The 52611-nt window shown below is 42.7% G+C and overlaps 1 protein-coding gene across 7 annotated transcripts; it reads left to right on the plus strand.

The window, feature by feature from the left end:
- The first annotated feature begins 774 nt into the window (after nt 1-774).
- On the plus strand, nt 775-37606 carry LOC147609797 (uncharacterized). Of its 7 annotated transcripts, none has more exons than XM_086787272.1 (16): nt 775-1127; nt 1637-2244; nt 2325-2613; nt 2811-3115; nt 3212-3352; nt 3433-4266; nt 4405-4505; nt 4630-4692; nt 4789-4877; nt 5055-5120; nt 5244-5858; nt 5988-6065; nt 6159-6229; nt 25565-25622; nt 36086-36368; nt 36615-37606. In XM_086787272.1, exons 2-16 carry the CDS (start codon nt 1805-1807, stop codon nt 37268-37270), a joined length of 4089 nt encoding a protein of 1362 aa, XP_086643398.1. In that variant the 5' UTR covers nt 775-1127; nt 1637-1804; the 3' UTR covers nt 37271-37606. The 7 variants fall into 7 exon arrangements, with proteins under 7 accessions (XP_086643398.1, XP_086643400.1, XP_086643403.1 ...); XM_086787274.1 differs by having other exon boundaries at nt 36618-37606; XM_086787277.1 differs by having other exon boundaries at nt 36624-37606.
- The last annotated feature ends 15005 nt before the right edge of the window (nt 37607-52611 follow it).

Raw genomic sequence — 52611 nt, forward strand, 5'->3', positions numbered from 1 at the left:
TTATTGTATCACTTTGGTCTCATAGGTCCATTGAGTCTTTAGCAAATGCTTAATCTCTCTCTCTCTCTCTCTCTCTCTCTCTCTCTCTTCCTACACATTGAGTCTTTAGCAGATGCTTAATATATCTTTCTCTCTCTCTCTCTCTCTCTCTCTCTCTTCCTACACATAATCACATCAAAACTCTGAAAGAATAACCCACGAAAATTAGTTAGATTACCATGCACAAAAAAGATAAAGATAGCAATCTTTTCTAAAAAAATGTTCTTAAACCAAAATAGAGATGATATGGTTAAAAAAAACACACTAGAAAGTGGTGTCGGATTTGTTTCACGAATATTGGCCAAACGGTGAGAAATCTCTAAATGGTCCAAACACGAACTTTGTTACTCTTATTATAATCTATCTTTCTTTAATTCTTGTCTCTAAACATTATCTAACACATAAAAATCCCAAAATTGACATCTCTAAAATCACTCAATTTAAGACCAAAATTAATCTTTTATGCCCTTGAAATATTTATCACTTATAAATATTAAATACAGATGCTAAAAATCACCAAGTCAACTGGACCTAAAAATACGTACAAATGAGTACGTTACAAGCCTAAGAGAGAGAAAGATATATATAGATATATATATTTGCGAAGCGTACATCACACACTATGCTTTCACCCCTTTTTGGAGTGAGAAGGAAGGGTGGACCAAAATTGAATGCGATGTCCGCGACCAAGAGAAAGGGTGCCACCTTATATTGGTGCTAGAATGCCACATACTAGAGCTTGTTTCTTTACAACTTTTGCTTCCTACACATCGTCATAATTTTGTAGCTTTTGCTTTTCTTCTTTGTACATTCGCTTGCTCTCCGAACTTCGCCGTCTTTATCTCCATTTTTTCTAACTGTGCCGCGAAAATTCGCCATTTTTCTTTAATATCTTTTTCCCGCAGCTTTTTTCCCTCTTTTTCTAAATTTTTTTTCCCCTTCCGGATTTCAACACTACCCTGCTGAGCTCCGATCGCTGCTCTTCCCCCCCCCCCCCCCCCGGTCGATTTTCCCCCCCCCTTTTTTTTTTCTCAGGGGCTTTTCCCAGCAACACAGGGCTTTCCGCGATCCTTCAATTTTCCGAATCGGTAAGCCCACATTAATGTTACAAAATTTCTATCAAAATTTTGTCTTTTTCTAATCGCAATTTTTTGATTTACCTGAGGGTAACGAAATTATTAGGATTAGGGCACTTTCCTGATCGTGCAACGATTTTACTGACAGTGACGTACATTACGTCATCACTAAGCTGACTTCACTACACTGAACTTTAACCACTCGAAACTCTGTAGTGATTTATTTGTGCATTAATACAAAAAATACCCACACACATACATAAATGCAAACAAAGAAACATTGTGTGTATGTATGTATGTGTGTGTGCGTGCGTGTGTGCGCACCAAAAACCATGTGTGTGTGTGTGTGTGTGTGCGTGTGTATGTGTGTGATGTTTGCATTTATGATGTATGTGGCGTGGGGTGGGGTGGGGTGTATGTTTGAATGTGTTATGTATGTATGATGTATGCATGTGTGCGTATATGTGTTGCCAAGCTAACTTCGCCTTTGCTGTGATCATGTTTGGAAATTCTTTTAACAGCATGATGGCCCTCTTTTCCATTGGAGGGCGCTCACGAAGGGTAATAATCGAGATCAGCGTGTGAAACTCTTAAATCTCAGGATGATTATCCATCATAGTCCAAAGGATCATAACATGAGTTAGGTCCAATTTTGGGCAGCACCGAAAGGTGCATGAGAAGAGTAAGAAATGGCAGGGAATCCTCGCTTTGAAATCAGTTCCAGCAGCCCAGACAGTGCTGCATTTGGGTACTCAAATTCTCATCGAAACCATTTTTCGAACGTGGGTGGTGGACCAAACCTTGAAAGGGCATCCAGCTTTCGAGAAAATCATGATGGTGGTGGACGGGCAGTAACTCAAGGAGGGTCAGGACCAAGCTTTCCTAATATGGCAAATGCCGCCGCGCATGGGGAGCTTCTGCCGATGTCACAGGTCTTGTCACTAGACATGATATCATCAGGAGAGCAAAAGTATGCCCGGCAGCTGGAGTTGAGGAGGGCGACTGTTGCGGCCATGGCCATGACAGGTGAAGTGCATGGAAATTTACAGCAGAAGCCACTCGAACAACAAGGGCTAGATGAGCTCAAACGTGTTAAAGTTAGTCTGTTTGACAATGCAGTAAGAGCAAGGTATTATGAAACATTCAAGTTGGATAGTTTTTTTATAAATCATCAAATCATTTGCTGATTTTTTACAAAAAAATTGTCAGAGAGAGATCACGTGGATTGTCAGAGGCTATTGTAAAGCTTGACAAGTACCGAGCTTCCCTCCAATTACGGAAACGAGCTCGTACTGAAGCTCTTGCTCATGAGCGGCCCATGACTTCGGTTTCAGGGGAACGCCCAGCAACTGCTGCTGCTGCTAACTCTAATAAGGCCAGCTTTTGTGCATCCCCCAGTCATGCAAGCATTGCAGAGGGCAGTATGCCCAAACCTGAGGACAAGAACAAAGGCATTGTTCCAAACAAGCGTGTGCGTACATCCATGCTAGATGTGCGGGTAGGTTGTATAACATTCTGAATGTCATTGATTGTCCTCACAGGATGATTGCACATGGTTTCTGTATTGATTAGTTGTGCAAGCATGTGTGTGGCTGATTTGTAGTGAATAGAGTGTGGCATTTGTTATTTACATTGCCTTGGCCACCGGAGCTTTGCCAATGAATGGATCAAAGCTTGCCTGCTGTATTGGTGCAGCTCGAGGGCCGAACAAGTACGCCAAGCTTTCAGAGATCATCCAGTTTAGCTGATCGAGATCGGGATTCTTTGAAGTCAAGCAGCTCTCTTGGTGGCTTAGCAGAGGAGAAAGACCGATTAGTAGCTAGTGGAGAAGGCTGGGAGAAGACCAAAACGAAAGGTAGAAGATCAGCAACCAAATTGGATTGTGTTATAACAACTGCAGCAAATGGAACTACAGAAATAGAACGGGAGCACAAATGGGGAGCTCAGCATCGAAATAATACTGAGAATCGACCGAAGTCAAGTGAAGGCCATAGCTTCAGGTGAGAACTTTGTGAAGTATTGATTAAGGGCTTGTGAAGTGTTATGGAGCTAACAGTCAATTCTAGCACTAAGACTTTGGTGGAACACGTATGCAGATCTGGCCCTGTGCATGGTGTAGTATCTATACACAAGTCTGCCATTAGGAATGAGCAAGATAACACACTTTCTGTTGGAGAGAAGGGAGATCGGTTTGTTTTTCCTGAGAAGGAGCGGCCAATGCTAAAGAATGGTGTCAAGTACGTTGTGGTGTTACTATCCCTTAACAACTTTGACCATCTGTTACTGTGGTTTGCTTAGTTGCCCTATTATGTTGCAGGTTGTTGCATAAGGATGAAGGTCCGCTGCTGAGTCCAGCAACGATCACGAAAGGAAAGGCTGCACGGGCTCCTCGGTCTGGTACTGGGATTCCCGTCAATCCTACTGCTGCTCACGCTCCACGACCACCTTCAGCTGACGCATTGGACCGTGCAGGAGCAGCAGCACCATGCAGAGCTCAAATTCCTGTTGGGCCAAGCAATCGTAAGCGACCAGCCCCGACAAGGTCCTCATCTCCTCCTGTAGCACAATGGGTTGGGCAAAGGCCACAAAAGATGTCTCGTGTAGCAAGGAGAATGAATGTAGCGCCTCCTGTCGGTCATACTGGAGGAGGCAGGGATGAAGCCATAATCACGGCAGAAGGTAATTCCACACGCGACATCAGTGCCATCCCTACAGGGGTGCGATCCAACCCTAGCATGTCACCTGCTGCAAGCCTGGTGAAAAGGGTTGCTAGCACTGCTGCCCTTTCGCAAATCAAATCAAAAAGCGAAAGGGTTACTTCTCCTGCAGGCGTTTCAGAGAGCGACGATTCAGAAGGTGGTGATGTCAAGTCCAAGGAAAAATGGAAAAAAAACGGGGATCCCGAAGGCAGGTTTGCAGCTATTAACCAAAAGATGGCACCCCTATTTTCACCAGGCAAAAAGTCTCGTGTAGGACCCAAGGAAGAAGGTGGAGATGGCATACGAAGACAAGGTAGGAGTGGCCGAACTTTAGTTGCAGTGAGGGAAAACTCAATTGTAACTCATGTTGAGAAAGGGGATTCTTCTGCGAATGCAAAGCAATTAAGGAGTGCAAGGCCAGGGGTTGAGAAACCGGAGAAACCTGCTGATGTGTAAGTCGAGACACAGGTTCCTTTCATGAGTGGTTTTCAGAGCATTGGCCCTATATCTTGTTTTGGTGTCCAGCCAATTGCAATGCCTTGATCTTTGTTGGAGCCTAGCATGGGATGACTAATCATGTCTTCTTGCAGCAAGCCTGGGCGGCCGCCTTCGAAGAAGGGTGGAGTAGGGGATCGTAAAGCCTTAACTAGGCCAAGGCGACCTGCCACCAATGGTGGTGGAGAAGTTTCGGGTATCTAAACATTTAAACATTTAAGTGGCTTTTTAATAATCTCTAGTCAAGTCAGACGGCGAGATTTTGATTGTCTACTTTTGGAATCTCCATGAGTTTATATGTGTACGTGGCTCGTTACTAGGTGAGTCAGATGATGATCGTGAAGAGTTGGTGGATGCTGTAAATGCTGCAGTAAATGCTAGTGGTAAGTTCTTATATCATGTTGTGATGGGTCTACATAGAGCTTTGCTTGACCTTTAGGAAATCAATCTATTTTCTTTTCTATGAAATGGCACTGCAGTTGCTGCCTGTTCCAGCATATTCTGGAAAGAAATGGAGCCTTTCTTTGCGTATTTGACACCTGATGCACGGGATAGTCTGAGAATACAAGTGAGCTCATCATTTAGCTTCATCTTATCAGTTGTTCTTGGGCTGCAAATTCGTTGATTGCAGCTGCTAACCAATTCTGAAGTACTCTTAATTAAGTGGTTAATTAGTTATGTAGGTAAAGTTTCTAGTGCCTTCTGGACGCCTCTTTGTTGGAAACTTTTATGATGTTTATTTCAGGTGAAGGCAAGAGAACTGGAGGATGAAGAAGTTTTGCCAAGTGCAAGTGATAGTAAAATTGATAAGGTTTAAGGACATTCTGGTTAATAATTTCTTTATTACCAAGGCTCTTTCAATGATGGTGTTGTGGGTGTGGCTACTTTAAAGTCTTTTTTTTTGGATTCTCATAGTTCTGGCCATATGTTGCAGAACACTACTCTTCTTGACTGTAGTGCAACTGGCAAGGTATCATACTTGTCGAATGGAAGCATGGTGGTTAATGGAGGCACAGTTTCAAAGGTTTTCAACAACTTCAAAGAGGAACAAATTTCAGATGCTGGGAAGGGGGGTTTGAGTGGGGGTTGGCCTTCTGTCAAAGAATTGCCTCTCTCTCAAAGACTTCTAGCAGCTCTTATCATTGAGAGTGATTTAGATGATGATAGCAGGGAAGATGGAAGCAAGCTTGAGCTGCAAGGTTATGCAGGAGATGGATCTTTTCATGAACTGAGTGACAGTGAACAGGCAGGAGTGGAGAAGGACCAAGACTCGGAGTCAGAGGTAGAGACGAGAAGAGGCGACCATGGAAAGCTCAATGGATGGGTGAAAAGCTCATCCTATGATGTCTCATACACCTCTAATGGTCATAGACATTGGGATTCAGAATCTGAGCTTCTAAACTCTCCGGCTAAATCTGAAAGGAAAGAGGAAGAAAGACACTTTGCGGATATCGATGGACTAAATAAATGGGATGGCAGATATCAGAACCTAAAGCTGGATGACAGGATAGCTTTGGAGCTTCGCAGCATTGGATTGTATCCAGATCCTGTATGCTCTCTCTCTCTCTCTCTCTCTCTCTCTCTCTCTCTCTCTCTCTCTCATACACGTGTGTGTGTGAGGGGGATTAGTTCATCGCCTCTTTCGGTTGAGCTTTATGAAGGTTTCAATTTGTGGTAGCAGGCTGACTTAGCAATGAGAGAAGATGACCAGATTGCTGAGGAACTAAAGAAATCTCACATGGATCTTAAAGACCAGGTATGACCTCTATAACCTTTGTTTGATTCTCTTGATTTTTACAAAGCCTAGCCTTACTATGTAGTAAGGGAACTGTGTGTGTGTATGTGGCAGGTACATACAAATAAAGAGAGGCTGTCGTCATTGGAAAGAGGTGTTTTGAACTGTAGAGAAACTGAAGAAAGGTATCAAACTTCTAGCCTTCTATGCAGGTGGACCTTAAACTGATTCAAAGAGTAGAATGTTTCTTTTTTCTGGATGTGAAGTGATTCTCCTTGGAGAAGAGAGGGCTCCCAGGTCCCACTGGGTGTGGAGGAGATGGTGGGCCTCTTTGGGTGATGCTCCTAACACAAGGCCATCCCTTCAGCATCCTGCGTCCAGACTCCATATCCCAAACAATGATGCCACAGAACAATGCTACAGGTGATGAAGTGGGTGGTGTGGTGACCATGGCAAGCCATTTTGTGCCAAACTTGTTGAGCAGTGCAACAGTCGCACATACAGTGCTGCTGTGTCTTAGTTGGTACACCACACTGCTGCATCTTAGTTGGTGCACCACACTGCTTGTATGAAGCTGTCTAACGAATGACTTATCAATCATGCCAGAAATGAGCAAGTATCAGCTCTGGTATTCTCAGTGTGGTCCAATGTGCTCTATATGATGGGGTATGTCCCTATTGCCTTGACCTCTGAGTGTAGTTGTAAGAAAGGGGTGAGGGTTGGGCATGCGGTTCTTGCTAGAGCCACTTTCCTGGATACAACGGAGGTGGCAGCTCATTGGTTGTCTGACCCACCAGGATGTTTTGTAGGCCATTTGCAAGGGGAGAGGATTGATGTACCAGTGTACCCATGGCGGCCCACTACTCTGATTGTTTTTTGAGGGTGGCACTTTCTCCATACCTTGTATCTAAAGCTGGTACTGTTGCTGTATTTGTTGTTGGCTTTACATTATCTAGAATTCAGGGAAATGTGCAAGAAGAGGTGATGGTAGTTCTTACTATCACTCATGCATTTCTGTGGTAGGGACTGATGCATGTGATGCGAAAGGCTGGTGTTTGGTCCTACCTGCAGGTACAAGGTGACCAGCAGCCATGGCTTGTGTGGGCAGCAGCATGGCAGCCAGGCCTCGGCCAGGAGAAGGCACCTAGGTATGGATTGCCAGGTCAGATGGGCTGGCGGGCAGCAGCATATGGGGAGGTTGGGCAGGGCAGCAGCTGCCCAGCATCCTGGGGCCCTATAAATAGACATCCCAGATCCCCTCTCCATCATCAGTCATTTCAGCCTCTGCCAAGCAAGGGTGCAGCAGGGTAAGCTACTCAGAGTGTGTTTAAGGAAGAGGGAAAATGCAGAAGAAGCCAGTGTTTGAGGTTATCAGAGAGCCTTCATAAACTTGGCCATACTTCTGGGATTGATCATCTTCTAGGAATTGAGTACAAGGATTAGAGTAGGATACTTGTGAATGTTTGTGTGTTGTAAGTCCTGTGCTATTTATTCTCTCTGTGTTCTCACATTCATTGCACCATCAGTCTCGCTGCCGTTGGCAGATTTTTTTTCTTCCTTTCTATGCATTCTGTCTGGGTTGGTTGCTTAACTAGGATAACCCCGTAGCTTCAAGAGAGCACACCCAGGTTTGGGGCAACGATTAGATTTGTGCTAGTTTGGCCTAAATATTTGCAAATTTTTTGTTTTCCATCATCCCGTGCATGCTGTCTACCTGCTTAGGGAGGAGTCCTAAGATTCGTGGAAACGTATTGTTAAAACCCTAAGATCTCTCTAGATAATTGTTATGCATAAACATGCATAAATCAGGCATAAACTCAACCACCCAACCACCCCCGAGTCCAAGGGATGCACACATGAATAATAAATGAAATACATCATACCTCTACCTTGATGTCCCATACCATCAAGAGGTATAACTCCAATCCAATAGCATGTAGCTATAGTGTGAAATGGTAGGTGAGTAGATATGGACCTCTACACAAGAGACCATAGCATAAGCCTCCAAGCCCCCTAGCTCCAAGCTTCCAAGCTCCCTTGAGTGTGTCCCATGCCCCTATTATATAGGAGGGCCCTCAAGTGACTCTTGACTTTCCATTCCCCATGTGTGACCCTTGGATGCCTGACCCTAACCTTAACCCTTAAGGTTAGTCCTAACCCATGCTCCACTAGAGCTTGTTCCCATGCTCACAAGCCTAATGTGGGTTAGCCTCCTAGTATATGCACACATAATGTGTATATAACATAGCACACATAATGTACATATAACATACTTCCCCTCTCTCAAAACATTGCACTCTTGCAATGAAAAGAAGGAGAACTGCGCCGAACAATCTCAACCGACTCCCAATCGAATCCTCAATTTTCCTATCTTTCCACCCAATTTTAACCTCAGGGATAAGTCAACTACAAAGTTTCCTTTTCTTGAATTCATGTACCATATCAGGTTCATGTGGAACATAGGATAATTCTTCGACTTCAACGAGTTCTTGAGGAGTAACTGTGTTATCCTCACCTCCTAGTTTCCCTTTCAATCTATCGATATGAAAGACTGAATGAACTCTAACAATTGGAGGTAGTTTTAGTTCATACGCAACCGTGCCATTCCGATGTATAACTCGAAATGGATCACAATATCTAAGAGAAATTCGAGCATTTTTCCATTGACAAAGTCTGAGAATCTTTAGGAACATTAAAGTCTGAGAATCTTTAGGAACATTAAAATAAACCAACGCTCCTGGTTCAAAAGACCGAGATGAGCGTCCCCTATCAGCATAAAACCGTGTCCTATCATGAGCACTTCTGATAGAATCCCGAGCTTCGGTCAGCATTTCCTACATATCACGCAAGAAATTCCTCGATGCATCAAGCTCGATGTCCTTAAGACCGACATCAATAGGTGCCCTGGGTTAATACCCATACATAAGTATGCACGGACTAAAAAATAATAGCCGTAAATTTAAAACTGTTATAGGCAAATTCCATCATTGGAAGATATTTTTTCCAATATGATGATTTTCTAGAGACATATGTACGAAGCATATACACTATAATCTGATTCATACACTCTGTTTGCCCATCAGACTACTGCGGATGATCAGAGTAATTCACATTCAAAGTAACTTCCTCGTTGTAAACCTTTCGGAATAAAGTAAGAAAGTATGGTATTATAACAGCAGAAACCAGGGATTCATCGGCGCCCCGACATTCCCACATCTGTATATGGAATAATCGACGTCTCGAGTTACCCATATCAACATAGAGAGTCATCAACGTCTCGATGAGACACATATGTCTATCCGTAAACAATCAGGTTGACTATATAAATCACCTAAAGTACGGAACTAGAGAAAGAAATGCCAACAAAGGAAGAATCCAAATTTCCTTATCCGAACACAACAAGATTAACTTGTTTGAACTCTAAAGAAAGAGATTTCAACAAGTGAAAATGCCGATGAGATTACCCTCATCAAAACATGCAGGCTATAGATAAAAGAAATTTATCTAGAGAATGCCCACACTATAACTTCTAGTGAATTTAGAAAATAAGATTGTCTTTGAATGTTGAGGTCAACATGCTAAGTGATGTAAGCAAAGCAATAATCTTGAGCCCAAATTATCCCATAAGATAATATATGTGAGGGATCACTAGCGTCCCATACCACCATGATACCACCCATACATACCTTAACAATTTGAAACTCCCTAGTATGCCATCTAGGAAATATGAATAAAATCCTGTATAAAAGAAATAAGATGGCCTTATCCAGACTTTCACATACTAAACCTGTCTCTATATACTTGAGACTACATCAAGGAATAACTCCTTCTGAGTACATCATTAGAAAAGAAATTGAAGGCGCCTTTCTAATAATAACTACCCAAAACACAATAAAGTTAGGGTAGAAAAATAACTTACCTAGATATATAAGCAACTAGGTATCCGAGTTGGAATATGTACAAGAGTACAAGAAATATACTCCAAAATTACATACAAAAAACGAAGGCAAATGCTACCTTCAAGGCACATGAAATTATCCAAAAGATCAAAAGATCCTTGTAAAAGCATAGAAGCTCCTTAAATCCATAAAAACCATAGTTGATCATAAAAATCAATGCATACTATCTAATGGACATAAATCATGCCAAAAGAAGCATTAAAATTGGTGGCCAACTCATCAATCCGGAGTATATGAATGTTGTGTTGTTCAAATAAAACTCCAAAGTAAGAAAGTGAAACACATGTGTGTAGCACTCAATAAAAAAACCCTAGACATAAGTGATCTAGGTAGAACTTGATGAGTCTATATAAAACTTGGAAAACATCCAATAAAAATCCACCAAAACAAACCGATCAACTAACCCATGATAGAGGCTTAAGAACTTAAGCACAAACCACACTTAAAAAAGTGAAAACATAAATTATTATGGAAAAGTGTCAAAGGTGAAACACGCTTTGAACGTAAATTATAGCCATCAAAAGAAATTAAGGAACATGTCCAAAAAGAATGGCTAAACAATGGAAAAAAATTATGAATACATCGTTTAGAATTAATCCAAACATAAATATCCATTAATACAAGATATAATCGTATTAATAATTATGCGAATAACCCGTATCTATCTAATGTCAGCACGAGAAAACGTACTTCAACATTAAATAACTCTCGAAAATATTAAATTCTTGAGAAAAGGAATTATCATGATTTTTTTCTAATTTTTTCTAATTTTATAGGGCCTTAAAATATAATAATTTTGAATTTCACCAAACCTATCTCATGGCATTCCAAACCTATATTTTTTCAGAAAATTTTTAGCAATTAATTTTGTCAAAATACCATTGATATTTTAAAAATATCAATTTTTAGGATTTCTAAAAATAATTTCTAAAAATTTCCTAATTTTTTCCAAGCATCCCATCGTTCACGAAATTTTCAATTTCGTCCGACAATTCTCAAATCCAATGAAAATTTACAATTTTAATGGATTTTTTAAAATTTTTGGGTCAAAAAATATAATTTTAAAGGAATTTGAATGGTCACGGGCGCCCGAATGGACACACCACATGCCAAACACCAACCCCACATTTTTCCAAAATTTAAAATAACCTTTGTCTAATTTTTCACTAATTTTCAAGAATTTTTTAAAAATTTTAAATTATCGCGAACGCATTTAGAGTACGAACGGTTAAAAAATTTCGGAATTCCAACGGTTTTCTCAGAATACGGAAAGCCAAAAGTTTTGGGAAAATGAAAAGACAAAAAAAAATCGGAATGTGAAAGGTCAAAGGTTTCCAGAATACGGAAGGTCAAAAGTTTTTTCGGAATTCGGAAAGCCAAAAGGTTTCTGGAAAACGGAAAGCCAAAGGTTTTCCAGAAGATGAAAAGCCAAGAAGAAATTTCCAAGAATTTTCAGAGATTTTTTACTCAAATCTCATATTTTTCAGTATTTTTCAGGCTTTTTTTTTGAAATATTATCAAAAAGCTTTTTTTTTTAAAAATAAAAAACTCATTTTTTAAAAAAATAAAAAAAAAGTTTTTTTTAAAGCTTATACTAGAATTTGATTTTTTTTGGGAGGGGAGGGGCGTTTTTTTTCCGCCGGCTGCTATGCGCACTCCCCTTCTCCCTCCCGTCGCCTGCGCATAGAGAGATGTGAGAGAGAGAGATAGTCTCTTCTCTCCACTCTCTCCACCCTCTCCATTATCTTTCCTCTCCAATTCACTCTCCTCCCATCTCTTCTCTCTCTCTTAATCAGAGAGATTAACTTAATCCATGATTAAGTTTTTAATTAAACTTTTTTAATCATAATTATCATTAATTATGATTAATGTTTAAAAAAATCATTTTAAAGAGATTTTCTCACGGAAAAAAGAAGGAAAAATCAGATTTGAGAGGCGAAGAGGATCCCACGCACACGGGAGAGCAATTTGTGCATCAACACGCTGTCCCCTACTGAATTTCAGTAGAAAATTGACAGAAATTTGATCACATTCCTGCGAGAAAAACCCGCAAAAATGTATAAAAATACATTGTTAATTATAAAAATGCTCAAAAAATTGCTAAAAAATTAGAAATTTTTTTCTAAAATTTTTAGAAATTCAGGGAATCCATTCTCTCAAAAATATCCACCATAAACTTTATGGTATTTTTGAAAAAAAATTCCATTAATGCTCGATTTTAACCATAAAAAATAGAAAAAAATAGCATTAACTCACGGTATTCCCCCGCAACGTCGATTCGTCCATTGAATTGTAGTTACACACGTTCCAATCACCATATCGATGATCCACATGTAATTCATCAACACAAATCAATAAAATAACATTTTTATTAGTAAATATTAAAATTTACTAAAAAAAATCAACAACAATTAAATAGAGATTGCTTTGATACCACTGTTAAAACCCTAAGATCTCTCTAGATAATTGTTATGCATAAACATGCATAAATCAGGCATAAACTCAACCACCCAACCACTCCCGAGTCCAAGGGATGCACACATGAATAATAAATGAAATACATCATACCTCTACCTTGATGTCCCATACCATCAAGAGGTATAACTCCAATCCAATAGCATGTAGCTATAGTGTGAAATGGTAGGTGAGTAGATATGGACCTCTACCCAAGAGACCATAGCATAAGCCTCCAAGCCCCCTAGCTCCAAGCTTCCAAGCTCCCTTGAGTGTGTCCCATGCCCCTATTATATAGGAGGGCCCTCAAGTGACTCTTGACTTTCCATTCCCCATGTGTGACCCTTGGATGCCTGACCCTAACCTTAACCCTTAAGGTTAGTCCTAACCCATGCTCCACTAGAGCTTGTTCCCATGCTCCCATGCTCACAAGCCTAATGTGGGTTAGCCTCCTAGTATATGCACACATAATGTGTATATAACATAGCACACATAATGTACATATAACACGTATCAGGATTTGGGAAGAGTTAGATTTGGAAATCTGTTCTGAATCTAGTTTTCAGCTTTCTAGGGTGGACATAGAGGCAATGATCATTGCTTTTTTCCTCGTATAATAGAGCAGCAGATAGCAACCTCTTGCCAGCACTTGGTGGCCCTTCAAGTCCAGCACTGGACTGGGTTGGGGACACAACAGGAATGTCCGAGGAAGGGACAAACCACCTGTAGGTAATGTGTGGTCTATGAAGAAAGTTAAATTTGTCAGTTGAACTTTTCATTCATATATCTTTCTCCCAAATTCGCAGGCATTCAGATTTTGTTGGAGTTTGGTCCAAGCTGGTTTATGCTAATTATTTCTTGTGTGCATATATTCCACTTTGTCCCCTTTCCTTCTTGCCCTGTCCTGGAATAGAAACACGAATCCTTCTTCTTGAAGACTGGTCCCGGGCATCCGTGGCTCCACCCCTTGGATGAATCTCATCCCTTGGAGTACTCCATAAGAGCCTCTCGCTAGCTACCGACTCTCATGAAACGCTTCCGTTGGGTTTGCTTGACACCAACCACCTTTGGGGGTTCTTGGCATTTGTTGTGTTACTCTCCTTGTATTGTGCACCTTCATTTGGGACACCATGTGTTTAGCATTGCTGAACATGAAGCTTTGATACCAATGTCACATGTGCAGAAGCTTTGTGTCTTCTTTCAGCCCTAAACACCTTTCTTTAGGAACATGTAGATGCAAAACACAGAGTAGAGATGGAGAGAAGAGAGAGAGATAGCTGTATTTCATTATATTTATAATGTACAAAAAGGTACAAGTCTTGGCAAGCCCTAGGCTGCCATGAAAAGGTAATCCGACTCTATGAACTCCTAGTCTAAGACCCAATCCATAAAGGATTGAATGATTCTAAATCCATGCTTTGGGTTGCTTATATAGCGCCAGCCTATCTACTAATCGGCCAGCCCATCTACTAGTTGGCCAGCTCCTCTACTGTCGGCCAGCTACCGACCTGCAAAAACAGCATTAAATGCTGCTGTCCCCACACACGTGGACCTGAACTGAAGCCTGCTGATCTCTTGGTGACGCCTTTGGTTCTTGGGTTTTAGTCTAAACCCTAAACAGTTTGTTCTGTTGCCTCTAGCCTTGTATAGTTAGCTATGTACATGTGTGCACTGTTAGCGTATATCATCTCCTATTGGTTGCTATTCAGGTGTGTACTGGTGCCTTTCCCATGCTCATGCACCACCCCCATCTTTCTCGAGAAAGGGTTTGTATACTCTTTATCATTCTCTATGTGGACGACTTGATCATAAGAGGCAGCCATACAATGCACATTGCTTAGACAAAGGTTGCCCTCAGAAAGGAATTTGAGATGATAGATCTTGGGTTGCTTCACTTCTTTCTTGGATTGGAGATTTTTCAACACTCAGATGGCATGTTCATTTCTTTGTAGGAGATTGTAAGCCCATCACTTCCCCCATGGATCCCGGCATCAAACTCCTCTTTTGGACCCGATCCAGCGGCAGATACACTTTTGCATAGGAAATCGGTTGGTTCCTTGATTTGGTTACTCAACACACGGCCTGATTGTGCATTTGTGGTGGGAACTCTCAATGCTTTCATGCAGGCACCTTTGGAAGTTCATAGCAGGCAACACTCCGCGTGCTGCGGTACTTGCAAGGTACCAAGGATTTTGGTATTTTCTATGGAGAGGGGGCCACTTTACATGGCTGGAGTGACTCCGATTGGTTGGAGATGCGGATACTCGATAATCTACTACATGGTATTGCTTTACTCTTGGATCAAGAGCAATTTCATGGACGAGTAAAAAGCAGCCTACGGTGGTGCTTTCATCGACTATGGTGGAGTATCGAGCAGCCTGTTCAGTTGCTTGTGAGGTGATTTGGTTGTGGTGGCTACATGAGGAGATTGGTTTTCAATAGTAGCAGCCTACCCTTATCTCATGCGTCATTCGTCTACATCTTTCCGGTGTCCTCTGACATGCACATGATCAATACCCGTGACTTCTTCAACTCATCTTCACGAGAAGGTGAACTTTAGTAAGTATAATGGTAAACTTAATCCCACAACTTTGCATTCTTGGATTCATTAGCTTGCAGCCTACTTGGTTGCTGGTAGGAAGTTAGACATAGAGAAGGCAATGCTAGCTAGTTGCTACATCGAAGGGGAAGCCATCTCATGGTGGACTCATTGGGCCCACGTCAATTCCAACTATGGAGTTGCCGACTTCAGTGGGACCAATTCGTCACTGATTTCAAGAAGCGGTTTCTATCGCCTCATTATCTTGAGCGACTCAAGGATGAGTTTCGGGGGTTGTGAGAGAATGCGGTACTTGTCCTCCAATTTGCAAATAAAGTCACTCACTTGGCTTTACAGCTGTAGAAATCGGACGCAGTCAAAAGAGGTTAATTCTTCTATGGTTTGGACACACAAATCCAGTGGGATGTGTGCATGTTTGAACGAGAAACCTTTGATCGGGCACTTTCGCTTGCGCAAAGTGCCGAGACGAAGTACAACAATAGGAAACCGAAGACCTCTCAACCCGGAGTAGCCAAGGCAGCACTGCCTCTAGCAAGGGCCAGAACCAGGCCCAGTCAGGGTCCATCCCGGGAGCCTTTGGCTCCAAGAACTCAAACAACGGACCTCGCCTTACTCGAGACCAGAAGGCTTTGGCCGGCAAGACAAGTGGTAAGATCAGTCCCGAAGAGCAAGAACGATACAAAAGGAGGGGTGCTGCTTTTTTATCATACAAAAGGACACACTTCTAGGGTTTTCCCTAAGAAGACCCCTGCTCAGACAACCACCCTGGCCTCAACGGCTGTCGTGGTGAGCCAGCCTCCCCCCCCCCGACCCCCTCCCCTCCCTAGGTTGTCACTAGTCCTCTAGCTACTACACCTTCGGTTGGCTCCTGTTGTCAGCTGGGAGCTCGAAGATAGGCAAGAAGGCAACCATGACCTAGAGTATGAGTGTAATGAATTGCTCAAGACTTTTGGCTACATAGGTGGCTAGAGAGTCGTTATCCTGTTTGATAGCGACAATATACAGGACATCTCATGGAACAGGCCACTGGGCGAGCCCGTTTTTCGTTGACCTTGGTAAATAAGAAAGTGGAAGGATTTAGCACGGGCATGACAACGAGCATCAAGTTTGGAGCTCGCCAGACTAAATTAGTCATCTAGGGCACATAATTTGTGCATGATTTCATGGTTGCCCCTCTTGTAGGTGCAAACAGAATCTTAGGAATTCAGTGGTTTCATAAGTTCACCCCAGACATTGATTGGGACGATGCACATGTTCTGGATTATCCGAAATGTGTCAAAGGCTCCTGTGATCATTAAGTGTGAACTCGGGATACCTAACTTTATGATCATTAGCCATCTATAGGCTCAACGAGAGATTTGAAAAAGTTCACAATGTGCGGTGATCTACGTTCAGACCACCTAGATAGTGACAAGTGTTCTGGAGAAGTACAAGGCTCGACCTAACTTTCCGGTCATGAGCCATCTACATGCTAAACGAGAGATTCGGAAAAGTGCATAGTGTGCGGTGATCTACATTCAGACCACCCAGAGAGTGACAAGTGCTTCGGAGAAGTACAAGGCCCTGTATGACCGGTTCCAGAAGATCTCTTCGGGGGCAACTTATCTCCTAGACTAGAGTACCATAAGATTGAGCTCCTCCTAGGTTTCGAACCTCCCCCCCTCCGGTAAGTTTCCATACCGATTGAGAAGGGCCATGGAGACAGAGTTGGATTGTCAACTCCAAGAATTGTTGGAATTCGGTTTTATATGCTCTATTGTCTCCATTCGTAGCATCAATTCTTTTTGTGAAGAAGAAGGATGGATCCTACTGGCTTTGCATAGATTATCGCGCGCTCAACAAGTTGACGATAAAGAGCAAGTTCCCTATGCCTCGGATTGATTACATATTAAAGAGGCTGAATGGAGCAAGGGTGTTTTAAAAAATTGACCTCAAAAGTGGCTACCATCATGTGAGAATTGTGGACGGGGACATCCCCGAAACCGCATTCCAAACTAAGCGGGTCCACTATGAGTTTGTGGTCATGCCTTTTGGATTAACAAATGCCTCGGACGTTTAACCACATGATGATGCGGGTTTTCAGAGACTTGATAGGAAAGTGTGTCGTCATCTTTTTGGATGACGTATGTTGGGGTAAAGGCGTTATGCCCACCCTTATAGTGTGTACAAGCCCATAAGTTATAGTACATAGTACACTTAGTACTTTTAATGTACTAAGTGCACTATGTGTACTAGTGCAATATACATGTGTGATAGGGGAGTCACACACTCATGCCTCATGAGTTGACTTATCCCCACAACTCTCTCTCTCTCTCTCTCTCTCTCCCTTGCTTCTCTGTGTATGTCTCCCAAATGACCTAACCCTAATTCTTCCTTCTCCCATCAACTGGTATCAGAGCCTTCAGTTCCTTCGAGGAGAAAGAAGTGGGATTTTCTTCTTTCATGTTGCTGAGGACAAGGCAGCTGCAATTTGAACAGGCTGGCCGCTATCGCTTGACGTAGGCAAGTGAACACGCAGGCGTGTCAGGCGCCACCCGAGTAGTCGACAAGCTTGTAGCGCTGGGCGTAGATGCGCTAGGCGAAAGCAGCACGGCGAAGCAAAGCGAAAGCAGCAAGCGAAGAAACGTCGACTGAAAGCCTGTGTAGGCTGAGTGCTGGGCGTGAACGAAGGCAGCAAAAGCGTGTAGCACTACACGGCGTTAGACAAGTAAGCGAAGGCGGCAGCAAGAATTACAGGCGTGTCAGCGCTGCCAGGCGCCTACAGCAGCGCTCGCAACAGGGGGCCCTTTCGCCTGCTTGGGAACTGGTGGCTGACGCAGACAACGCCTTCGAGTCAGTGTTGTGGTGGCTATCGCGAGTCATTGCTGTGGTGGCTGACGCAGTCGACGCCTTCGAATCCATCGAACCCACACAACCCACACAACGGCCGGCCTGTGTGTGAATCCGCCATCATAGTGGAGTACATCGACGAGGTGTGGCCGAGCAGCACAAGCAGCTTCCTTACAAAGGACCAACATGCACGTGCTACTGCACGCTTCTGGGTAGACTTCGTAGACCAGAAGGTATACAGGCAGCACAGTAATGCTGAAGATGAGAGCTTCATAGCAGGCAGCCAACCGTACATCAGCTACAGCAGCTTCATCATCCCCCTTCTGCACAGCATCAACCCCCCTTTTCCTGCAACAACAAAACCCGACTGCAAATCGAGAAAAAATCAAAAAATTACAAGGTATTTTGCTTCAATTTTTTTTGGGATTTGCAATTGAGCAAGTACAATGAACAATTGAGCAGATACAGGTTCCGAATTGCTCAATTTTGAGCGAAATCGGCAAAATTGGGTGACATTGGTCACAATCAGGATCAATTTGCAGGACATTGGTTACAATCAAGATCAATTTGCAAGAAATTGAATGTCAAAATTTGCGGCTTTTGATGTAATTGTGCAATTAAGCACTCATACATGCTGTATGATGTGAAAAATCGCACATTTGGGCAAAATTGCAGCAAATTGCAGTGCAAATCAAGGGGCTTTTGTGCCGATTTGGTTGATTTGCATGCAGGCAATCGCATTTGATGCTGTGGATAATGTGTTGATGCCTTACAAGCACTCAATGTGCCTGTAAATCAAGGGGCTTTCATGTATTTGATGTATATGTGGCCAGGGGGAAGCATCGTGAACACTCTGGATGCCTTCATGTGCGTCAATGTACCATGTATGATAAAAAATTGATCTTAAATCAAGGGGCTTTTCAAGTTTGTATGCTTGTTGAGCTTGGCAAAGCAGCAGGCAAGACATTTATGCCTTGAATCCTCAAAAATCAGCTTGCAGTCAAGGGGCTTTTGCCCAATTTTTGTTCGGGACTGTTTTATGCAGTGTTCGGTACTGTAAAAGTCTGATTTTCACTCATTTGGACAGCCAGGAGAGCATTTATTGCTATTGTACCTGTTGGTACAGATTTGGCACAGCTTTGTGCAAGTTTTGGCATGGCTGTACACTGTTTTGAGTGACCAAAAGGTTCAATTTCAGCTGCTGTACTTGCCGGTACAGGTTTGGTACATCACAGGTGAGCACTTGGTACTGCTGTACAGTACTTTGGAAGGGCAACAGAGCACATTTAAGGTGCTGTCCAAAATCTGCAGCAACCAGATTTTGGTGTTTTCATCACAAAAAGTGGGAGAAAAGTTGCATTTGTGCTTCCGCAGTGGGAGAAAAACTGTGAGCACTTTGTGTGCTTTTGGTGCAGTGTTTGCACATTTTTGCAGGGAATCAGGCATTTACAGGTTGCATTTTGCTATGGCAACCACAGGTGAGAGCTCTTCATTGCTTCACATCAAGAAGCTTGAAGGCTCGCATAATTATGATATTTGGCAAACCCAGTGCTACAATGTGTTGCTCCAGAAAAAGCAGCACAAGCCTAGCAAAGAAAGGGGTGTAATGCCTGCTTCTCTTACTGCTGAAGAGTGGGAAGATATGGATGAGCTGGCAAGATCTACTATCATGTTGTCTGTGTCAGACTCTTTACTTTTCAGCATTCGTGAAGAGAAGACAGCTTGGGGAATGTGGCAGAGATTGCAGGACTTGTATGCCCAACAAAGTGCCTCAAGCAAAGTGTATTGGTTGAAGAAACTCATAGGTCTTCAGATGAAGGAAGGGGCGTCTATGACAGCCCATTTAAATGAGTTTAATGGTATTGTCAGCCAAGTCATTAATCAAAAGTTGGCAATGGACGATGAGTTCAAAGCCACTTTTCTGTTATGCACTTTGCCAGAGAGTTGGGACACATTCAGGACAGGCACTAGCAATTCGCATGCTATGCTGTCATATGCAGATGTTGAGGGTGCTCTTCTTCAAGAAGAGATGAACAGGAAAAACAACTCTGTTGGAAAGTCCAATGCAATGAATGCACGTGGGAGATCCCAGCAAAGGGGAAAAAGCCAAGAAAGGGGAAGGAGCAAGTCTCGCTCCAAAAAGGATTTGGAATGCCATTATTGTGGCAAGAAGGGACACATTAAAAAGCAATGCTACAAATGGAAAAATGATCAAAAGGAAAAGGGAAAAGGCAAAGACAAAGAGAAAGATGAAGCCAAAGATGTAAAGCCAAAGGGCAAAAGTGGAGTCAAGATTGAAGAAATCAATGTGTCACATGCAGGTGGCAGTGAGGATGAGGTCCTCTTTACGTCTTCACTTGATGCCCATTCACTTCTTACAGGTGGTCATGGTATGCACTCATGGATCATTGATTCAGGTGCCTCCTTTCATGTCACAGGTTGCAGAGACTTGTTTGTCAGGTACACTGCTGGCAATGAAGGAGTGGTTTATTTGGGTGATAACCATGCATGCAAGATTCTTGGCAGAGGTGATGTGAGGCTTGTATTTTCAGATGGCTCACAGCTTATGCTCCATGATGTCAGGCATGTGCCTGAGATCAAGAAGAATCTGCTTTCTACTGGACAGCTTGATGATGCTGATTATGTTACCACATTTGGTAGTGGAAAGTGGAAGATTAGTAAGGGTTCACTGGTTGTTGCCAGAGGCTCTAAGGTGGACACTCTTTACTTTATGCATGCAGGTGTTTGTCACCATGCTAATGTAAATGCAACCGAGCTGTCGGAAATCTCTGTGTGGCATAGTCGGTTGGGACACATGAGTGTCAAAGGAATGGAGCAATTGTCTCGTTTGGGTTACTTGCCTTCTCTAAAGTTTTCAAGTTTTCAATTTTGTGAGCATTGTATATATGGTAGGCAACTACAGTGCCCCCACAAGAAAGCTCTTGGACAGAAAGATGCTCAGTTAGAGCTTGTGCATACAGATGTATGTGAGATGCCTCAGGTTTCTTTGGGAGGGGCAAAATACTTTGTGTCTTTTATAGATGATGCCACACGCAAGGTGTGGGTCTATCCTCTTCGTTTGAAGAGTGATACATTCTCAGTGTTTCAGAAGTTTGTTGCTCTAGTTGAGAATCAAACTGGCAAAACACTGAAGGCTTTGCGTTCCGACAATGGGGGAGAGTATATGTCCAAACAGTTTCAGGACTTTTGTGATGCTAAAGGCATCAAGAGGGAGCTCTCTACTCCTTATGATCCTCCACAAAACGGGACAGCAGAGAGGATGAACAGGACCATTCAGGAGGAGGTCCGTTCTATGTTGTCACATGCTGCATTACCTCATGGTTTTTGGGCTGAAGCTGTTATGACAGCCGTTCACCTTATAAACAGGTCACCTAACACGAGGCTTGGTGGGAAAGTGCCAGAAGAAGTATGGACAGGGAAGCCTCCGTCATACAAGCACTTGAGAGTGTTTGGTTGCGTTGCGTACGTGCACATACGCAGGGAAATGCGCACCAAACTTGATCCTAAGTCTCACAAATGCATATTCCTAGGATATGGTGACAGAGGTGAAATGGGGTATAGACTTTGGGATCCCATGAATAGAAAGATCATACGCAGCAATGATGTCATTTTTGATGAAACATGCATGTATAAGGAGCCTGCAAGGCAACAGGAGCCTGGCAGAGTCATCTTTGATGATGATGGACATCATGGACAACAACCAAGGGCTGTAAATCAGCCATTACAGCAGGAAAACCAGCCCTTAAATGGTGCTGAAAATGGTCCAAATGGACAGCCAGAGATGGCAGAAGATATCCCTATGGATATACCACAGTTAGAGGAGATACCGGGCATGATTTTTCAGCCTTATGGCATGGAACAGGAGCCACCAATGGGTGATATGCAGGCTGGACAGCAACCTGCAAATGATGGTCATTGGGTACGGAGGTCCACTAGACCCTCCAGAGCCCCTGACAGGTTTGTTCCAGGGGTTGACTACTTGATGCTTACTGACTGTGGGGAGCCCTCATGTTACAAGGAGGCTTTACAGAGGGCAGACAAAGCTCTATGGGAGCGTGCCATGAAGTCAGAGATGGATTCTCTGCATAAAAATGGAACTTGGAAATTGGTGCATTTGCCTGCAAACAAGAAGGTTTTGCCATGCAAGTGGGTATACAGGCTCAAAGTTGCATCAGATGCAAAGCCAAGATACAAAGCCAGGTTAGTGGCTAAGGGCTTCAAGCAGGAATATGGTGTGGACTTTGATGAGATCTTCTCTCCAGTGGTCAAAATGACCACACTTTGAGCTGTGTTGGCTTTGGTTGCGCATGATGATCTGGACTTGATTCAGATGGATGTGAAGACTGCTTTTCTTCACGGTGATCTCCATGAGGAGATATATATGCAGCAGCCAGAGGGTTATGCAGTGAGTGGAAAGGAGAAGCTTGTATGCAAGCTGAAAAAGAGTCTTTATGGGCTCAAACAGGCACCAAGAGAATGGTATCATAAATTTGATACATTCATGAAATCTCAGAAATTCAGGAGAAGTGACATAGATCACTGCTTGTACACCAAGAAAGCTTTGGATGGCAGTCTATTGATCCTCATCTTGTATGTTGATGATATGTTGATTGCCGGGAAATCTCGTAAAGAGATGGATGCCTTAAAGAAAAGGCTGCATGAGACCTTTGATATGAAGGATTTGGGTGATGCAAATCACATTTTGGGTATGCGGATACTTCGGGACAGAAATCAGCATGTGTTGTATTTGTCTCAGAAGGAATACATTGGCAAAGTTTTGCAGAGGTTCAATATGGACGGGGGGAAGAAGACTAGTACTCCTTTGCCTCCATATGTGAAACTCAGTGCTATGGACAGCCCACAGTCAGATAGAGACAGAGCTGATATGGCCAAGATTCCGTATGCTTCAGCTTGTGGCAGTCTCATGTATGCCATGGTTGCTACTAGGCCGGACATTGCATTTGCAGTGGGAGTGGTTTCTAGATACATGGCCAACCCTGGCAAGAAGCATTGGGAAGCAGTGAAAGGTGTCATGAGATACCTGAAGGGCACACAGGATTTGTGCATTTGCTTTGGCAAACAGGATGCATTAGTGCATGGTTACACGGATTCGGATTATGCCGGTCATCCAGATAAAGAAGTGCACTGCCTTATCTACTACAGAGGCCGAGTATATTGCAGCCATAGAGGCTTGCAAGGAGGCATTATGGCTATCTCGGTTAGTGGTTGATTTGGGCTATACAGGGGATATTCCATTGTTGCATTGTGACAGTCAGAGTGCCATTCTGTTGGCAAAGAACCCTTTTTTTCATGCAAAGACGAAGCATGTGGATGTGAAGTATCACTTCATCAGAGAGGTGATAGAGAACAAGCAAATTCAGCTTGTTAAGATTCATACGGATGACAACCCGGCTGATCTGTTGACGAAGAGTTTGCCTCCGGAGCGGTTTGCTCATTGCAGACACTTGATGGGCATTGGATGAGGTCAGTTATCATGTACATGCTGATTTTTCTTTTCCTTCATTTAAGGGCACTTTGCCTTTAAGTGGGAGGTTATTGGGGTAAAGGCGTTATGCCCACCCTTATAGTGTGTGCAAGCCCATAAGTTATAGTACATAGTACACTTAGTACTTTTAATGTACTAAGTGCACTATGTGTACTAGTGCAATATACATGTGTGATAGGGGAGTCACACACTCATGCCTCATGAGTTGACTTATCCCCACAACTCTCTCTTTCTCTCTCTCTCCCTTGCTTCTCTGTGTATGTCTCCCAAATGACCTAACCCTAATTCTTCCTTCTCCCATCAACGTAGTGATTTTCTTAGCTACCAAAGAGGAGCATGACATTGATGTTGACAAAGTGATGAAGTTGCGGGAGAGCAACACTTTTATGTCATGAGAAGAAATCGGAATTTTATTTATACGAGGTTCACTACCTCGGATATATAATCAGTGTTGAAGGCATCTAATTAGACCCAGCAAAAGTGGCGGAGATCCTAAATTGGGAGGGAGATTCTAGAAACAACGTATGATGTTAGGTTGTTTGTGGATATTTGCCAGGCATATTCCACCTACATTGACAAGTTTTCTGACGTCTCGATAGCTCTTAGTGATTTGCTTAAAGGCGTGAAGACCCGGAAGCAAAAGATTAAGATGACCCCTTGGGGTTTACAGGCTTTCAAGGACCTCAAGGTTGCATTATCAAAGGCTTCTTGTTTAACGTTAGCCTCCTGGGATGACCCATTTCAGGTGATCTCACCGATGTGACAGTAACATCGCTATCAGAGCGATCTCCCAACAGAATGGGCATCCAGTAGCTTACATGTTTCGTAAGTTGATCCGTGCAAAGAAGAACTACTCGGTTTATGATCGGGAACAACTCCTTGTGATATAGGCCCTGAAGCATCGGAAACATTTTCTTTATGGACACGACTTTGAGGTTCGCAAAGATCACCAAGCTTTGCATTGGCTTCAGACGATGCCAACTGCAAATTGGAGTCACCGTTGACATTGCTAGTATCAGATTTTCCAACAGTTTGGTGGTATGATCAAGTATCTTCCAGGCAAGGCCAACCTAGTGGCCGACGCCTTGAGCAGGAAAGGAACTGTGTCCCACATAAGTCCTGCCTTCTAAGGCAGCCCAGAATAGAACCCGCACTCAGTTCAATAGAAGGTTAGTTCACATACTGAGAGCTGTATTCTTTGTACTAGCTTCAAATCTTTCAATAATTTAAGTACATTGGGAGTCTCAGTCTCCCTCATACTTTTGGTTTCTTGTTAACATGTTCAGTGTTTTTGACAAATTAGCAGCATGCAGGCAGCAGAAAGCTGCACTATTTATGAAACTTTTGGCATTTGTATGAAACGTTTCCGAAATGCTTGTGGTAACAAGAAAGGTGGGTGTCTTTTGATGTGTTATCGAAACCCAATTGAGTGTCTAGTGTGATCTCTCTCTCCCGTTGTCTCTGTAATATCGATATTAATGCATCAAAGCTGTTAATCACATGCTTAATTACATATCTTCTGCTGCTACATGTAACAATAGAAGTGATAGATACTCATTTATGAACATTTGTCTAGTAGGGAAACACATCTTTACAGATGAACCTGCACGTACTCTTGGGCGTTGATGACGTGAGGGGGGATGTCATAGCACGTAGTCTGAAGATTTGAGAGTCTATGAAGCTTTGTGAGTAGACTCTCATGGAGTTAAGATTGCTCTTTGGTGGCTGTTAAGTTTGGGAAATAACTTCAACTTCCATTGGTATATACATCTTTTTGCTGAATTAGTAGACATGTAGATATCTCTTGAAGTCTTTGTCCAAGTTGTGGCTAATTCTTTCTATCTTAAGTGGTGCATTTGGCCGACCAGCTACTGTGTGTGTGTGTGTGTGTTCTCTTTAGTCCTAGCCTTCATCATGGCTGATTCTTCTTCTCACCTCCAGAGAAGTGATAGAAACTCAGTTTGATGATTTATGAATGAAGATTTGACTACTGTGGTGACATATTTTTATACTCTTGGGTGTTGATGATGTGAGTGGGGATGTCATAGCACGTAGTCGGAGTTGATGATTTTGAAGCTTTGTGAGTAGACACTCTGGTGGAGATTGCACTTTGGTTTTTGTTAGGATTGGGGAAAACCTGAACTTCCATTGTTGGTATACAAATTTTAAAGCATTTTGTGTTGCTATGTAGGGAGCGGGAGCAATTGGCTATGACAAAACTTATAGAGATCGCATTCAACAAACGTTTGGTATAAGCTTGTCCTTTTGTTATCTTGCATATGTATGCACGAACATGATTGCATGAAAGAGCGAGCTTACTCTTATGAAATTGTTTTTTGAACCTTGTTTTTTGTGATGCGTGAGTTCATGCATAGCATGATATTATGAGCTAATTTTTTTAGCTTTCCTTGCAAAGATTAACTTAGTGGTAATTTTGGTGTGTGCCTTGGTATAATTCTAGTTTTTCTTTTCTATGCTTTTTATCTGTATGGAGATGCCTTATGCATCTTCCACCACAGCTTTACTACTCATTATGTACTGTTTTTTGTGTTGTGGGTCCATTTTGGCCCCCTGCAGACATTAGTACTGATTATATATATTTTGCCCCATATCATTCTAACAGAGTTTGCAACCTGCTTGCTCCACAGAGATGCCTCCTTTAGCTATAAAGAGGGTACACAGTTTTGGTAACATAGCAAAGCGTAGCTTTTGGCAGTTATAGATCCAAAGGACATGGATACAGCTAGAGACCCTACCACCTGAAGATGAGCCTTTACTGAGATCAGCTCCTCATACTCGCGTCAGATGCACAGGTCACTTGCATTTCGGATCTGCACGGGTCAAATTAGAATGTCATCCACAAACTCCAGATTGAAACTGACCTCACTTGAGAGAATCCACTGAGTGGAGGTGGTCACAGAAATCCTAGATTTGTGGGCTTTGGTCTATCAGTGCTTAAGAGGCAGCAAGCTCTCTAGAAATTGTGACGAGGATTGCTTATGGTGGGGTCTCTTGACTTATGTGCCTGTCGTGTTGCCATGTCTGTAAGACTAATGGCTGGATGTGAGTGTTTATTAACAGAGAAATAATGACAGCGGATATGAGCACTTGCAGATCGGTAGAGCTGCCCCAGGTGCTGGACAGGTATGAACAGGTGCATGGCAGTGGGCGGGCACCCACGTGTGGACTAGCTAGTGGGCGGGCACCCAAATGTGAACACGGCAGGCTGGTCAGGCAAGTCTACCAGCAGGCCGACCAGCCGACCAGCATAAAAGGGGGCTTAGGGGGCCTACAAATAGGGGCCACTTCCTATCAATCATTAGCTTCCCTTCTTCTGCAGTCAAGCAGCCTGTGAGATCTAAACCGTGCATTTGAAGGTAAGGAGTGCAGATTTCAGGCGGCGTTTGGGAAAAGCGTAGTGTTATCAGTAACTTGGCTTCATCTGCAGTTGGTCACCTTCTGACTTAGGTTTACATTTAGTTGTCAAACATTCTTTTGTATTTCAGAGCATTGTTTACACCCCTGCTATAGGTCGGTGTGCTCGACTCGCCACACGACCTGCACTTCACCTGGTAAAGCCATGAACAACCCCTCCTGTGCAGCCAGATTCGCTCACAACGAGGTACGTCTGTTGTTGGCATGTATGGAATGCCATGTGGCATGTTCATGGTTCATGCTACTGCCCAGCTTGTCCTCCATCTGGTCCTTGCTGCCCAGCCTGTTGTGCATGTGCCCAAACAGCTTATAACTTGGTTGTTCAGACCGGCTTGCATCTAGTGGGTCTCTTGACTTGTCCACACACTGTCCAATGCTGTGCTCCTGGCCTAATAAGCTGCTTGGAAAGTTGTACAAATAAGTGTTCCTAGTCCGGTTACATTTATGCGTGGGACAACGCATTGACCCCAAAAAATATGTCCCATTTGGAGATATTCATATTTTGTCTTCTTCTTTGAGACTCAAGTAATATGGATTCTTAAAAAACTGGTTGTGATTTAGGAATGAACGCAATCTGATGATCAACACTTCTCAAAGGAGGCAGTCCATAAGATAGCTTTGCCAGAAAAACATTTAAATTTTCGGCAAGTAACTTGCAAAATCTTTTCCTCCTTTGACTCAGCAGATGGTAGGACTAAAGTGTTACAACAGCTATATCCATGGCTGATTTTGCTGAAATTTCAGCATGCACTTCTCCAGGATTATCAGCTTTTTCATGCAAATATCCACCCACGGTTGTATCCACAGCCATACATGAGGTTCCATAATTCTTTTGAGTGCAAAAGATGAAATTAGGCTTGGTATAAAAAAATGCTTAGATTAGAATATCTAAAAGTTACTTTGTTTTAACAATTATTAAATGATAATACATGTTAATATTAGATCTTAGAAGGGTACAGGAAAACGAGATTTGTTGACAGTACAAAGTGGTGATTCAACAAGTGAAGCATCACACATAAGAGTAGACAACTCATTCAAATCGTTCAAAAAATCACTTTTACTAGTGTGTGAGTTTATATGAAAGGTACTCACATTGGATTGCAACTCAATTAGTTTGCATCTTAGGAGGGTACAAGAGTCATTTTTACTAGTGTGTGAGCTCACATTGGATTGCAACTCAATTAGTTTGCATCTTATTACAGTACAGGAAAACAAGATTTAATGAAAATAGAACATGGTACATAATCTGAATTACAAAGTGGTGAATCAACAAGTGAAACATCACACATAAAAGCAGGCAACTCATTTGAATGGTTCAACAAGGTTTAATTGTTCATAAAAAGATCACAAGACTTGGCAAATTCCACATAATCATCCTCAGATTGAGCAAAAGTTTCCACAAACTTCTACTTAAACTCTTTCCACTCCATAATAGCAGGATCTTTCTGTGCTTATGATCCCATGTGGCAGAGCAAGATTAGAAATCAGCATCAAAACTGTTCATACAGGTCAATGAATAGAAATAGGGCAGTTCGTTGATTTGGAACAGGACACGGGCTGTATGTGGGTTGTGTATGGCTTGTTTATGGAACTGCACAGATGCCAAATACAGGCTTCTATGGCTTGGTACAACTGTGCACAGATGTGAAGTAAGCTTTACAGAAGCAGAAACCCTACTGGTGTAGAAACACCATCTTTAGCTGGTCGTACAGGTGCATACTGGCTATAGATGCGAAACCAGCCCATGACCTGTACAGAGAAATGAAATGAAATGAAATGTTATATTAACGTCTTCAAAAGGCCATAATGACCTATGAGACCAAAAGTTACATCATGGTGGATCTGATACAATGTCTGGATAAAAAAACCCAGAAAATGAAAAATAAAGATGATACTACTGGCACCTAGAAAATGAAACTGGAACTGGAACTGGAAGGTACACTATGGAGGTACCTCCATCTCATAATATGTGCCGCATCGGACACTGGCGGATCTCCTCAATATCCTCTGTGGTCAGCACCCTGACTGGGTGTCTCGCATGCCTCGCAAGAATAATCCGAATCTGCCGCTGCAACCTCCGTCTATGCTGGGATGCCCTCCTCCGTAGTCGTGGGCGTCTGGACCACCCAAGCTCAATCGCACGATCAATCAGTGTACCCCTGGTGTGGGCGGTATCCATGTCCTGCTGCTGCTGTGGTCCATCTGGCGCAGTGATGGCCGGACTAAAGAAGTCTGTAATGTGCCTCTGAGTCTGGCTCTCTGTGCGCCTAAGCAGGCTATCTCTATGTCTCCGCAGCTCAAGCAAGAACAATCCCAAACACCTCTGGTCCTGGTACCCCATGACTCTGGAAAGTGGTCCAAAACCCTCTCTGAATAAACAGTGGAAACGACCACGTATCTCATAGTCTGCAGTACAATGGCATATATAATGCAGCTCTGTCTCTGGCTCCCCATGGCATACTCGGCATATCCTGGCCTCAGCTGGTATACCTCTATATCGGCCAATCTCAATCTCAAGCTGGTGTGAGGATGTGCGAATCTGACCAATAGCACATCGTACTGCATGAGACAAGTGTACATCCATGTAACTGGGTCTGATCACAAAACCATCTGCTGTGAGCTGAAGAAAATGCTCTCTGTAGAAAGCCATCTTCGTGCCCAGCTCCTCAGTCGGCTGTATCCATGTCCTCCTAATGTCCAGCTGAACTAAATCCTGACGGATGAGTCTGGTAATCTCTGTCCGTGTAAGAGTGAGAGAGGGTGCCTCCAGAGAATACTGGAAGGGAGGCAATCTGTCCATGCTAAAACCATGTGCCTGGAACCAAGATGTCATCTGTCCATACCAACAAGCCGTGTCTCCCTGTAAAGCTAACTGTCGGGAGGACTCCAGGGCGAGGCGTGCATATATGTCTCGGGGGAGATCCCACAAGCCATGTATGTAGGAGACTGATCTCGTAAGAGCCTCAATCACCAGAGGGGCAGCCGCCAGCTCTGCTCGAATAATCTCATGAGGTACCACAACCTTGGCTCTAATAAGCCTAGCAATCATAGATACCAAAGGCCTCTCCATACCTCTCCACCCGCCTGCGCTGTGATGGCCCACTGAAGGTCCCCATATCTGCACTCCATAAAGCATAGCTGATGTCACTAGAGTGTCAAAAAGCCAGAGTTTCGTTCGAGGTTCCTGAAACTGAACCTGCGAACACATCCTCTCCAAACCACCCAGGGCTGCATGTGCTCTAGTCAATCTAGTCTCTGCTGCTCTCCTCATCGAAAACACTGGCCCACTGAATACTACCCCAAGATATGTATATGCATCTGTATACTCCACAATCTCCTGCCCATATGTAAATGTGGAAGCTGATCGCCTAACCCACTGTGGCGTGGTGTTAAACACCATAACCTTGGTTTTGCCAAGGTTGACAGACAATCCACTATCATGTGCAAACTCATGTAAAGCATCCAGATGACGCTGCATACCCTCAGGAGAGTCAGAGATCAACACAATATCATCAGCATATAACAATAGTGGGATCCATGTACCTGCTAGCTGGGCTCCTCTGTCCCCCAATCTCTCAATGTAGTCAGAAGCCTCATCCACATACATACCAAACAGTGAAGGAGATAACGGGCAACCTTGCTTCACTCCTATAGTGGAGTGAACCAAAGTAGAGACCCCCTCTGGGGTGCGTACCTGTCCTGCAACTGATCTGTATAAAGCCATAATTCCCCATATGAGCTCTGTGGGTACCCCCATCTCTTGTAATCGCCTCATCAATCTGGCTCTGGGCACTGTATCAAATGCTTTGCGGAAGTCCACAAAGCTACAATAAATCCGTCGCCCATGCGACCTGCCCTCCTCAATAATGGCCCGCAGAGTCAAGATGTGGTCAAGAGTAGAGAAACCTCTCCTGAACCCTGCCTGTCCCTCTGCTCGAATGCCAACTCTCTCTGCCCATCTACTCAACTGCTGCTCAAGAATGGATGCATACAATCGTGCTAGTGTGTGACCAATCATAATAGTGCGATAATTCCCTGGCTGCATAGGGTCCCATGACTTGAAGATAGGCACGATGGTGGACCTACTCCAAGTCTCGGGTAAGCCTTCGCACATAGCACGATTGAACATCACTGCTAGAAGCTCTGCCAGCATGTCTCTCGCATGAATAAAGTGCTCAGCAACCAATCCATCGTGATCATATGCTCTCCCAGTCTTCATCCTATCAATGGCCTTCCTTACCATCTCTGCGGTAAAGAAAGTACATGTCTGTGGGCATGGTGCTGGCGGGTCAGGAAAAGGTGTCTGTCTAGGACCTGTATATAGAGATGCTGCATAACTACCCCAGACCTCTGTAGAAGTGATGGCCAAAGCAGGAGAGGAGACGCCAAGCCTCCCTCGAATCCTGGCTCAAGAACAGCTGGTATAATTCCTGCTCTAGCTGAGCAAGGAAGGCCCGCTTCTTCCTTCGCACAAGGCGTCGGAAGGCAATACGTGACTGTCGGTGAGTAGTGACTCCCAAAGCAACCTCCCGCTGCAGTCGGGCTCTGGTCTGTCTGCACTCCTCATCATACCAGCTGTTCTGGGGCATACATCTAGAATGCTGTCTCTGTCCAGGCTGAGTATGTGGATATGCCTCTCTTGCTGCATCATGTAAAGTCTCTGTCAGTATATGGGTCAACTCCTCCAAAGGTCTCCCTGGCTCCTCTGTGTACAGACGTCTATAAATCCCATCTGTGTAGACAGCATCAGTCTCTGAGGTAAAAGTATATTGAGTGTGATCTGCCCCTCGTGTCCTCTGAGCTGTGGTAAAGTGAAAAGAGATAGTCAATGTCAACAATGCATGATCCACTACTACCCCAATGGGCCGAGATCCAACTGTGAAGTCCTCAATGCATGAAACAAAGCTGGGCATAGCCATAACATAATCCACTGTGCTAGCACCATGTCTATGTGGAAAGCAAGTAAATCCAGCTGGCTGACGGAAACCTCTGCAAGCCATTAAGTATGGCCAACCCATGCGCAGTCCCCATATCTACCAAATATCTCCCATACTCTGTGCACTCCACATCCTGTGAGCGTCTGTCTAATCCCATATCCAGAGTGTCCAACTCTCTCAGCATCTCCTCCGAGGTATCATAAAAGGCTGTCTGGCGGTTGCCCGTCCGGGCATTAAAGTCCCCTAACAGGATGATGTCTCCATCCCTAGAGAACTCCCATATGTCATCATCTAGCACAGAGAAAGGAGACTGCCCTCTAGGTGGTGCATATGTCGATGTACTAGGAGCAAAATACCATATGGCAATATACAAGAATCTGCCTGTGTCGGCCCTCAGTCTCACCCACATATATCTGGCCTGATCATCTCTCCGAACTATGTGTAGAAGCGGTTGCAGCTCCTCCCTGAAAAGAACTGCCACCCCTCCTGATCCTCTACTACTGTGTACCGATCTCGTCCCTACTCTGCAAGCTGTCTCCCATCTGTATCCTGTCACCTGTGGCATCATCTGACCAGGGGCCTGGTGAGTCTCCGAGTAGAAGACTATATCTCTATCTCTAAAGCTGTCCTCAAAGGCACCTACATCAAGTCTGAGGGATCCATTGCAGTTCGAGGCTGCCAGCTTTAATTTGGTCCCATAGGTCTCGCACCGTCATGTAGAGCGTCGCTCCACGATGACCACCCTCCCTTCTCTATAAAATGCTATCTTACCCTTTTCTCTTGCTGCTCTAATCTCTGGCATGACTTCCTTCATATGTGCAAGCTGTGAAAGAGTAAGATCATCACCAAGAAAAATGCCTGTATTCTTTAAAGTGGGTCGTCTCTTCAAGAACTCCTTCTTCGCCTCAATAGAAGGGAAGCGAAGTATGAGAGCTCTTTCCTTTGATGTTTCCCCGTTGCCTCCGCTTTTTTTGCCCACTCTCCAGGCTTTTGCGTGTGTCGGACTGTCAATCCCCATCAACACCATAAGCTCTTTCACCTCCTCTTCAACTTTATCCCCGTCTTTAAGGCCGGTAATCCTCACATGCAAAGCACGTGTACGTCTTCGTTGTTCCTCTTCCAAAGTCATGTTAATGATTGTAGGTGTAGGGGTTGTTATCTCCTTACCTTTACCCTTCTTGGCGACCTCTATCCACTTCTCCGCTTCATCCATCTTCTTTTGCGTCTTGGTGATGACTTCCACCCATGAGGAAGTCTTTGCTTCCTGTTGCTTCTCTTCTTCCTTAATTGCCCGTACTTGTTCCTTGATAACCTTGAGCTCTTCTATCATGGATGGCTGAATTTCACCTTCTTCAAGTCCACCATTTGCCTTGGCCTCTGCAAGCTCCCTCTGAAGAGCTGAAATTACGCCTTTGAGCGTGTTGACTTCCCCGTGAAGGTCTTTGACTTCCGCTATGAGGTCCTCCTTCTCCTCTTTCCACCGCTTACCCTTATTGAATACCATTTGGAGAAAGTTTGCTTTCTCCTTCCACCATCCCTCCATCTCTGCCTTCCATTCCTTCATTTCCTTTTCCACATTTGTTATCCTCTTGTTTGTGACCATAAAGGTCGCCTTCGTCGGGTTGCGCAAGGGGGAAGCCATGGAAGAAGTGAGAGAGAGAGAGTTATGTTGCTGCCTTGGGGGCCTGAGCAAGGGTGGGTGGGAAAAGCAGGCACGCAGCCTAGCGGATAGATAGACTGGCCATTGCCAGCAGACCTGTGCGGCGTACAGTGAACAGGGCAGCAGGCGGAGGAAGCGAGCAGGGTGGCGGCGGCGAGCAGGGGAGGCGGCGGAAGTAAGCAGGGCAGGCGGCGAGAGAGAGAGAGAGAGAGAGCGAGAGAGAGAGAAACACAGCCAATGACCTGGAGCTAAGCCTTGATGATAGACTGCTATGAACCAAATGTTGGCGTGGAGAAAGCCTGCAAATACAAGATGTGCAAGCAAAGATGTATGCAAGAACACACGTATAGGAGACGTAGAGAAAGCTCCACTATTCAGTCAGCACTATCATAAGCTTTACAAAAGAAGAGGGTTCATGATAACAAAATCCTAATTAAGCCCAAGATTAAATTCTTGGTTGACATGTAAACAACCATACTCTCTAAGTGACATTTTTTGCGAGGAGAATGTCACCAAACTAATATCCTAGGGCCTAATACACATATCTATATCTGTCACACAACCCTATAGATCTCAATTTGGCATATACCATCTACCCACACTGCATATATAATGTAAGCATGTAATTATTTGATTAACTGCCTTTGTATGTAGAGGTCAGGCTGTGTCACGTGCACACATGGACATGGTCAATCCCCAGGCTATTCCCTGATAGGTCAACAGATAAACGGTAGGATTAAAGTACTTAGGGCAGCCTTGTGACAGCCCAGGCCCTGTCAGCCAGCATAGGTAACAGTCGGCCAGCAGCAGAAGCTCACATGTGTGAAGGTGCCTCATTAAATGCTGATGTCATCAGTCGTAAGCAGGCCAACAGATTGAAGGGCAAACTGACTAACTTTTTTTGGGGCTTATAAAAAGGGTAGGCCAGAATCAGTCCATTCATATGATTCCCCTTTGGGGCAGGTCAAGAGTCAAGTCTTAGAGGTCTTCATGATATCTTTTGAATGGCCAAGGGCCACAGTTTTGTAAAGTCTTTTTGACATCTGTTGTACTATATAATATACTAAAAATAGAGATATCTATCTGTCTCTCTCGCCACTCTGTCTTTGTTGGTGACTTGCGTTAAGGTTCCTATTCAGTTACTTAGGGCTGAAAGAAGGCACACATAGCTTCTGCGCATGTGGCGTTGGTGTGAGAACATGAGGCTCAGCAAAGCTAAGTGCTGAAGGTGTCCCACAAAGGTGCACAGGTCCAAGGAGAGTAACACAGCCAGGGTAGAAAATTTCATGGGCCCAAAACCCGAGGGAATGGCAGCCTTGAGGGTCGGATGCCATTTTGGGCATACCAAGGCTAATACCTGATAGGGCGGCAGATAAACAGTAGGATTAAAGTACTTAGTTCAGCCTTGTGACAAGCCCAAGACCTTGTTGGTGAGCATAGGTAGCAGTCGGCCAGCAGTAGAAGCTCACTCGTGTAAAGGTGCCTCATTAAATGCAGATGTCATGAGTCGTGAGCAGGCCGACAGCATAAGGGGCAAACCGACTAGCTTGTTTTGGGGCTTATAAAAAGGCTAGGCCAGAATCAGTCCGTTCATTTGACCCCCTTTTGGGGCAAGTCAAGAGTCAAATCTTAGAGGTCTTTAGGTTATCTTTTGGAAGGCCAAAGGCCACGGTTTTGTACAGCCTTTTTGACATCTGTTGTACTATATAATATACTGAAAATACAGCTCTTTCTCTCTTCTCTCTCTGTTTTTGTTGGTGACCTGCATCAAGGTTCCCATGCAATTACTTAGAACTGAAAGAAGACACACAGGGCTTCCACACATGTGACAGGTTGCAAACTCCTCTAAAACAATGTGTGGCTGATGGAGTGGAGAAAGCATGGAATCATCATAATATGTCTACTGGAGTTTTTCAAGGCTATTTGCTCAGATAATGTAGTTAGGAGTCAAAATAAAAATAAAAATAAAAATGCACAAGCATTTCCGAAGAGAGTCCAGAGTTAAGGACAATCATCTTTGATATCACAATGCCTCTTTTAAGTCCATGAATTATGTGAAGCAGTGTCTGTATAGTCCAAAGAGGATGGAAGAGGGCAGGACCTTTGGTGGCGGCGGGGCTTTAATTTATCCCATTAAAATCAATTCATCTTATCGTTCCTGCATTTACAGGATTCCCTAATTATCCATCCACCTTAAAGACGATTGTCTTTGCTAAGGCCTTTTATATGTTCATGAACTGTGCGTGATTGTGCCTGCAGAGTTGAAAACGGATGGTAGAGGGCAGGATCATGTGTGGCTGCACCAGAGGCTTTAATCTATTTCGATATAAAATAACGGGATTCCCTAAATATGCAAGCACATTTATGGGATTGGGCTAGATGAGTGTTTGCTAACTGGCCTATTGCTAAACTCCCTTTAGGTTAAACCATCCACGTTTAGGGGAATACTGTAAATAGAGGACCTATAATGACCCATGCCGCATTACGCACTGGGGTCCCATAGACCGAAATGAGAGGAGAGACCCATTTTCTATGTGTGGACTTGTTGGTAAGTCCAATCAATTGCTTGGTAGGTCCAATCAATTGCAAGTTGGCCAAAGATTCTTTTGCATATGTATGTTTGTGAAAAGGCAAGGTAATCTCCTTTCGTGGATTTACTGTACCTTACTCCGATTTGCAGGGTTGCCGAGGAGGTCTTTTGGGGGTTTCAGGGAGTAAAAGTGCAGCATCTAAGGCTGGGCGAGCTGCTGCTTTGACACTAGCAAAGCGAAGTCTAGCAAGATGGAAACATTTTGTAGAGACTGGGGAGAGTTGCTTTACAGATGCTGGCCTAAGGGAAATTCTTTTGTGTGTTTCATCAAAAGATGGGGAAGCGAAAGCATTGACAAACAGCGGTGACGTGCAGGCTGGCATCAACTCAGTTGGGCTATCTTTGATGGGTTCTTTGGGGCTGAAGTTGGCAGGTTTGTTCTCTCTCTCTCTCTCTCTCTCTCTCTCTCTCTTCCTTCTGCATGGGCATGTACTGCAGGAAGATGCATGCATCATCTTTATGAATTTCGTTTGCTGTCTTGAGGAATTGGCATGTTTGATGTAACTTTACCTTCACATGTAACCCTTTTTTTCATGTTTGCTGTCTTGAGGAATTGGCATGTTTGATGTAACTTTACCTTCACATGTAACCCTTTTTTTCATGATGGTTGTGGAACAAGAAGCTTCAGCAGGAACTAGATGGATATGCCATGCATCTGGTACAGAGAAGGCCGACAAGGATCCTTGTGAGAGTGATCGAGTGGCTGCCAGCACCCCTTCAGAACGAACGGGAGACAAGGATGATATATGGTGTGTCCGGTCTAAAGAAAGGGAGGTTCTTCTTGAAGATGTAGTCGGCAGTGGTAGTGTCGGGAGTGTTCTTTGTGGGACTAAGGGCAAGAGGAGTGAGAGGGAAAGGGATGCTGGTAATAATAAAGGGGGTGGGCGGCAGGGTCTTGGCACAATCAAAGGTGAGAGGAAGACCAAAACAAAACCCAGGCAAAAGACGGCACCATTACTGAAGGCTGTAAATGGGTTATTGGGTAAACCTTCTGAGTTGTCAGAGAAGCCTGGCATGAGGGCCAAACAGGAAACTACGATGGTGGGTCTTGGTGGTGTGGAAGCACAACCGCAAGGTGAAGCAACACTTGACCTTACACACTTGCAGATTCCTGGCATGGATGACCTTGTAGTGCATGGTGATCTTGGAGGGCAAGGTCAAGATTTGGGTTCGTGGTTGGACTTTGATGATCCGGGGCTACCTGATGCTGGAGGAGATTTAATGGGTCTTGACGTGCCTATGGATGACTTGGCAGACCTAGCGATGATGATGTGAGCCGTGTCTGATACCATCGAATCATGTCCAAAAAACTGTCCAGGTTGTACGGAGCTTGTAAAGAAGCAAAAACTGCCATGGACTTGGAACGATGTATTGTAGCAGTTGTTTTCGAGGAGCCTTATAGTGTGGTGTGTGGATACGAAGATTCCTCTGTAACAAATCCTTGAAGTTCATCAAGCAACTGCATGTATGTACAAAGTAACCCGATCCTCTAGGCCCTTAAAAGGGAAGCAGCAATGCACCTGATTAAAGGATTTTCAAACTGATCCATTTGTCCGGGCTTGCCGCCCATTCATTTCTTGCCATTTATAACATGTTGTACCCTTCCATTCTTGAGGCTTTGCACATTTGTGAGTTCTCATCTGGAGAATGCGTTGTTCTTTTTATACTCGCAGTTGACAGTGTCCGAATTCTCATATTTGCATTGTCTGGTGATCTGTTGGCAGCTCTCTGGGCACTCTGATTTGCAACCAGTAATAGAGTAAATGGCTGACTGGGTGTGCGCGCGTGTGTGGTGAGAGAGAGAGAGAGAGAGAGAGAGAGAGAGAGAGAGAGAGTTTTTTTTATATATAATGTCCTGAAAGACCCCAAGCGTCTATGAGACTAAAGAGCGAGACAATAGCTCCATGAGAGAGAGAGAAGACTACGTGCATTGAGTACCTCAAAGCAGAAGGATGAAGCACTTATTAAACAAGTCACCTGCAAGAATCCAACATTAAATGGTAATGTCCAAGTGTGGGGCAAACTTTTTTGAAGATTTTAAATGAGGAGAGTTCAACACTATCCATGGTTTGAAAGCTTAACTAAAGAAATCAAGGCTGTGGGTGAAGTCTTTCAGATTGCATTTGGCACATATATCCCTTCAGATTCTGTGGGCAAGGATAAGGTGTGAAACCCCAATGCTTTTCCAATACTGCCAAGCAGAGTATATGAGCTTAATCTCTGGTGCCATTTGGATGGGTAATACAATTCTTTAAGAGTGTTGGGGACGATATACTTTGGACTATGAAAAATCATACTTCTAAGATGGAGAGGTAAGGTGGAAGGCGTTGACAGTAATTTGTAGCTAAAGGTCTTTTTAGCTAGTCGAGTTTTTAAAACATAAATTTTGTTCATATAAGTTTTTACATTACTGTGATTACTTTTTGGTCCTCCTAAGCAGGACCATGTGTTCATGTTGGAAGTATAGAGTTCATGGTACACAACCCTATAGGTAAGGATTCAAGGTTCTAAAAAAATATAGTTTACACTTTAACAATACTAAATACTAAATGCAAAAATTTTCTTACACCATTTCTTAAAGTTCCTTAGGATTCATTTATGCATTTGCTATGACACCCCTACTTTCAATGTCCAATTTACTTTACATTCCCTAAAGCCCACCAGATTCATTTCCAAATTAACAAATACATGTGAATGATCCAGATCATATCTCTATTTGATTCATTTGTTTGGTTGGTTAGGTTGTGAGTTGATTAATAAAAGTACATGTCTAGTCCTATGAGTCAAGGAGCAAGATAATCTTGAAAAAAAAAGTTTGCTGGCTAATCTACTAGTTTTATTGCAACCCGGATTTGTTGGTTACAAACTATTCGACAAGTTACAAAGGCAGCTCCATCATAGCCAATGTGATTTGAACCCACAACCTTGGAGAATAACACAATTGCTCTATCCATTGAACTACTATCGTGTTGAAAGGAGTAGGATAGTCATCAAGAGCTATAGCTTGTTTTCCATGAGAATGATGAATGCATTGCACTTTACATGATTACTTTTTTCCCAAGTGAATAAAGGGTATTGAAATACCTTTTTGGTGGAAAATTTAAGGTGTTGAAATATCTCTTTGGTGGCAATAGAATTGAATGTACCCATCTTTGAAGCATGAATCAAGAGCAAGTAGCCTATAGTGCGGTGGATGTTTCTGGTAGTCATTGATGGGTAACATTCTTTAATGGTATATGTGTTACCCTTGCATCATTGACATTTTAATGCTTAGGTGATACACACACTAAAGTGTGCTTTCAAACATCACCATTGCTAGAATCAATTTGTGTGAGACACTTTGGGAGCTTGTTTTGTTAGTCAAGATCACGGTTGTTTGGTTAGGAGATTTTTGAAGCTTGCTATATGCCTTGATCATTAAACACACAATCATAGCAAGATGTAGCAATTTCATTCAACTGTCTAATTGACTATTGTGAGTTGGGCCTATTGTGCTTGGAAGACACTAAAGAGGTGGTGGCTCATAGAGCTTTGAGCTTGGAGTGGCCCCTCCCCCTACTGGTCAACTAGCTCCTTGCTAAGTGTTGAGGAGTAAAGAAGCAACCCTAGGTGAAGCTCTAACCAAGGGTGTTATATCATTAGCTTCAAGGTTGGAAACTCAAAGGTGATGACTCCCACATGAAGGTATGTGTGTCTGAGTGCGCAATGTGTGTGTGTGTGTGTGTGTGTGTGTGTGTGAGAGAGAGAGAGAGAGAGAGAGAGAGAGAGAGATCTTAGGCTCAAATCTCCAACCAACACTATGTCCTCACACTAGAATTGTTGTTGTTGTTGTTGTTGTGTGTGTGTGTGTGTGTGTGTGTGTGTTTGTGTGTGTGTGTGTGTGTGTGAGAGAGAGAGAGAGAGAGAGAGAGAGAGAGAAACCTCCTCGGGGCACGCACTCTCCCACATTGTGCAAAAAAAAAACTTCACCCAAATGGCACCACTGTTGAATAATATGAAGGTCTTTCCAACTAAAATTTCTAAAAATCAGGGAATATTGAAACCTTCAAATATTCTTTTCAAGGTTGTGTAGTAGAATGACAATCTCATGGATGGGATGGAATTTGACATGTAGGTGCAAGATAGTCCTGGAATTTTCAAAGAGATAAATAAGATTTATAATAAAGCTCCCACCATGATAAAGTAAAAGCTCAATTAATTTTAATTGATAGCATGATTAGGTTCAATTATCTTCTTTTGAATGTGTTGCCATTATGCAAGTTTAATCAACAATAATTAGTAGAATGATGAGGGGTGGTATGATGAAATAAATGGTTTAATATATTAACAAACAAGGAATGTTCTTGGAGGAGAAGGTAAATGTTTTAAAAAAGGAATATAAGGTAAACACTTTAAATAAGCATTAACATAAATAAAAATAGCAAACATGCAAATAAAGCTCCCACTATGCTATACAAAGCAAAAGCTCAATTGATTTCAATTGGTAGCATGATTGGACATGAATGCTTCCTAAATTAGAGATTCTACTAGCCTAGGTATGTCAGCTTAAAGTGTTTCTATGCTTGAATCAAGATTTCTAAGAAAATGTAAAAAAAAATCAAGAACCTTTGGATGACATGAAAATGGTACTAAAATTTTTTAGGATCAAAGCCAAGAGCTTTGATATCAATGCAAGAGAGGGATTACGCTTAATAGGGATGGAGTACACACATCCTAGCACTCATCACATGGAATGCACACAAGGATAGACAAACCATCATGGATTCTTGAGCAATTAGCTTAAAGAGAACATTGCATATTTCAAAAGTTACTAAATGAAATATATCCACAGGTGTATTCACACTACACTTATTAGTGGCCTTTTACACTTGACCATGGCCTTTGGCCCATACAATTATATACAAGACATGTGTAACCATGTTACACCACACTTGGGAGAGGAGAGGACATGTGCTACCTCTCTATATATCACTAAACAAGTCGGATCTCGGGCTGGCAAGTGGAGGGTCTAGGTCACCAAGAGCAGGGGCATTTGGCTCTTTGAAGGGACTGTGCTCTCTCTCAAAGGACTCCCCAAGCGGATGCGTGATGTCAGTTGCCATGGGTCTAGAGGGTGCTCACTCGATGGGCAGCTCTATCCTAGTCCATGCCCATTGTCTAGCTCTCTGTGCTCTCTCTAAGACTCCCTAGTGGGTGCATGATGCCACGCTCTGCATGGGTCTAGAGGGTGCTCACTCGATTGGGGATGTCTAGCTATGTTGTCGTACATGTGTCTCAATGAATTTCCTGCAACTAGTTGGGGCTCTCTACTGGGGGCCAAAGAAATAAGTGTGGTATCCCCCCATCTTGGGATGTTACCTCAGTCTGTCTCTGTAGTGCCTTAACTCCAAACTGGTATAGTACCAATCATCTATGATCTTTGTAATGCATCACCCATGATAAGGGCCCCAACCCCTCCATAAAGAGACAATGGTAGTATCATAGTAAGGCAAAGTAGACCCTTTACTCCATAAGAATTGCAAAGACGTGGAGTGAAAAAAAGTCAAGTTGAATAAACTTTAGATTTAAAGGGCATAGGCTAGAAGACTACTCTCATCTACTTTACTCAATTTGAAGCTCCCTCCAAGTTCTTCGTTCAAGACACTAAGGTTTCAAAGAAAACATGATTGTATCTCAAGGGTCATGGGTTGTTTTTATATCTTGGTGACTAACCCTAAGGATCTCAAAGGGCATAGGCTAGAAGACTACTCTTTAGGAAGTTCTACTTCAAGCAATCTCAAGCTCCCTCCAGGCTCTACTTCAAGGCATGAAGGTTTAGCTCATTAAAGTTCTACTTTAATCAATCTCAATCTCAAGCTCCCTCCAAATTCTTATTCATAGCATTAAGGTTTAAAAAGGAAACATGATCATACCTCAAAGGGTCGTGGATTGATTTGGTACCTTGGTGGCTAAACCTAAGGATCTAGCCCAATTTCTTGGATATGACACGCTTAACATTAAGGAGGATGACTCTTCTTTGTAATGCCAAAGCCTCCATCCAAGATAGTTGCTACGCTTGGAAAAATTGTACACTATATTGGTAGTGTGGACATATTTTGTGCTAAAAATTGGTCATTCACATATGATTTAAGATACATGAGGTCATCAACAATCAATTGTCCAAAACCCAACTTAAAGAGCACCGTGATGAGAAAGACTAGTACATTGTATCATAAGTCTTGTCCAAATTAAGCACATATTTTTGCCCACACATACTTGCCAACTCCCTCTCCAATAAATAATATGTAATCCATAATCAATACTCTTTCTCTTTTAGTGTATCCATCTAGGATACACATTCTTTTGTAGCAATAGAGTAATCCTCAAAGTAACCACTTTAGGGGGACCAAAGTTGGTGTCTATAATCCATGAGTAATTAAGAGACTAATGAAATTCTTAATCACAAATAAGAAACTTCAATGATAACACAAATAAGAATCTAATCACATTGCAAATTCCACACTACTCAAATGAGCATGGGAGCACATTAATTTATAGCAACCACATGAGCATCTAGATCCCCTTTCCTCTCTATCATTTCACTTCATCAAGTCCCTAAATCTACTCATGACCCATGCGGCACCCCATGTGTCCACCTAACCCATTGCTTACATCACCTAGAATCTACCCTTTGACCTTTTAGTCTCACCTTTTACAATCACTAAGTAACCTTAGAGCAATGAACCTTTGTATACACACCATATAAATATTGTGCCGATCCCCTTGCACACAACAAATTGAGAGAACATACATGCCTCCCCTCCTACGACTCCTACACATGCAAACTTGATATTTCAACACTTCACCTTGGGGATTCACCTTGTGGATGCATGTACCTTGACATGCCATCTTGCAGTCCCTAACCACCTCTTCTGGGTGTGATTGATGTAGGCTAGGGCTCAAAGAATCCTACTTAACTGCATGAAGCCACATAGCGCCACATTACACACTAACCAAATGAAGGATGAATTGTAGCAAAGCTAGGTGTACACACTCTCGATCTACATCATTGTGTATAGGAAACCGGTTGTTCCCAACTCACACATGCATAAACATTGCCATTTTGGGCAACTAACCCAAGCAAGTCACCCATTCACACTTGCACTTCTCACTCAAAAATATCATCTTGCTTTTTTACAATTGGAGCAATGCTTCTTTTTATCATAAAAACTCTAATTTTTTTTAAAATAAATGCCAATTTGATGAAGTTATTGATGATGAGATGGACGTGTAGACAGAACTAGTTGTTGCAAAATCCCAAATTGATGTACCCAAAGCTTTGAGAAATATCCCGATAAAAACACCCCCTCTTGATGATAGAGGGTGAGTGTTGTAAAATGTGCGAGAGTGAATCTTGGGCTTGAGTATATGAATACACCTTGGAGGTGCAAGATATCGTGGGAAAGATAAGAATGCCACATAATATATTGTGTGCATGGTGAGAGCCACATAAAAGAATATGCAAAAGGAGTTGTCATATGGCATGATGATGTGTAAAGGAGATCGAGTCAATGCTTTCTATATTAGAAGCCTTTCATTGTATGGTTCACAACATATGCAATAGAGTATTGTGAAGTGTGCTACTCTCTCTCTCTCTCTCTCTCTCTCTCTCTCTAGTCATGGAGTTCTTGGTGTGGTATAACCCACCATAGTTTATGCTTAATCTATGTTGCACAACACCATGATCAATCCCATATTAGGGTTTTCAACATAGTATCAGAGCTAGGATGGGCTCTTGATTATGGTGGATATCTATGTATAGTAGTTTTTTATGAGAGTTCATTTGATTAAGCATATGTTATATTTTCAATATTTCCTTAAGAGAAAATTTAAGCACACTCATTATATTAGTATTGCATTTTGAGAGAGATTATTCTATTAGTGATTGGAAAGATCATGAAACTACCTACAAAGCTGAAAATCAAGATTTCAGCAATGTGAAGACCTTTGGAGTCTACATATCGTCAACAAGGAAGCTGCCAAGGAGACAATGGTGTCTCAAATATAAGTTGGTTTTGAAATTTTACCTTAAGTTGATGGAGCATAGGAGATGCACATATGTGTTTTGAGAATTGCAAGAATGATCTATGTGAGAAGGGTTGCTATATGGTAGGGTTAATGAATCCTACATCCCTTGCATTATGGCAAGGAGCATGCTTGCCAAGATGATGGCAAGTGAGATGGTGGACTCAATGGAGTTCACATGTGTGTGCATCAAGAAGAAAACGTACTCATGGACATGCTCATAATGATGGGCATGATGTGGTGAAAGCATTTATTGACTTTCGCATGGTTGGCACCTCATGGTTTCTCTATGGAAGAAACTTTTATAACATCACCCTTAGATTAATTGCATTCAAAGGAGAATCATGTAGAGGATTTAAGTTCATATTGAAGCTTGCATTAGCCGGGCTAGAGGCTACATTTTTACAGGTTTTTGGAGATAATTTGTAGCACTAGATAGCTGAATTTGAAGAGCATTGGAGAGCTCATAGTATTGGCCATCTCAATGGCTATGGAAGAGTTGGAGCAGCAGAGCAACACCTACCTTCAGAGAAGAGCAGAGAGGAGAGAGAGCTTGTGAGAGCAAGCATGAAGCAAGAACACATACACAAGAGTGGGTCTATAGAGAGTTGACAAGTTCAGAGGAGGAGTATTTGGCATTGCCATAAAATCTGTAACTCAGTCAAGAGAAGTCGACCATGAGCATAGAAGCTGGTGTTAGAGTAGAGCAGAGAAGAGGTAGAGAAGGAGGCCATGGTGTACATAAGCAAGTGTGGCTAAGGTTGCCATAGAGGAAGCAAGCAATGAAAAGATTTAAGCAACGGTGGTGGAATTGAAGCTTTGAGCCAACAAGCTCAAGGAGCTCAACAAGAAAGCGCAGGTTGCAAAATAGCTATGGCAAACTTGCGTAATGAAGTAGAGTTGGAGAAAGCGTTATCAGAGTAATGCAGTAGAGAGAAGAAGAGGGCAGCCCATGGCTGTGGGTGGCAAACTCATAGCATAGAGAAGCTTGCATATCAGCAGAGCAGAGCAAAGCTCTGGCTATGGCGATGCAGAGGGCCGCAAGCAGCTCATGGAGAGAGCTGAGTGCATAGAAGAAGATGATGAGATGGAGTCTGACAAGTTGCAGAGCCGGTGACATGGGTCCAAACCTACAGATCAAGCCCTACCGACTGAGTGCTTGCTCCCGAATTTAGAGAAGATCCTATTTTATTTATTTTCTTTGCAAATGTTTAAAACCTTTGAGAATTTGAAAGGTTCATTCACAAAGTAGCCCAATTAGATAAGCTGCTTTTCACATGCTTCAAACGCATACATATTATATTTCATTGAATTTGCAATCACCTTGGTATGAGGGTGGCCTACCTGAGCTTACCGACAAGCTCAAAATGGTTGTTTGTGGTGTGTTCATGGGTGATGCGCATGCTTATTGAGAAGCTCAAAATGCTCTTTTGTGGTGTGTGCATGAGCAATGCACATGCGAGGTGCATGCGCATGAGTTGGTTCCCCCTCAAACATTTATGTTCAAATTAGACTCAATGGTTCCACTGTGAGTAAGTAGGCTCAAAATGGACTTCGTGTCTCGGATGGTAGACACGTGCACACATTCTTTGGTTGACACTCCAATAGCATTGAGGGGAGTGTTGTGAGTTGGCACAATACCAAATTGTCGGGGATGAGAGTTTAATAATAATTTGGTTAGAGAGATTGTATGTATACACCCAAGTTTACATTGAGAAGGGGTGTTGAAATGTGCAATGTAAAATGTGTGAGAGTGAATCTTGGTCTTGAGCATGTGAATGCACCCTAGAGGTGCAAGATATTGTGGAAAGATAAGGATGCCACATAAGATATTGTGTGAATGGTGAGAGCCACATAAAAGAATGTGGAAAAGGAGTTGGCACATGGAATGATGATGTGTAAAGGAGATTGGGTCAACGGCTATCTATATTAGAAACCTTTCATTGTATAGTTCATAGCATATATAATAGAGTATTGTTGAGTGTGATACTCTCTCTCTCTCTCTCTCTCTCTCTCTCTCTCTCTCTCTCGTCAAGTGTGAATGAGCAAAAAAGAAACTTTGAAAAGTATTTGTTATGGCCTCCTTGAAACACATCCAACAAGAGATTACTTGGTGAACCACAACTGTCGTGAGGATCTTTCCAATGGCCGAGCTCATAACCCTTGAGGTCTCCAAGCTCTACAACTCCTTGAGAAGCAATTCCACTGCGTCTCCCGCCAGCGTTCACACCGCTGCATTGCACTACGGGTACTCGTCCCTGCATTGCACTACGGGTACTCGTCCCTCCTCTCACCTCACTTCACTCACACACACTCACTACCATGCATTAGGGAGAGAGACTAACAAGAGGATTAGCAAGAGCAAGACTCTATTTCACAATGGGAGAGTCTCTTGTATTATGAGAGAAATTCACTTATATACTAGGCCATAAGTGCTCACACTCACTTAAATTGTGGTCGGCCGGGCACTTTAGGCTCATAAGAGGGATAATGCTATTACAATGACTACTCTCATCATGAAGTACATCACTTAAGACTTCATCCTAACTTGCTATCTACCACACGCTCTTGAAGCGGGAATTGCCATAAATACTCTGTCACACCATTACGTGCCTGTCTAAGTTGTAGCTTTGGACACCATTGCTTCATATATTGAATGTATAACCCTTTGGTGTATCTATCTTGACTCCTTGATGTAAGATAATGGTAGTAGATCTTGTTAACCCTAGGAATGGGTTAACATCCCCCCCTTCCTGATGGTGATCGCGTCCTCTCGTGATCGCGTTGAAGACCTTTGTGTGGGGAGAATTGAAAAGCTTGGAGATGTTTTGATGTTGAGTGACCTTCAATGGTCTTTGTTTCTTTGGAAGAAGGAATAAGAATGGCTAGTTAGTAACTGAAAAGGGTAGTGGTTTATAGGAAATTCCTAACGGTTTTGGGATGATGGGGTTTTTTACAAATGATTGCATTTTTATATTTGTGTGAGCTTTTTTACAAATGATTGCATTTTTATATTTGTGTGAGCTTTTTTTTGGGAGGTTTTTTGCTCACTTTGTTTTTGGCAATCATAAGTAAGGTTACATGTGATTTATGTTAGTGGGGATACTAAGAGATGTTAATAATGGGGAAAAAGAGAGGGAAGGATTTGGAGGAACGTAGACATTAACATCAGAATGAAATGGTGATTCTCAATTCCTCATTTGATTCATTGAAGCGACATTCATCGTTTGAAGAAATTGGCCTTCGATGATGTCCCTTTGTGTGGCAGGATTCTTGTCAAATATTGTTGAGTAGGGCTTGTTCTTGCATGCTTCTTCTTATATGCTTTTTATGTTTTTATATATATTTAAGTGCTCTTATGAAGGATATATACATTAACTACAAGTTTGAGTCAAATAGACTCTTATTAAGCTGCTGGTTTTTATTGATGTAGCCACTTGTTGGCGAGGATTGAAAGAGTTAAGTCGACTTGCGAGGCTAATATAGATATCTTCACTAAGGAATGAAGATCATGGATTTGTGAAGATGGTAATGCCATTTGGAGAGTTTTGTAATTTGAAGGAAAATTCCAAGCGATGGGTTGTACCATTGACCAGGCTTTTGCCCACCATGGCCCCCCCATCCCAGAGATGTACCTGGAAGTTATCGATGGTGAGACTTTGGTGCAAATGTTCTCCAGTGCATAAGTATGGATATATACTCATGGAGCAGCTGCTACATTATCATAGCCAAAATAATAGTAAGCTATAAGCTTAACAAAATATAATGGCTATTGAAGATCCTTAGGAGTTGCTTGTGATTTTTATCACTTCTAGGTAGGCCATATGTGTGACTCCCTTGTGTTTGTTTTTGTTTTTGGTTTTTTTTTACTACCACCTTGCGGGCGAGTGACAGGTTCTTGTGGCTACTCTCCTTTTTGAGAGAATAGGTTCTTATGTCTGCCGCTTAGCTTCTCCACTTATGCTTCACATCCAGGGGAGTGAAAAGAGCATTGTGAGTTTCTCTTTGATGCGTTCATACATATCCGTTTGTAGACGTAGGAATTTATTCTTGAATTTTTGGCTCAAATGTTGTCGAGGCGGTAGGTAAGATTGTTGGTTGGTTACCATTGGGGTTGCTCGAACACACAAGCTCTTATGTAGGTGCTGAATGCACGAGAGTGGTTGAGTGACTAGCTTAGTGTTGCTTGGGCCTACATTCTTGTCAAACTTTAGGTGAAGCTGTTGGGGTTAAAGTTAATAGCGAGGATATCTTCACTTTGTTCGATTTTGTCAACCATATGATGGGATTACCATCATAGTATTCTTGTTGAAGCACGTGCAACGGCACCCATCTTTGATGAACGGTATAAATTGGGAAAATCACATAGGCTTTTGTGGGCGGTGTTGTGGAGTACTTTTATTTTTCCTTGGCCTCTGGTACTACATTGAGGAAGAGGCTTTGACTATTGAGGCACCCAAATTTGGTTGGCACCTTCATAGTAGCCTTGAGCTATAAGTAGTTGCTTCTCCACCCACATCTTGATACCATTAAGATACCTTGAATTTGGTTGTCTTGGTGAATTTTTCTTTTTGGTTGAAGGGGAAGGTTGTGAGCCCTCCTTCACATTAGTTGGCGCTGAGTTTGCAGGTTTGAGATTCATGGGTGTTGTTGACGATGAGATTCGAGTCTCTTGTGGAGTGGCTGTCCAATGATAAGGCTTTCAAGCATGTGGTTGTCTCCTTTGGTGAGGTTTGTTGATGAAGAGGCTCCGGGGCTTTTCCTTTGAGTTCCTTGTTAGAGATAGATGGTTGCATGGGGGAGACTTCTTCAGGAATAGCTGTTGATTGTGAGGTTTTTGCATTGAACTTCTTTGGTGAGGATGGGATTGAAGGAGTAGATGCTTTATCGGAGTCGATCGTTGGTGCAGATGGTAGGTCATTGTGTAGAGTGACTTTCGTGTGGAAGAGGCTTATAACTTTTTGCATTCAACATCATAGAAATCCATTAGGGTTGGATCCTCTTCCTTGCAGTATGGTATTGTCAACTTTGTGCTGTTGACCATCAGGATGACCTTATTGCTGGCAAAGCACAATGGTGCTTGGGTAGCAACAGTTCATTTATGCCCCAAGATCAAATCTGCTTCCAACACATACTCAACCACAAAAAACTTACAAGTAAGGGGGTTAGTTTCAATATACATTGTATGTTCAAAGTACCCCAAACATGGCATGTTCAAGTCTTGTGTAAACGAAATTCTTTTTTGGTTGACCTAACAAATCCCATAACTCGAGGGTCATGAGATTGTGTTCTCGTGTTGGCTGGATAAAGCTGTGCTTGTTGAGCTGTGGTGAGTTTATTGGAAAGTTCTAATTCAACCAGAATCCTAGGAATCTTTTCAGTAAGATATGTTGGAAGTTCCAACTCCTCCAAGGTCTCGTTCCCCCATAATAGCAATTGTACAATGCATGCAAGAGTGTTCAAGGTGACTGTTTGCATGGATTCATCTATTGAATACAACGAGTCACTTATCCAAGTTCCACCAAGGATGACATCATACTCAAGGTGACCATTTGCATGGATTCATCTATTGAATACGAGTCACTAATCCAAGTTCCACCAAGGATGACATCATACTCAAGGGAATCTAGGGTAACATGGAATGTAAATTCCACATCTCCACCGATTGTTTGAGTAGCATAGCTAAAGTAACCGGGAACTTCAATGTTTTATCCATTGGCTCCTCTTGCAAGACCATTGTCTATAGGGATGAGTTTAGGTTGTCCCAATGACACCTAAGTGTCTATTGTCATAATGTTATGTGTAGCTCGAGGGCTAATCAATATACGCGTTTGCACTTAACATCATTGCCTATAGGGAAATCTAACCATACCATGATAGAATCTTCCAGAGGAACCATGGATGTTTCAGTTTTTGTTTCAGCTTCAGATCCCGTTTCGGTTCCATATTCCCATTCACTTTCGTCCTCTTTCTAGCTCTCAACTTTTTCAATTGTACTCAATGTGTACAATGGCACACTTGGTTCTCTGACAATCCTATACCCTCCAAATGAGGTTTTGAGAGACTGCTTTAATTTCGTAAGGGATTCATCAAATTCCTCACGTGCTTTCTCAACCGCATAATTCATGCAATCTATCTCTAATGACTCTTCTATAGAGAGTATGTCTTCCTCTTGAAAGGGGAAGCGATACTCCTTTGTGTTTTGTATTTTGGTTGCTTTTTTAGGTTTGGCATTATTAGGTTCAATCATAACCGGTGATCCTGTAAGACATTCAACCATGCTAAGCATGCTCTCCTGAGCTTGGTTTTTGCATTCCGCATATGTCATATGATCATGATTTTCCATTTGGGGTGGTTGGGTGGATTCTAGTTTCTTGATTGGTCTATGAGGTGCACTGACTGAAGAGTCAGAACTTGTTTTATCCTCACTTAGTGACGTATTAGAACTTGTTTCATTTTCTAACTTTCTTTGGATCGTCAGTTTTTCATTATGTTTGTCCATGTGCGACAAGATCGAATTCTCTTTTGGGCTTTTGTATCATGTGTCGCACATATGGGTTTTGTGGTTTGTGTGGTGGCTTTTGAGTTGGATGCTTCTGCATCATGTGTAGCTTTTGGCTCTTTTGGGTTTATGTCTCCTTTCAGGTTTACGTCCTCCACAGGCTCCTTTTTCCTATCCTTTAATTCAACTATGGTTTCGATAGTTTGTTGTCCCTTGTTTTTCTTGGGTTTCGATAGTTTGTTGTCCCTTGTTTTTCTTGGGTTTAGAAGGTTTTGTTTTCTCTTTTGGGTTCTACTTTAAAACATGTTTTTCTATCCATTTTGAGGTATTGTCTTTTGCATTCTTTTTTATCGTTTCTTGTGTCTTGGCTTGTAAGCGTGGGTACTGTGGACAATTGCATGTTTTGTACACTTAAGATGTTAAGAGTTGTATTTTGTGAGACAAGTTGCATTGAAGCAACTCGTCTTGGGCAATCTTGAAACATGTGATCAATGCCGCATTGTTCACACATGGGTTGCAAAGTGTCAGTGACTATGGGCATGGAAGTATTCCAAACTATGGAGTCTGCCACTTTGTGAGGTCCATGACAATAAAAACATTGAAGTGTTTGATTAATTGCCTCTTGAGCGGTTTCTACCCTTTGGACTATTTCTGTTTGGTGTACGGAAGATGGAGGTTTTGAGTTATTTGTTAATGAATTGGGACACTTTGTAGTATCATGACCAAAGGATTTACAATATATGCAATTCAAAAAAACCGGTGCCTTGTATACACAATGGGGATTGGGATGGTCGTAGTGATTGCACTTAACACAAGGCATTTCGCTCCTCACTTGTAGAGGTATTAAGGATGTTTGGCTTTGAAGGATTTCATCCTCTCTTAGAGAAGTCGATTGAAAGCTTTTGAGTAAGGCTGCATAGAATTCGGGGAATGACAATTATGAGATGGATCAGTCTGTAGCCATTGCTTCACTTTGTTTCGATGAGGAACATCTCGTAGCATGATCGTCATCTTCTATCATGTTGTCATCTAAATGTATTGCTTCTTTACAACATTGATCGAATGTTTTCGAGTTGAATACAATGATCAAGTTGTGTAAGCTGTTATTCTTTAAGCCCATCATGAAACATCTCTTCAATTGAGAATTGTTTAATTTTTTCCATGACTCACATCGTGAGTCCAAGAGTTTTATCCGAAGGATAAAGTCTCTAATGGTTTTGTTTGGTTTACGCTCAATCGAATAGAGTTTTTTTCGCTGCACTCCACCGATCACCTTGTCTTAAAAAGCCATGGATAAAGGCTGACTTCAAGGTTCTGAAGTTTGTCTTGATCATCGGCATCAATGTGATGAACCATTGACTAGCTTTTCCCTCTAAACATAGGTTTAATGCATGTACCTTGGTGGGGCAGTTTGGATTTCCAAAGGCCTCGTATCGCTTTGTTCAAACATTTGAATGAATTGAACAGGATCAGTTGTTCCATCATATTCGCCCATAATTTTAAAAATTTGTATGACCGTACTTTTGTATGAGTCATTGAGGCCGTATGTGAGTGCTCTTGATGGTAGGGACTCGCTCAGTCCTTGGGCAACCCCTCTTCCTAGACTAGTCAGTACGTCTAAGGTGTGGGCATCTAGGGGTTGCAAAGGGTTGGTACCTATAAGATTGGTGGGAAGGTTAGGTAAAGGACCAAAGCCCGATGGGATTGAAGTGACAGGGGGTGTAAAACCCGATGACATGCTTGTTGTTGGCATGGCAAATGGTATTGGGAGTTGCAATCGGGGCATAGATCTCAATGGTTCAAAGATGTCAGCCACCATTGGGTTGAGTGAGGGTGTCGGCCCACGTAGTCCCTTTATTGTTGCCATGTTTAATGCTGTCAATTGCTCCTTAATGAGCAAGCACACGTGTTTTTTTTTTTTGCTTTTTATATCTCCTCACAACCAGCCTCAAGAGGCCTGGCGTACTTATCGTTGGGTCAAACAAGTGTTCGTTTGCCTTAATTAGCTTAGACGTTACATGCATGTGAACGATCGCTTAGGGAGATTTTT

This window comes from Cibotium barometz, chromosome 50 (assembly GCF_041138505.1).
Source record: "Cibotium barometz isolate CiBa-2024 chromosome 50, ASM4113850v1, whole genome shotgun sequence".
Taxonomy (NCBI): Eukaryota; Viridiplantae; Streptophyta; class Polypodiopsida; order Cyatheales; family Cibotiaceae; genus Cibotium; species Cibotium barometz.

Bases quoted from the DNA above. Each gene is read 5' to 3' on its own strand.
- LOC147609797 (XM_086787272.1), top strand. From the start codon at position 1,805: ATGGCAGGGAATCCTCGCTTTGAAATCAGTTCCAGCAGCCCAGACAGT. The intron at 3,116-3,211 runs GTGAGAACTTTG...ACACGTATGCAG, and splicing joins AGTGAAGGCCATAGCTTCAG to ATCTGGCCCTGTGCATGGTG. The intron at 25,623-36,085 runs GTATAAGCTTGT...TCCGATTTGCAG, and splicing joins TCGCATTCAACAAACGTTTG to GGTTGCCGAGGAGGTCTTTT.